Genomic DNA, 68,331 nt, shown 5'->3' with positions numbered 1-68,331 from the left:
TTACAGAAATAAAAAATGATGGATGCCTACTAAATACCAGATATATAGATAAAATTCAGCCTTTCTCTGTATCTGTCTTTCATGATTTTGTTGCAGTGTTTTGCAATAGGCCTCTTAACAATGCTTTTTTTCTTTTCTTTCTTTTTTTTGGGGGTATGGGGGATCGAACTTGGGACCTTGCGCTTGCCAGGCAGGCAGTGGAGCCACTGAGCTAAATCCTCAGCCTTTAACAAGGCCTTTTAAAACCTTTGAAAAAGCCCTGTATAAATGCAAAAGTTCCCAGAGGTTCTAGGACACTAATACCATGCAAATTTGTGAGCCCAATGGAAAGATAACTCTATGAGCAAACAAGCTTTTATTTTTGTTCTGTTCTTTACATTTGGCAAATACATCTCATACAGATCAAATTTCTACATTTCTGCATCTTGTGTGCCTTAAAGCATATCCTGAAATTTCAAAAGAAGAATATATGTATATATATTCTGTGCATTTATATATATATATATAAATGCACAGAATCACATAATGATAGAGTTTAAAGACCACTGTGTTCAGCTCAGTCATTTTACAGTGAGGAGATATCTAAAAGTCAGACATCTATTGAGGTTGCACCCCAAAACAAGGTGACATTTCTGTCATCATTTTCCTTCCAAAATATTTCGATGTCTTCCATATTGTTGACATTTCCTTGGGAAAAATAACAATTTTTGTTTGCTTGGATTGAACCCAGGGCCTTTGCAGTGAACTACAACCCCAGCCCTCTTTTGTGTTTTTTATTTTGAGACAGAGTCTTGCTACTTTGCTAAATTGCCTGGGTTGGGCTTCACGTTGCAATCCTCCTGCCTCAGCCTCCTGGAGTGCTGGGATTATGCCATCCCAGCCTGGCGGGAAAAGAACAGTTTTTTAAAATAAAATCTTTTCTTCTAGGGGCCTGAGGCTCAGGGATGGGATTGTGGAGATGAGCCAGTGGAGGGGACCAGAAAAGCCTGTACCCTTGAGAGTGTTTGTTGGCTGACTGCAAATGCCCCTCTCTGAATAGCAGAGCTGCGGCTCATTGGGTGAATGTCTTCAAATGAAGTATCAACTTGTTTTATTCAGCGAAATATTTCTTTTATTTTTTCCTCTGCACTACTGCAGGTAGAGCGCAGACCTCCACACTCAACTACTCCCTAGCCCTTTTTGTTTTTAGATTTTGGGACAGGGTCTCCCTAGGTGGCCCAGACTGGGCTCCCATTTGCAGTCCTCCTGCCTCAGCCTCTCCAAGTGCTGAAACGAAGTGTTCAGTTCCACACCCGGCATCTCCTTGTGGCAGGGCTGGCACGGGGCGGCTGCCGGAGTGCTCTGCAGATGGGTGCGCTGGGAGCTCCGACTGGGCCAGACTGGGTCTTGGCGCCCCCAGTCCCAGTTCCACTCCCACCGCTTAGAACTCCTAGCAGCGAGTCAGCCCGTTCTCCCTGCTGCCCACACACCAGCCGGAATGACCATCCAAGGACGGATGGGACCGTTTCCTCGGGAAGCCCTTCCAGCATGATGGGGGGATTCCTTTCCCGGCACGTGACTGCGAAGAGATGGGTCCTGAAAGGAGACTTTGGCAGGGAGGGGTGAGCCTGCGTGGAGAGAAAGCAGGGCTGGAGCCAGCAGACCGGGAGCCCCAACTTGGCCCTGCCCTCCTCTCCCCTCCGGCCTCAGGTCTTCTCCTGCCAAAGGAGGACCTCAGCCCCCTGTGCTGCTGCGCTAGGTTACCCAGGGTGGGCAGAGTCTCAGGAAGGCCTTTCTGGCTCCCAGTTCCCAGGGCCGGGAAGGCCGAGGCCCAGCCCGAGGTTCAGCGTCTGGCGAGAGCTGCTCTGCTCTGACGTCACGTCCTCTAGAGCGGGCCCCGTGTCACCTGGCAGAAGGGACGGGAGGTGAGGCCCCAGCCCACCCTGCCAGGCCCCTCAGGAGGGTGCCCAGCTACCTGCATGCAATGGCGGAGCCCTCCTGACCCCCCCTCCGGGGGAGGGAAGGGTGCCCCTCGAAGCTGCCAAAGGGGACGGGGAGAACAGGACCAGGCCTCACAGGAAGGGCGCTGCCATCTGGATCCAGGCAACTATGAGAGGCCCTGTCTCAAAGAGCAAAGTAAACAGGGGTGGGGACATAGCTGGGTGTGAAGATCCCGGGTTCAATCTCCACTAACCCTGCCCCCAAATAGAAAAAAACGGCTGCGGGTTCCATGGCCAGACCGCAGTGGGGTGGGGTGTGTGGAGTGTGTGCGTGTGTCCCCAGCTCTGTGGGACCACAGAACAGGTGCAGAAGAGAAGACAGAAAAGGAACCCGTGACGCTCCCCATGTCACCCTGCTCCGTCTCTTCTGCCAGGGGCGGGACCCACAGAGGGTCACACACTGTTCGTATCTTCAGCAACTACCACGCTCTGCAGCCACGCCTACCTGGTAACGGCTCCGAGGTGCTCTGCACACAGTCGTGATGCCCGAGCTGCACGATCCACTCACGCTGGAATGGGGTCAGGCGTCATGAGCTTTTAAAACTCCCAGATGTCTACCTGGCAGCTTGGGTGTAAGGTTACTCCGATTTCTAGGGACATGTCCCTACCTGCTGGGATCCAGTCTTTGTGCTGCGCCAACTGCTTTGTAGGCATTTAGGGATAAATCCACTGAAAATATGGCCTGTATCGCATCCATTCCATGGAAGAGAGAGCTGTTCCCCCCTTTTCTTAGTGTGTTTGCGATACCCTCAAATGGGGATTGGTCCATGTACACATCACATCTCCATCCAGTTGAGTATTTTCTGGCACAAGGCTGGATGGACTGAGGTGGATGCAGAGCTAATGGAAATGCCCACCGCCCTTAGGGTAAAATAAAGGGCAGCTGCTTTCTCCAGGAAGATTCTAAATGCCTCATGGAATTGAACCTTGAAGACTCTGTAACACATGGGAACTTTTTTCATCCTTTAAAGGAGAAGATTCCTTTGTAATGAGCAACCCACTTAATTGCCAAGTGGCTTTGCTAAGTCTGCCGAGTATATAAAGGAGCCTGGGGCTGGCGTCTGGGCAGCAGTTCAGAGCTGAAGGCCATGCTACAGAGGGACGAGGTCCCGAGAACACTGAGCTACTTTCCGACCACAAACACAGGCTCATTTGGTCAGCGTGAACTTTTTAAAAACGCCAAATGTTAGGTATTAGGGAATGTAAATCCCATTGTCTGCATTTATTAAGAAATCTGTAAAATACATATGGCTTATTAGTGGTTTGGTGCAGTGGATTTACTATGAAAATGCAAAGAAGAGGTGAATCCCGAATTGGGATGGGAAGAATAGACCCAGAGGTTGCTTGTGGGTCATCTACCTCACAGGCAGGGCCACCAGAGGCTGGAATTACACCTGGAGGGCACTCTGTGGAATTTGAATCTAAAGAAACACAAATAAGTTTTTTTAAAAACTGTAAATATGTTCTGTCTTAGTCAGTTTTTCATGACTCTAACAAAATACCTGGCAGAGGCTAACTTTATAGCATAAAGAGGTTTGTTTAGCACAGGTGTGGAGACTGAAAGGCCAAACAGTACATCAAGGCTCTGGCGCAGGTCCTGTGGCAGCTGGCAAAGCGTGGTAGGAGGAAGCCTCACAGCTTGAACCAGGAAGGAGAAAGAAAGAGGTCAGGGAAGGCCAGGCTCAGGTAGTTAGAGAGTCCTCTGTGGAGAATGAACCAGGACCCCTGGAGCAACCTTCAGGCATTTCCGAACACATTGTCAAGTGCCTTAATGACCCCCGTCTCTGGAGAATTCCCTGGCCTCCCCACCCCATACCCCCACCTGGGGACAAGGCCTCCTAACATGTGACCTCTGGAGGGGACCCCCACCTCCATCCAAATCATCACATGCTCCATGCGCTAGTCATACAGTCATACTACACGGATGTACTGAGATTAAACAGCCCTCATCATTTATCTGGAATTCTGATTTTAGTTATTTTATCTGGCAACACTCCTAAGGGCTACAGGTAAGTAGGGCTTTTATTATCAGGGAAGGAGACAGGACATGAACAGAGCCACATGGTGGGAGAGGTAATGTATATTCAGGGAATAGCGAGAAGTGAGGTAGGAATGCTGTGTGAGATGTTTTGGAAGTTGTCTGAGTACTAAAGTGGGAATTATCTAAAGCTACTTCCTAGAAGGCCTTGAATGCCAGTCTGACTGATGTGTGCTCTGCTGGCAATGAGGAGCAAAGAGCCCTTCCACGTGTTAAGGAGAGGGAAATCATATGATACTCCCATCTACCAGCCACTCCGTCCTTCAACCATCCACCTGTCCATGGTTATGGATCTGAGTCAACATGGCACAATGGGAAGCACATGTTCTCCGGATTTCTATTCTGGCTCTGCTAGTGCTCACTGAATGACCTCCTACAACACACCGTCTCTCTTTCTTCGTTCACTGAGAAGTGGGCATAATTAGAGATGCAGCCTACACTGCTTACTGACACACGATCCCCAGGACAAAAGGCCGCCTTGAATGCTCTTAGGGCCACTCATTAGAAGCATCCAGAACCACATGCACCAACTTCTGCCCTTGTTGCCCCAAGACCATCTTCTCAGTCTGCTGCATCCATCGCAAAAGCACCGGCCTCTGTCCCTGGGCTGCACCAGGGAGGAAGACTTGCATCCCTGTCTCTGTTGCCACGTCAGAGTAACTGTGTACCCGTGTGACGTGGTACACAGGGCTGCACTCCGGCCACTTGCACCGGGTCCTCAGAGAGCTTGCTCAGCTCTCATGGCAGGCTGGGCTGGAGGAGACTGAGAGCAGCAGAGGCTCGATGAGCCCCTGGAGGGGGTTGGAGGGCGCTGTGATGCTCCAAGTCAGACGCCCGGGCTGGGGTAGTGCAGAGGTGAGCTGAACATGGGAGGTAAAGATGAAAAGGGACAACACAGAAACAAAACAAAGGAACCTCTCACACCTGCCTGTCAGTCTCCTTGGCATTGCTTCCCTCTCCCCGGGGGCCTGTCCTGGATAAGGGTGAAACAGAATGCTCCCTGGGGTCAGGTGACACCGCCCCTGAATTTCCATTGGTTCAGGGAGGCCCCAAAATAGCCTCAGTTCCACTGGCCAGCGGTTAGGGAACTCAGATTCCTGTTTGGAAAATGTGGGGACGAAGCCAGGCCTTCCCCCTTGCCCTTGTACCAGCTGACCTGGCCATTAGCACCGAGCCTGCTGATGCAGAGCAGCTGCCAAGCTGGATTAGCCCGGCCTGGCCACACCAGGCAGGTCCTGCACGGCTGGGACGGGGACAGCTTTTTCCTACTAAGTGTCAATCACTACCGAGCACCGGGCAGTTAGAGATTGGGGTGGGGAAAGAGACAAATACTATGAGGAGCAGGAGGTGGACCAAATATTTAACCGTTACTTCTGAAAACAGAAAATGCTCCAAACAACATCAATTTTTCTTTTCTTTATTTGAATTTTTTGAAGTCCTTTGGAGTGCCGCAGAATAAAGCCACATAGCGGTGAACCACTGCGAGGTACAGGGCGCTGGCTCAGGCCAGCTGTTTGGAGGTGGGATGTGGGTGACCAGCAGGGAGAAGCCCATGGGGCTCTGTCCCCCTCCCTGGCCAGCTGGCCATCCGTGGACTGAGCCCTCCTGTCGCCATGAGTGCTGCTCTTGCTTCTGCCAGAACTTGAAGATTCTCGTGGTCAGTGTTCCGCTTATCTTTCTGGTGGCCTAGTCTGACTCTGAGTATTGATTTTGGTATCCAAATTTTTTTTTATTTTTATTATTATTTTTTTTTAGTACTGGGGGATGGAACTTGGGACCTTGTGCTTGTGAGGCAGGTGGCGGAACCACTGAGCTAAATCCCCGGCCCCAAATATTTTTTTAAAGTTTCTACAGCTGTGCTCCTATATTAATTCCCTATAGGACGAGGACCTTGTCTCATTAGAAGCTTGTGCCCAAGTCCCGGACACCCTGCCTACTGTGGCTGACTTTCCTGACATGGGACTCTGGTATTCCGCAGAAAGAAGGGCGAAGTTCCGCCCTGGCTGATCAGCAGAACTGGGGAAGATCTCTCGGTATCCAGATGACCGGGTTCCATTCCGAGAGATTTCAATTTCATCCCTCTGGCAGGGGCCTGGGCATAGGTATTTTCGAGTGTTCTATGTGATGCAGTGCACAGGTCAGAACTGAGAGTACTCGTTCACCTCAGCCGGTTAAGACCAGGGCTTCGGATTACAGAGATGTGGCTTCTGATCCGACTGCATCGTTCACGAACCGTGCGACCTTAGGCAAGTTATTTGGGCTCCTGTGTTGTCAGCTGCCTTGTCTCTAAGGGGACACTTGTCTCACGGCTGATGCGTGCTCGACATGACATGGAAAGCATTCAGCAGGACGTCTGGTACGAATGAGGGGTGCAGCTTTGGTGCTGGCCACCACACCCTTGTCCCGGTGCACAATGCTTCCTAGGGTGCTCACCCTTTGCTGGGCTTCTTGCAATCAACAGGCAGTGATTTCCTGGGCGTGAGCACAAGGCGGACTGCAGGCTGAAGCTCAGCTCACCCAGGACTTATTGGTGGCGTCTACACCGGAGGAGTGGAAATGAGACCCGGCACTGATGTCCAAGGCCTCAGCAGACCCTCGTGGCCTAGGGCCTGCTCATGTTCCCTGTTCTTGTCCACCAGTCCCAAACACAAAATAACCTTGTCCAGTACTCACCTGGAGGGGATCGGGCCTTGCTGAGTTTGGTGAGTGGCCAAGAACGCCCTTCCTCTCTCCCAGCCCCAGCACCTCACAGGAAGCCTGTTAGATCACCAGTGAGGTTGAGGAAACAACAGCTGCCCCGACTCCAGGTGCTGGAAGCGGATGAGACCCTGACCCCCGAGCAGCACCGTGTCCCCTCCACAGGGCCACAGGGCATGCAGTGCAGCCGGGCATGCAGGGCACCCAGGTTTTTCTTGTGTTGGGAGGGAGCCCAGCTCCGCTTTGACAGCAGCTAGCTCTTCCGTTCTTTCTCCTTCTGTGTCTTCCTAGTGCCCCACACCTTTCGGGTCTGTGGTGGCTGGGAGAGCATGGATCCCTTTCCACAGGGTGAGTTCATCATCCCAGCCTGGCCTTAGTCTGTGTCACCGGGCCAGGATGGACACTCAGGGAAAATGGACCTTGATTTATTCTGCTGCCCACAAAAGCGCCTTGCATCGTGATGCGGCACGTTCCTGCATTTGCCTACAAGTATGCTCGATGGCCCTGCAGGACTGCTCATGGGGGAACAGAAGCTGCCTCTCGGAGGCTTCCAGAAAAGACCACTTGGCCTTGGGTGCTGGTGGACGTGACAGGACCCCTCCTTGGCTCAGGGACTACCTGAGAAGAGGGCCTGAAGTCTGCAAGGTCATCCACCGGTGGGCAGCGTGATGCTAAGTCTGGAAACACTCTCTGAGGTTTTCCACACGCTCATCCCTTCTTTAAATGTTCTGCTTGCTTACCTCATTCGATGTTCACAAAATCCCGAGGTCCTCCTCTTACCTGGTCTTTATAAGTGAGTAAACTGAGTCACGGAGAAGGAAAGTGACATTCCCACAGCTGCACAGGCAGGGCTGGGCCAGTCCCAGGGTCAGGCTCCCAAATCCATAACCTTAAGTGAGGCCCTGCACATCCTCCAGGGGGAAGAAGTTGGATCCCCGAGGAAGCAGAGCCCAGGACGAGGATGACCTGGGGAGGCGAGGGCTCAAACTGTGCAGTCGTGGGGACACGGACTCCTCTGATTCCAGCCCAGGGGACGTCGCGTCCTCGTGGCCGCCCTCCCCAAAGCGGCCCTAATCAGAGTGACTGGTGGGGCAGGGCAGCGAGCTGGGGCCTGGACGTCCTTGGCAAAAGCCCGGAGGCCCCAGGAACGAAGCTGCAGCCTGCTTGTTTCAGAGATGCCATAAACGGTGACTGCACGGGTGCGAACCCAGCGGCAGGTCAGTCCAGGGTTTCCGGTCTCCAGTCTCTCTTTTCGGGGCCCCACACACTACAGCGTGCCCGAGAGGAATGGAACACAGGTAAGTAGCACTGCGCGGCCTGGAGAGCAAGTTTAGAACCAGGCAGGAAATGTTCACACCTTGAAGGACCGTTGGGCGCCTTCCCCACCCACTTCCGGCCAGACTGTCACAGGGCTGATAACATTTTAGAATTGCACATGAAATGCAGATCTCCTTGGGCCGGCCCTAACCCTCACCCAAGGGGCCCCTGGCTTCTATCTCAGGCCAAGGGCCGAGTAAGAAGGGAAGGCAGGAGATGGACAGGGAGGGACCCCAGAATGCTCCCTAGCCTTGGAGTGCCTCCGAAATCTCCTTCCTGTCTCTCGCCCACTGACGGAGGTAAGGAGAATGTCTGCTGTGTCTTCGAGTTCCGATTTACCTCCGAAACAACCCGGCTCTCCTTCCTGGGATAGGTAAGAGTGGAGGCTCAGAGACCTGGAATGGACTGGCCGGCTTCTACACCGCCTAAGGTTGGGGAATGAGCGAGGACACCTGGCCTCCATCCCATGAGCAGAAAATCTCCAAGCGCGGCTGCAGTGTGAGACGCGCAGGGCAGCACACAGGCAGAAACAGGGATGCCCAGAGATGGGGGCGCTGCAGACAGAGGCTGATCCCTACCATCAGGAAGGGGCTGCTCTCTGCATTTACAGTCTGGTCCCTTGGGGGTAGCAGGACGGGGTGCTCAGCTGGGTGTTGGCCGCCAGTCAGTTCAGGCTGCGACCAGACTGACATCGGGTGTGGCCTCTTCTGCAGGGCCAGGCCGTGTCAGCGTGTGCAGAGCCCAGCTCCCAGACAGGAACCTCTTCTTATTCACTGCCCCAGGCTTCGTCTTGTTTCTCCCAGTCGTTCCAAACGTGTTACAAATAACTACCTTCTCAGGGCCCCGAAGCCACTACTGCTGTTGCTTTGAAAGGAACGGGAAAGTGTTGAATACCAACTGCATGGAGCAATTCGACATCATTATGGGGAAAAACCATTTGATTAGGCCTAGTTCTCCTGCCTACAGGCCAGCCATGGGATTTCGAGACAAAACTCCATTTTGGCCTCTGGTCACAACTGAGACCTGAATGGTCCGGTGATGCTGTGACGCTCCAGGACCAGATTACACCCACTGGAGACAACCCGGGAGGAACCAAATCTTCATCTACTGGGTTCCTCATTGTTCTTGGATATCTGCCGCCCCCAGTCTTTGTTACGCTGTTTCTCCTGATGGACTGAATAAAGTTGTGGCAAGCTCCCAGGCTGTCTTCTTTGCAGCCCAGAGCAGCGCTGATCAGGCCCAAAGCTCAGCTTCTCTGAGTCCCATTTTTCTACCTTTCCTGTATAATAAGTGAATTCACCTTGTGCTGCTGTGGCTCACAGGATACTAGGACTCACTGGAGAGGTCCTAGTAACGTCCCCTTCCCTGTTCCCTACACCCCACGCCCATGCTGGCTTTGCAGTGCTCAGAGCACTGTCCTGATGTTAAGGGAACTGGTGTTTCAGGAAATGGAAATCGAGACTGTGTTTTCAGGGCCGTGGGAAACCAGAGGCAGAGCTGGGGTCAGACCTTGCTGTTCCCAGTTCTTGGGCCATGCCACCCTTCATTATCCAGAAGAGCAATGCATGGCCGACCTCTTGGTGGTCTCCTTGTCTAGGGATTCTCAGGTGTGCATGGGCCCAGGTTCCTGGAGGCGTGTGGGGAAGGCTGCCGGGGTGCCAGCAGCAGGGCTGGACTCCGTGAGTCCAGTGGGGCCTGGGAACATGCATCCCGACAGGCTCCCAGGGTGAGCACACCCGGCGGGCTCCCAAGAGGAATGCGGGTGCTGCTGGCTCCAGCCCCAGCCTGCTTAGTGTCTTAGTGGCAGGTCTCTGCTGAGTCAGGGTTTCTGATTTACCACCTTTTCCTCTTTTCCAAATCCCAGTTTAGAAACAATTTATTCTTAATATGGGGGCTCAATGGAGGATGGAGGTTAACTAAATTTGAATGTGTACTGCAGTACTGGATATGGATTTCTCCAGAATGTGAGCATTTAAGCTACACAAAATATTTCACCTGGGATCAGCTATTGTACGTGGGCCAGTTCCTGGCTTCCAAGGAACCATGTGAAAGAGTCCAGCACCAAAGTGCTCTGCTGCCGAAGCTTCTTATGTCATCTCTAAATGTAGAATGTACACCTCAGACTCAGGATTTCAACCAACACTTTTGGGTCATTTATATGCTTAAGATATGTAAGATTCTTCAGGAGGCAGGGCTCATTTTCCCAAAGGAAAGTACTTTGAGTTTTTTTAAGTTAAAGAAAAGCAGCCTACACTTAACCATATAATGAGCACAAAGGTCTTAAGTAGTATGTGCAGGGTGGGCTTAATTAATTGGAGGATTGGCTTTTAGAATTCCACACTTTCAGGATTGCTGTGATTCAGCAAAGCCAGTGTTAGCATGGGGTGCTCCTGACAGGGTAGCTGTGCCCACCAAATGAGAACGGGGGTCCAGGTGCATGCCAAAGGGAATGGCTCTTTGTGTTAACGAAGCATATGATGTGCAAAAGACCACGCTATTTTTCCATTAATGTGTAAACGTGTTCTTCAGGCAACTGGCTGCCTCTAATCACATACCAAAAAGTGAGGCAGTTGCATTTTTTTCTAGAGAGTGACCAGAATCAAGAGTAGAGAGAAGTGCTGCAGAGACTGGAGCCAAGGGCTGGGCAGGTGTCTCCTGCCTGGACTGTCCACTTGTGTGGGCTGGTTGAGTGGTGACACCCACTCAGGTTCCCAGACCCAGCCTGGCAAGGAGTTCACCAGCCGTCAGTTTCCGGCCCGTCCCCCAGCCAAGGAGCCAGCCTTCAACACAAGTTAACCCATGGCTAAAAGAATGGCCCCAGTTCCAACAAACCCTAATCTTGCTAGTTAATCCTCTGAGGTTGGATCAAACTCATGGATGGTGCCTTCTAAGCTGATGACTGTCTACCTACATCTATGTATGCATATTGTTTCTCATCTTAACATCCCTGACTTACCAGTGGGTTACCAAACTGGCAGCCACTCCGCATTAATGGACATATGGAAGGGATCTGAGAGACAGATGTCTTTCCTATTAGGGTTAAACTCCAGTGCTACCGACAGAAATGGAGCTAAGGCAAGGTTGAAAGTCCTGCTCAGGTCAAAAGGCATTGGACATTTCATCTAGAGTCTATTCAGCATTTAAATGAGAGAGGGATAATTTAAGTGATTCATTCTAAGATTTAGTTCAAATTCTCATTCAGAATTGTGATATTTTTCACAGAATTAGCATCACCAGTAAGGAGATTGTATACGTACAACCAATGACCATAAAAGCTAATATGGTGAAAAACAATAGATCAAAGCAGTGATCTGAATTATTTTCAAGCTACTGAATCATTAAACAGGGTTGACTGCTTCACCATTGATGATGGTGCACCTTGGCTACTCACGTGAACCCCAAGCTGGTTGATTTAGGCCACCTTTTTCCTGCTGTTGTTTCTCTGATCTCATCTTCTAATGAAGACTTGGTCACATTGACCAAACTCCTTTAACTTCAAGTAACTTGGATAGCACCTTTAGTCCTCATCTCTTACTGCTCAACCATTGCAAATGATTTTAGTTTTCACGGACTATGACAACTGGTTGAGCATGAAGTCACTCAAGTTCTAATTCCATGCCTGGACTCACATGCCAGGCAGCCCAGGGCTTCTCCTGGAGTTCAGAGTCCTCAGGAGATTCACTGGACAGACTGGAGTGAAGGAATTCATGTCATTCAATCTGTTCTCCCATTCATACGACACAAGTCAGTGTTTGTTATGACTTTCCTGATCCTTATTTATAAGACAATATGAGAGGAAACAGTGTGTGTGTGTGTGTGTGTGTGTGTGTGAAATAGAAATTATACACTGCACAGATATAGTTCATCACATTCTAGGATGGGTTGTCAGTGCTCAAATGGGGACCCTGATGAGTAGGAACAGATGCTTTTTCTCCTTAATGGCCTTTTCCCTCATTTAAAATCCACCCATTTATTTCCCTGTGATTTAGCGATAACTTTAAACACTTTAACTAAATTACCCAGCAGCTTGGCAGCCGGGTACTGTGATATAAAATCTGCATGCTCCACATGCAAAAATCCAATCAGTGCAATGGATACAAACACATACCCCAAATGGCATCATTTCCAAACTGAAGGTCCATAACCTGTCTCCAAATATTGAATTTCTATGGTTTTTTTCAGGTGTTGGCTTTCTAAATTTGGACCAATTTATTCTCATTATCCCTAAGTAAACCTACTTGGATTATTTTTACGTTATTTTATATCAAATAGGACCAGCCAGGCCTGATTCATGGAGCCTGATGTTGCTAGGACATGTGGGTTTGTATTCGATGAAAGTACAACACTTCAAAAGGGAAAACTTTCAAGCATCCTAGAAAAAGACACTTGTCTTCTAGTGCAGAAGACAGACTCAATCCTTGAGCTTTCTCAGAGCTCAGACTGTAGGATTGGCCTCCCCGGGCTTTGAAGTAAGCAGCTTTGCTGGGGGGCTGTCCAACTGCTACTGATAATCAGGTTGGTCTTAAAGCAAGGAACACACGTATTTACAATAAAACACGTTTTCATGTTTGTTTTACAGTGAAGAGAAAAAAACCCAGAACCCCCAGATTTTATGTACTTTGAAAATATATTTAAAAACATTAAAAATTCTATATTTAAAACATATATTATATGTTGATTGGTACACTTAAATAGAACTTGTATTTACAATAGGCTTCTGATGCGGTTAAGTTTTAATGCCAATTTTTGCAATAACATAATTATATAAATATACTAAAATACAATAAATATTTTTTTCTTGTTTTACATGGTGAATAATAGCTTTACCATAGAGAGAACAAGGCCACAGACATTTACTTACATTTTCAATGGGAATCACCATAAAAAAGCAACAGGCCTATCGCCATGCATAAAAACACTTCTGCCACAAAGAGACCACAGCAAAAAACAGAACAGAACAAGAACGAACAGCAACAGAGAGAGATTTTAACAAAATAAACTGTAGGTCAACATAAATCACCGAGCATGGGACTGTGATGTGTCTTGTTAGTAAGAGAGCCACGGACGTCATTGTCATCTACCACAAAACCGTGTCACAGATCTGGTCCTTATAATACTTTTAAGACTGCAATGGTGACTTTGTTTGGTTTGTAAATGCTGTTCCTCCAAAGGAAGCTGTGAAAAGTGAACAGACAGCAGATATTCCAAGCATTCCTACAGGATAAAAACAATTACCAATATTGTCAAACAGCACAAAACAAACCTATACTACAGAAAGGCTTCCTAAGACAGGTATTCAGGTGGAACCATAAAGGAGAGGCTAGTTCTACACGAAGGTCTGAACAGAAACTGTCTGCTGATGGTATCTTACCCCTGGGTCCCATCGGAACACCCTTTCTCTTAGCCCTCACCATGCCAAGATGCAGCAATTGCTTGAAGCTTGGTCTGGGCCTCCAGGACACTGATGCAGGTGGTCACCCTAACATTTGTAGGTGTGGAAGTGGGGTGAATGGGTAGATGGGCCGAGCGCTAGTTTTAACTGGGTCCCTTCCTCCCAGGAGCACTATCTAGCCTCCCAAACTGACCTCTCCAAACCCAAAGGGCAGAGGGGAAGCAGGGGCCATGAACAGATGGAATGGGAGGGGGCGCTGTGGCCCTCAGTGGGAGCAAGGTGTCATCAGCCGTCCTGGCCTCTTCCACGGGGCAAGGCATCTCCCCAACTCTTTGTCTCTGGACAAGATTCCTGTCCTTTCAGGCCTTGATCTTTTGAAAGCCTGAGATCTTTTCCTGTTCTCTTTCCTTTCACCACAAAGTTCTCAAAGGGAAAAACCCTGGTTTCCTCAAAGTCTAGTTGCAAAGCATGGAAGGGTTCTTGCAGTAAATAGCTTTGATCTCAGTGGACCGATCTCCTGATTACAAAACGCCACCTTGGCTCCGAACCTGCTCCAGGCGAATCCTCCACCTTCAGGCACAACGATCTGGGATGGGGTGGAGAACAGAAGTCAGCTTGGGCATGGTCCTCCGTGGAGAACCCTTGAGCACAGTTAGATAATGTAGGCACTTAAAGCACGAGTCCAAGCAACTTGACACGGGTCACTGCAGGGCCACCTCTGGCAGTGATGCTTTGGGAATGTGGCGAGTGCCCTTCCCACCTCTGCCTGGACCTGGGGGTGGCCGTGCAGGCATTCCTCCTGCACTGCCAGGAACCAGCCTGTCAGCCCCGCTGGCCTCTGCAGGGCTGTTCCATCTTGGGTCACGAGCTACGCAGGGTCCTGCCGTGACCGAGGCATCCCTGGTTCATACGGAGCTCGCCTCTCCCTGGCAGGACACTGCTAAGCCCAACCGTGATTATAAAGCATCACCATGATTAACCCAAATGACCCTTGGTAAAAAAATACTTCTTTGGGGGTTATTTCTTAGGGTTATTTTTCTCTTCTAAAAAAAATAATAAATCACCGTTTTCCACGCGTGCCGAGATGGGACACAACTTGTTCACAAAAGTGGTAGAAGACTTCAAAGCGTGCAACTGAACTTTCTTCCTTAAGTTAAAGTGGAACAGAGAGGGGCCGAAGAGGGAGGAAGGGAGAGAGGGGCCTGAGCAAAGAGCCAGGTCTTTGGGTCGAGAAGCTTTCTGGATCCAAGCAGGGGCCCAGGAGGTAATTCGGGAAGGGCAGTGCGGGCGTTGACTCGACTCGGTTGCCTTCATTTATATTTGCTTTCCAGCCATCTGATGCAAACATCTTCACGACATACAAAGTTCTCTGTTATCGACCAGAATGGGCAAGAGAACTCTTTTCCCATCCCTACTCCCTGTGGGATCTCAAAAAAATAAAGTAATAAAACAAAATAAAATAACAAACAAACAAACAAAAAAACCACAAAACAAACAAAAAGGTTCCCCTCCCGCCCCGTCCCCTAGGCCAGTAAAGCAAGGACAACAGCACCTTCACACTGTTTTAATTCCAATGCTATCAGAAGTTAAAAGCAGTAAAACAGACAAGAGTACTAACAGAACGAGGATACTGGCTGTCTAAAATGTAAACGGAATGTTTCGTTCAAATTTTTGTTTTTGTCTTTTTTTTTTGTCTGTTTTCTGAAAGAGGACAGTTTATTATCAATTCACAATTAAAGCAGCATGCAATTTATTAGCATTTTTTAAAACTTTTTATGTTTTCAATTCTTGGCAACGGCAACAAACCACAACATTATCGAGGAATGTAATGCAGACTTTTGTTTAAAGTTGTGCGCAAATGACTGTTTCCCTTCTGGTCATGGATTGTCCAATAAATAGATTGTAGAACCACTGTACTGTATAAACTTCATTTATACATGCAGTTCATAAAGTTATTTTTTCTTAACTGAATAATTTACCCTGTTATGTATATATACAAATAGATAATTTTTGTCTCAATATAATCTATGCAACATAGAGCCACTATCTTCCTCTCTTAATGGTCAGTGTACATACACAGGAAGTGTCTATCCTTATGAACCGCCAGCCAATTCTCTTTTTGCTATCCATGGTGAGGGCCCGCACGTAGGACTGGGTAGTTCGGCACTGCGAGTTCCAGTGCCTCTTGTCTATGCCTCTGCAGCCCTCCTTGGTGTAGCCCATGGGGTTGCACTTGGTCTCGTAGAAGTACTGCTTCAGTTGGCCTTTGGACACGGGGACCTTCTCCAGGACGGTGACCGTCCCGCCAGACATGTCCACTGCAGTCTTTTTATCCGCGGCGGTGACCCACTCACTGATGCTGTCGCACACGCTCAGCTCCCCACGGCGGGCCGGGTCGGAGTGGCGCCGGACCCGCATGGACATGTTGGCAGCGTCCAGGTAATTTTTGTATTCCTCGAGCAGAAAGAGGAGGGGCGGCTCCAAAGGCACCTGGCTGCTCAGCATCACCCGGGACGTGTACAAGTCCGCGTCCTTCGCATTCTCTTCATGGGGCCTGACTTTCTGGTCCTCCTCCAGCAGCTCCTCGATCACGTGCTCAAAAGTGTCAGCCAGCGACGAAGACGATGAAGACGCCGCCAGGCCCCGCGCGCCCACCTTGGGCCCGGTCACGCTGTCCAGGGCCCCGTGGGTCCGCACTCCGGGGTAGGCCAAGCTGCCTGGGCCTCGGACACTGGCTTCTTTCATGGGGGCGGCCTTCATGCAACCGAAGTACGAAATAACCATAGTAAGGAAAAGGATGGTCATCCCTCTTCTCACCTGGTGGAACTGTGAGGACAACAGAGAGAGACAGAGCACGGTCAGGGCTTCATTTGCAACTCCAGACCCACGGGGTGGAGGGTTTTACACCTCCCGATCAGCTCCGCCTGGGCCGCCCACAGACCAGCATGGGATGCATTCAGGCTGGGGTAATATCAGCCTGGCCATGTGGTGTTCCCCACGATTTTGCGTATACACTTGAGATTATGGCTTCTCGGCAAGTGAAAAAACCGTGGCTTCCTTTCGCCTCTTACCCCCACTTCAGCAGCTCTGTAAGCTTAATTTTTAATGATCTCTGCTCCAGCTGTCCCAAGAAACACAACATCAGAAATGTTACTAAGCAACAATTCCAAGTGTAATAGTAATTTCTTTTCCTAATTAGCAATGTGGCCCTTTGCAGAAATGTGTCACTGAGACAGGAGAGGCGGGGGGCAGGGTCTGTCTCACTGGCGGTGTGCAGGAACCGACAGCACAGTCGAAAGCAGCCAGAGAGCAGCCAGGGGCCTTGGCACTGGCTTTCTCCCGCAGTGATAATCTGCTGTAGCAGAGAAGGGAGAGCATTTCATTAGGCCATCGCGCTGTACAGACAGGGACACCAAAGGCCCGGTGTGAAGAGAATTTAGATATCAAAACCTCAGGCTCCCAACTCCGCTGTTCTCTCTACTGCACCTGGGTGGTCAGAAGTCAAAACGTTTGCTTATTTCCAAACAGAAATCATTTTCAATATGTTCATTTTAATGATGTGTCTATGCCTGGGGCTGATGTCGTGAAAGCAATGTGCTTTGGAGAACTGGAAAAGTCGGTGCTGAAAAGGGCACTTGAGGCAATTTCAAAGGCTGCCACCAACTCTCCGAGGCCCTCCTCGGCTCTTCAGGCCAATAGTCCGATCTGGTAAGGAAGCCTCACTTCCCTTTTCATTGGAAATGCAGTTGTGTGTGCGTGCGTGTGTGTGAACTCTGAGTTCACCATACCTTTGAAAGGCTGAGTGGCATTTTACACTTTGGAGCAGGCAGTAAATGGTTCTTTCTGTGCTTTTGAAGTTTCCTGGGAAGCCCCTCAAAAGCACACCACAAAATTAATCTCTTCCTGTTTGCCAGAGGGTGGCTCTGTGCTACCTTGGCCCCATGTCTGTAAGCACGCTCCGAGAGCCAATTAGCATGGATGAACAGGCAAGATAAAAACATACCTATGGGCCAACGCAAGGTGACCGCCGGGTGGTCAAGGACTGAGAAGCACTTACCTGCGTGACGCCTGTGTCCCTCGAGTACAGTGCCATCCCCACCCCAACACTACGTTCATTCCTACTTCTCAACTCTGGAGCGTGGACTTAGAAACACAACGCACACGCACACACACACGGAATGGGCAATACGCTGTACCAACCCACAAGAAAAGGGACTGTTTGGGTCCACGACCTGTCTCTAACCACCAAGGGCACCTTCCTCCAGTCTATGGGTCACAGTGCCGAAATGGTTGAAAACTTGGTATTGCGAAGCCAAAGTTTCTGTTTTAGACTTTTGAAAGAGGTTACGTTTTCCACCACCAAGAGACTTTATATCGTTGCTAAACACAACACATTTCCTTCTGAACTCACTCTCACTGTGCGTGGCTGGCAGGCACTCTCAGAACTCCTTGGACTGTGTGGCAATCTGAGAGTAGGAAGGGCAAACTGGTTGGAATAAAACGCGAGCATTCATTCTGCTAATACCTAGAGTCTTGTGAAGGTTTGGAATTCTGTATCATCACAGAAATGGATCCTCCAAGGAGGCCTCTATTCTGGGCAGGCGGTACTCAGGCCACTGAATGAAGAGCTTTCTCCTAACATTCCCAGTCCAAATTAAAACAGCCCAAGGGGCGACTGAAATTGAGGTCGAGGGAAGAACGCAGAATCGGACTGCTTTACTCGGCCGTCTAGGTCCCACGGGTGGAGTGCAGACTTGCTGCCATCAGCTACCTTTTAATACCACATTGTATCAAATCGAAGATGCCGTCATGAAAATCACAGCATTTTATGAACTCCCAGGGAAGAGGAAATGCAGCCTGGCTCCTGCTCTGTCACCATCTCCCCGATCCCGCCGCCTCCGCCCTGCTGCAGCACCCTCAGCTCACGCTGTGACTCTACTGTCCCCGTGTTACAATGGGCACCATTTGTCTTCCATTCAACCCGATAACCACTTCTGACAGATCACTCTCGTTTTTTTCTCCTACACTCAACCCCGGCCATGGCTCTCTTATTCCAGTGGATCAACTCTAGCCTCCTCTATGTGCTGTTCAAAACCCTCCAAAATCTGCCTCACCCTGCTCAGCTGATTTTCTTGTACATTCAATGCTTTGCCACTTTTGCTCCTATTAGGCCAGAGTCCTGAGCTACGGCCCAGGAGTGACTTGTTCTGCTCTGTGGGTAAACTGGAACCTCAACCTCTCTTCCTACCTTACCTCTACCTCAAAATCTTGCTTATTCTTCACGGCCCCATTTGAGTCAAATACCAATTGCCACCCTCACCACTTACTCCAACACATTCTGCCTCTGGGTCCTCTAAATTCTCCCATTATCATTTTATTTAGTGCTCCCCACCGACTCACAGGTCAATGGTGTTTGTTTATTGGAAGGTGAGCTCTCTGAGGGAATGGATCACATCTGATCTCCCGTAATGCGAATCCTGGGAGAATTAAAAATTAATAGCAGTACCCTGTATCAGCTCACCAACAGGCACGTCTTAGTCACTTCCTCATCACCGGGACATAGGACCTGACACACAGCTTTCAGGAGGAGATGCTTATTTGGGCTTTTAGAGGTCCATGACTGACTGGCTCCAAGGGAGGAAGAACATGGTGGAAGAGCCTGCTGTGGTGCACCGTTCATTCACATCATGGTGGCCAGGAAGCAGAGAGAGAGGAGAAGGGTGGAACCAGGGAGGGAGATGCCCCTGAAGTTCACACCTCGGTGGTCCCCTCTTCCAGCCTAGCCAGACCCAGTGCCTAGGAGACAGCCAGCTCTGCCTATGGCCATCATGACTCAGTATGTCCAAAAGCCCTGCCTGTGAGTACACAAGGCCTCTGGAGGACACCCTTGATAGAAACCATAACTAAGGGAAAAGACAGGTCTCACACAGTTTCCTGAAAAGCCGCTTCATTTGGAAGGCATCAGAGAATACACTGAAATTCTGAGCCAAATTATAGGCCATGCTAACCTCAAATTATAAGTGCCGAGGAATTTGACAGATGGCAAACAATTTCTTGAGTTCTTCTAATGGGGTACAACTTTCCTTGAGTGATTAAAACACAGCCAACTCTACAACATAATAACTGCTTGGCTACTGCCATGTAGTTCAGTTCCTAATGGGTCAATGGGAGACAAGAAAGTAGGATTGGTAATGATAATAATAAAGCAAAATTTTGTATTTTTGGTCCTTTAATTCCCCTTTTTCTTATTCTTCCAGCTCTTTAATGAGTAGTTTTATACAGTGTACTAGAAAAGCACAAAAGAGCAAGAGCTTCCATGATAATGCTCACATTTCTCTCCTTCAGCTGCCTCTTTATCACATAAAAGGTAAAGAGGCAGAATGACGCTGCTCTGTAGCATCTTAGTCTGCTTGCCTAGTTCTACCGAGTACATTGTACATTGTACCAAGTACACTGTACAGTACCTGTGCTGTCTAGTTTGGTTCCAATGCTTACAACAACCCTTTCAACCACATCTGTAAAATGCCAGGAGGATTTCCTTAGCCCCTTTCTCAGGAAATACAGCATACTTCATAGGAATACCAAGAAAATAAGCAAGGTAGAAAAGAAGTTTGGTTTGAACCATGACTCAAAGTCTCAACGGTTCCCTCAGAAGAATGTGCAAGACAGCCTGGCTCCTCTGCAGCCCAGCAGTGACTCCCAGCCCTGTGCACTGGGCTCATTGGTCCCAGGGCTGTGGGGTGCCAGGCATCAGGATGGTCTGTGGTCTCCAGCAGGTGAGAGGTGCGCATGGCCCAGGCCTCCTCTGCGTTCACAGCCTCTCCCATTGCTCACATCACTGCCCAAGGTCCACCTCCTTCCAGATCTCAGCACAGGATTCTCTAGGAGTCTACCCTACTGGGAACTGTGCGTGTGAGGGGTGTGGGGTGCACCCTCCTGATAAGAATCCAACCCTGAAACCTTCCACAGACACCACCCCCGGCGGGGGGAAATTTTCCACAAAACCAGTCCTGGCGCCAAAAAGGTTGCAGACCAGTGGTCTGGAAGACTATGGAAAATCCAGAAACGCCATCTGATTTGATTGTTACAGGAAGACAGGAAAGGTATGCTCTTCCCACAACACAGATGAGGCGATCACAATTCAGAAAGGTGAGGTGATCTGTCCAACGTCACAAAGTGAAAGTCGCCCATCTCCTGAGCCGAGCTCTTACACCAGGACATGCTGCTGGTTTTAGAGTATTAATAAGGCTGCACTGCTTTGTAGGGCTGGATGAATCATGATCTCTGAGACCCTGCAGGTTTTAAAGCCTTGATCACTCCAATGGGCAGAATTTTAGACAATGTCCTCTTCTAAGGGAAAGCTTTGCAGAAATTTAGGCATGTTAGAACCAAGTTTCCATGGCTGAAGCTAGGAAGGGAACCAGACATTACAGATAATGCAGGTGTAGATGAAAGACAAAAGCCACAGCCTTTTTGTTCCCAGTCTGTAAGCACACATCAAAGAAAACAGCCTATTGGTATGGTGGCTCCTTTGTGACAGTCCTATAAACAACAAGATCATGTTGAAGAAATGAACAATGAATACTTAATCCCTAACATATGTGACACCAACCTATCAAGACACTGCCTCAATGATAACTTGCAAATCAATATTTAAAATATTTCATTTACACCCAGTTTCACTGCATTGATGCACCAGTCTTTCTTTCGTTTGCTCAGTATCAGGCCTGGCGTCAACTTTCCGTTCTTATAGTCTAGGAGAGACGTCAGAGAGGTGATGTCCCGGGGATGGCATGGATACAATTCTAGAAAGACAAAGAAGCTGCTTCCAGTGAAGGGGTGAAGAAGAGCTTCGTGAGGAAGATGCAGGTGATCTGGTGCACGCGGTGGGTGGATGGTGGCCTGCTTGAAGGCTCGGAGGTGGGAAGCATGGAGGAAGCACCTGCAGAGAGCTGGGCTAGGAATGGCAGAATTAGATGGAGAGTCCTTGAAAAACTAAAAACAGGGCCGGGCATTTAGCTCAGTGGTTTTGCCGCTTGCTGCACAAGCACAAGGACCCAAGTTTGACCCCTGGTACCAAAAAAACAAAACAAACAAACAAAAACTAAAAACAGAAATTCCATTTGACCCAGCCATTTCGTTTCTGGGTATCTTCCCAAAAGAATCAGCGACATATTACAATCATGTTTATTGCACCACAAATCATAACTGCTAAATCTTGGAAGTGGCCTACATGCCCATCAACAATGAATGGATAAAGACAATGGAGGACTACTCTGCCATAAAGAAAGGTGAGCTTGAATCATTTGAAGGAAGATGGATGCGCCTTGAGACCATAAATTTTAAGTGAAATGAATCAGACACACAGGTTCAAATACTGCATGGTTTCTCTTATACGGGAGACCTAAAGGATGAGTAAAGAACAAAATCACGGATAACAGAAAACAGAGAGAGAGAGAGAGAGCTCTTTTCAAAGGGGCAGAGGACCAAGAGATGGGTGGGGGGAGCAGAAAGGGGATAAAAAATAATTAAGATGGGTTTTGTGCATGGACCAACCTCCCACGGGAAATGTAACCACTATGTGCTGCAAACGTGCTCATAAAAATAAAACACCTTTAAAAAGAGAACAACCCCAGGTTGCTCCGCCCGAAGTAACAAGAGTTTCTCAGTGAGGTGATGCTTCTGGAGGATCAGCTCCCACCCCAGGCGGGACACCTGGAGGGAAGAGCCCGAAGAAACCCACGAAAGCCAAGCTTCAGAAGCAAACTCCAAGCTGGTGCTGCAGTGTGGGCTGAGGAGAGAAAGGGTCAGCGTCCAGCGGGGGCTGGGACGGGAGTGGACGGGTCAGGGGCTGGCGGGGGTGAAGGTGAGAGACAAACTTTCCTTCCAATTATAATGGTGCTGGACTTGGGCTCCACAGCTCAGCACTTTTAATTCAAAGATCTCCAAACACTTCTCAAATATTAAGTAATTAAGACTCACAGGACCCTAGGGGTGCAGGTAACTATAATTATCCCCATTTCGTAAGGGAGAAAAGAGAAGCAGAGTTTAATCAACTCATCCACTCGCTGTGGTTCCCCTGACAGAGCAAGGTCAGAACCCAGATTCCAGAGGAAACGAGTCCATTTCTGTTCCTGCTCTCTTGTTCCAACGTTGGTGTTTCACTGTATATGCACTGCTTGGGCTAAACAAACACCACAGCAGTAAAAGCTCCCACACATCCCTCTAAGAAATCATCAAAAATTGAAATCCATAAATAAAAGGGAGGGATCCAGCGATCCTTAGATACCTCATTACTGCAATGGCTCATTCATTTCAAACTAATAAATGTTTCAGAGCTGGCGTTACATAACGAGGAGGTTCTAACGCTGAGACAGAAGCATCTCTAAAAATGGGACCCTTAACGGCGATGTCGCTCACATCCAAACACACTCCGGTGATGGTTAACATCAGGTCCTGGCGGGCTCAATCACTATTTTGGGGTGCGTGTGGGAAGAGGACAGTGCTGTGTGACACGAGAGTTGAGTGGGGAGATCCACCCTGGGTGTGGGCAGCACCATCAATGGGCTGGGGGCCCAAGAGAGCAACTCTGTGGAGTGGTGGGTCAGGGCCCCTCTGAGAGCGGGGCACTGATCTCCGCTCTTGGCCACCAGAACTCGGGGCCTCCTGGACTCGTAACAGCGTCCTCACTTCTCCGGCCTTCAGAATTGGACCAGCAGCTCCAGCTGGCAGATATCCTGTCATGGAATACCTCTCCCTCCACAATTCTGCGAGCCCCCTTTCCTAACAAATCCCCTCTTGCATATCCATAGCTATATGCGTTATGACCAAAGCCATGGGAAATGCATAAATTCACAACAGTTTACTTCAGCGAAAGACATACTGCCATTAACCCTGCTCAGAATACGTCCCACGATGCAAACCCACTGACCCATCTCTCTAGCCACTTTGGAAAGCAGTTCTGGAGTTCTCTTCATGAGTATCTTTAGTTCTGCCGTCATGGCTGCTGTACTGTCCCAAATCAATTCAAGAAGGCCTCCCTTGCATGGTCATCTTCACTTTGAGGAAGAACAGGAAGATGCACAGTGCCAGCCCAGAGAATAAGGAGGATGAGGACACACCGTCATGGTTTTACAAGCCTACCTCTCCATCCGATGGCAGGCAGCAGGAACAGTCACCGTGGTTTTTATCACACCTTGTAAACGACACACAAAAGAGAACTCCAGAGCTGCTTCAGAAAGTGGCAAGTGTGCTCAAAGTGAGGAGGAGTACTGTGAGGGGGATTAAAGGCAATGTTTTTCATGTAATGGGTTTTTAAAAATTTAAACAATGACCTAACCATTGGATCATTCCTCTGACCTATGTCTCCTATTGGCTCTGCTTCTCGGGAAAACCTGACTAGTGCAACTCTTACAAAACACTGTCTTTCTATCACAGACCGTCTGAGCCCGATGCTTTGCTCATGTCAATGAGTGGCTAACACTGCCTGGCCCTGCCAGGAATGCCAGGGGAAGATGTCGATGCCGCACCCATCCCTGCGCCATAAGTGAATGGAATGACCACGAGAAAAACAATGCAAATGTCCGTGAGTCGTTACCTTGATGGACACTTGTGCATGTATCTTTGATGGAAAGGTCCACTGCTACCTCCCTCCGCTCCTCTTCACAAACGAGCGAGCCTGGACCACATGGTCCCTAAGTTGGAGAGCGGTGCTCCCCTGAAGGGCACCATGGCCATTCAGACACACAGCCCAAGCCAGGTCCCCTGCATGGGAGGCCTCAGCCCTCTTCATGCCAGTCTTATCTGATAGCATTTAGGGGGTGCAGATAAATAACAGCAGTGAGTTTCCATGTGAGCTGCAATGAAGTCCTGAACTTTGGAACAAGAAATGAACCCATGGCACAAGGACCGCAGGTGGCCAAGGGTTCCTGCCTGGCACTGACTGCCACTGCACAAAAGCCCTAAGTGCTTCTGCCATTCTACCCAGGAAACCCAGTGTGCCACTGGGAACCAGAAAGGCACCCAGAAGGCTGGAGCCACCAGAGCTGGCAGCGCCCCTGTGCCCTTCACCCTCACTCAAAGATGTGACAGCATCCCCTTCAGGCGGGCCACCTGCACACCCAGCGAGCGGCTGTCAGAAAACGCTTCTTCAAGCACGCTTCAGGACTACTTACTGCGTTTTCATTCAGGGGACCCAGACGGCAGTTGACACTCCACTAAAAGTGTACCGCCTTTAATTAGAATTCTGCTTCCTTTAGGATTCCAGGTGGGATCTGGCCCAATTCACAGGAGCAAAGTTAGATTTAACAGTGTATTATTTACCCCATTGCCATATATGGGAGACACCGACATTAATTAAAAGGATTGTTCCAGCTAGTTTCCCAAGAAGTTTTAGTGGCTCACTGTGTAATGAACAACCTAGAAAATTATCAAGCGAACGTCAGGTTTAGCGACAGAGTCTTTAACTACTATGAAATCACAGTGGGGAATTTTCTGTAAACAGACAATGGCTTTGGACTTAGTGAACAGGAAGATAAAAATGTCACTGTCACACAGACATGTATGACATGTGTAAGTACTTCTGAATTTATAGACGTATTTCAAGTATGGAGTTACTTTTCTGCAGCTTAAGGTCTCAAACTTCTGATAATTTTTGAGGGCCACATTCACAAATTTAGTATATTAATGCAATATAAACGTGTTACTAAAATGCTCCAACAACTTGAGGTTTATAGGGCATGAAATTAGTTTTAAAAAATGGGTGTGGGATAAAAGTCCCTGGCACCTCAGCTACTCTCCCCACCCCTCCATCCCATTTACTCGCTTAGAACCTGCATTTCAAGCAGATGCATATACTGCAAGGTGATTCATACACTCATTATGTGGACGAAATAATCCAGAGAAGGAAGCCACTTAAGATAAGGACACGAAGGGGCTGCAGTCAACAGAAAAGCATGACGGTCCTTTAATTCCTCCTTGCTTCAACTTGTTTTATTGGGACACTCACTAGGTGGGAAATTATCTTTGCTTTTGCAATGGGATTAGGCAAAATCTGATTTCTCCGGATGGCAACTGGCTTTTCCACTGTGTCTAAGCCGTAAAGTGCGGAGACCGGTAAAGGTGACCGGCCCATGAGCCCGTGGGGAGCACTACTGATGGAAATTAATTTCACCCCGGTGCTGCGAGGCGAGAGCAAGCCAATGTGGCTTCCCCGGCCACAGGATGCAGCTGACGCCCTGCACCCCTCACAGCCACCCTGGAAATGACAGGGCAGCTACGGCAGGTGGTGGGGCTTCAGTGCATTCACCTCAGCCAGATGTCCCCGTCCTCTGAGTTCTCTCTGCTCTGAAACAGTGAGACAGAGACAGAGGCAGGGAGACTCGCTCACTAATAGCACATTTCTTCTTTCTGAACTCATCCTGAAACCAACAGACCCAGCTCACTCCTACCAACACCATGAAATCCAAAAACAAAACACTTAATAAAACAGCACCAATAGCAAAACCCTAAATAGAGCTGTGTGTGTATCAACATCAAAGCCCCCTCCCACTCAGGTCTGTCCAGCAGGCCACCCAATTTCTCGGCTGCTGTCTGATATTTGTGGTCATACGCCCCAATGAGAGAAAGCTAGAAAACTCACAGAAAGGTCTAAGAGATTGGGAATGGACACAGATCTACGGGAGCTGATGGGACAGTTTTGTGAACAGAGCTGGAGTCTGGCCCATTGTGCATCTTTTCACAAAATCCTGCAAGCACTGTTAGATTGGAACACTGAGGGGTCACAGCCCACAGGGAGTGGCGCACCTGGGAAGCCTGACAGTGGCGAATCATTCGCATAGGGGCAGGGCTGAGCTGACACAAAGCTTCCCCTTCACGGGTGGTATCTCAAGTCTTGTCAGCTGCACCTTCAGGCCCACTCTGAACAGCATGGATGTCAACAGGCCGAAGGGACGGGCTGCCGCCTCACGCTGCGGGCACACCTGCTAACAACCAGGGGTGTGGCGACAGCAAAGCCTGCTGTCTTCCTGCCTCCAATAAGAAGCAGGCTGTGCACCGGAAAATGAATGTGCTCTCTGTCCCCGGCAGGGGGACATCTGGTAAGCCTCAGGCCTGAGGGTAAAGGCAATCCTGAGGGGACCTCTGCCATCATGCACTGACCGGAAACTCGTGAGGGTGGTCACAATTTAGGACAGGGAGACAAAGAAAGCTCAGGCCCGCCTGCCTTCTGTGCGCCTCCTCCTTCAGCGGGGTGGACTGTAATCAGCACGCTGAGCTCCTGCCCCACAACTGTGGCAACTGTGACAACCGAGCACCAGCACCCACAAGTCACCAATGCCCACAACCACGCTCCCGGGGCACCAGGAGCTGGGGGCAAAGCCAAGCCCTCTTCAGTTCTCCACAACGGTGCTTCCAGTGGACCTTCCCAAAGCTGTGTGTCCCTGCCGTTAGTTATCCAAACAAGTGCCATTAGAGAAAGAGGATGTGCGATAATCAGACCCATCTCTGGACCAGTGAAGCAGCCTCAGGAAGGCTAAAAAGGAGACCAGGTGGAGCGGGTCAGCCTGGGAAGGGACCGCAAGTCAGACCTGACCTTCTTTAGGACACAAACAAGAGAGGGAGAAACAGGTAGAGGAAGAAACTGGAAAGCTGAGTTGTCTCTGCAGACAGAATACCATTCCTCCCAAGGTGCTATCAAAATCTCAGGGGGAAGATAAAAAGTAGCAAGAAGCCTCTCAACTCCTGGCTCACCTTTATGAGACCATTGTCAGGAGCGAGTCTGTTCCTGTCCACATCCACCGGAGTGCAGAGGCACACACACCACTGCCCGCCCCCCGGGGTGCAGTCATGCCCTGCAGGAGCTGTGGGCAGGCCCGGGACGTGTGTGGACATGCAACTCTTCTGTGGCAAGCGACGTGCTGAGCCTTAGCACAGGTTAGCCTGCACACTCGGAGAAAACTGGGGGCTCCACGCATCCAGTGGGCCTTCAGCTTATTTCTGCATCCAACTCTGTAATTTCTTTTAACGACTTCCTTCAGAGGCAGGGGAAAGTGCCCCTTACTGGTAGCTTAATGTAGAAGGAAGAACAAGTGAATATGTCTCCCGTCCACGGCCCTAGCCCAGCGCCCGCTGTCTAAGCCCTGTGCAAAAGGAGTCGCATGGCCCCAGCCACGAAGCTGGCTGTGCTCCCTGCTCCTCTGAAACACAAGGGGAAGATGAGCATCTAGATGGTGGAGGCTGCTCAGAAAATACCCACATCTCTTAAACCACCGCACACACCTAGAGGGAGACATTCTTCACTGTAGTTCTAAGAATATCGGGATGGCAAGAACTCTGTCTCACCGCTTCTCACTGATCAGATGCGCTGCAAACTCAACTGCCGATGTATCTGATCTAAGCCATGGGATGGGGCCTGCACTTCTGTTTAGTGTCTATAAATGAAAACAGTATTGTTGGTAGAGTGGTGTGCTGGGAGGAGATGTTTGGAAGGTACACTGGACAGATGCATAAATGGAAGCAATTTCAAGCTTCTCTTCATGTTAGAAATGACCCCCAAATCGCTAACATTCATCAACTGTAAAGCAGACAGTCAGGTTGCCCACCACTTACAGCTAAGGAAACGGAGGCTCAGAGAGGTTTGGCAAATTTCCTGAGAGGACCCAGCCCATGCAGTGGAGATGGGATTTGAACCCGGGCTGCACGTCCATACAGGGTCAGATGCAGACATGGTGTCTTCTACTTTGAGAGAGGTTTACAGAGCCAAAATATCCTGCAGTCCCTATGTACCAGTTCATTTATTTAAGTAAAGCCCCCTATGATAATATGTGATGAGCACTTTTTTACCAACTAATTCCATGGAGCTTGGATATATCCCTGATGTTTCTTTCTTATTACCCTCTTTCCAACATGGAATTATTCCCTCAAGGTATGGGCCACGCATGCACACTTAATAGGGCCAAGGAATGTCAAACCAGTGCATGAAGGCAATTTGTTAGAGATGTCAGAACATTTCCCCCGAGAGAACCACATGCTTTTTACACCAGCAACCACAGCTACTAAACATCAAGCGTCGACTCCACTTGAATAAGAATGATTTCAATCAAGACCCAGATGCCCAGTGCCTTTCAACGACATGACTAGGGCATAAAATCTTTTTTCTGAACACTGAACTTATCCTCACCTCCATGTCTAGAGGTCTGGCACGCTATGTCTCCCTCCTTGAGACCTCTGTCACATTCTTTGAGAATGAGCTAATGGGCTGAGACGGGTACAGACCAAAGACAGCAGAAGAAATGGTGTGGCAGGGAGAGGGCAGCAGAGCCTCAGGCCAAGACAGCAAGAGTCCAAGGAGCCAGGGTTCCGGCCGGCACTGCCTCCCGCTGACTGGTGCCTGGCGCACTTGGCGCAAGTGAGAAAAGCAGGAGAGCCCACAGCCCGGCCGGGTGGACGCCACACACACGTTCCTGGCACCGGGAATGCACACGGCGATGAGCTTGGGACCCTGACCAGGACACTCTGCTCCCAGCCACCAGCACCCTCACAGGAGAGCAGACTGCAGAGAAGCAGCTGGCAGAGTCTGAGAACAAAACTGGAAATGCCTGCTGGGAGGGAGGGCCCCTCCAGGTGTCATTCAAAGGGGCCTGTCAGTGCTGTGCCAGGGGCTGGACAGGCCGCCTCTGCCCAGGCACGATGTGGGATGGAACAAGACAGTGGCCACTTTGACTGCCCAAGCACTCTCTGCAGAGCGGAAGGAAAGGGCCCCATCAAACTTCCGTTTTTCAAAGCCCATTTGGGTGAAGAGCTGCTACGCCAGGCTCCATCTGCTGTGCTTTTCTACGCAATGGAACTGAACGGAGGATTCCCCTCAACAGAGCACTCTGTCCTCAAGGAAAAACAAACCTTCGAGAACCAATCTTTCCAGTGAGAATGGTGAAGAGTGCAGTGATGATGACCCAGAACACGTGTTTTTCACAACGTGGAGATGTTCTAGGTCCTAAATCACGGTGTTTCCATGTTTCTGTGACTGGGTGCTGCAGAAAGCTGCCTGGCAGCTTTAAGGAAGAAGTCTAGCAATTTGGGCATCACAGCTGAATGCTTATGTTGCACCCGGGCCATTTTCATTCATCTTATAGAGTACTACCTATTTAATTACAAATCTTGGAAGAAATGCAGTATGGTTTCTCCAAAGAGCATCCCTCGGTGGGGGGGGGGGGTATGAAAGTCCTGTGCTTAGCAAGACTTTCTCTGTGAGTGCAGATTCAGATCTCGAACTCAGTCCCTGGAGGAAAGAGCATCGCCAGCCGGGTACACCGTGCATGCATGGTGGTGGAACAACTTTGTCTTCTGTTCCAGTAAATGCCACTGTGCTGTTCAGGGCCAGCCTTGCCATGCAGGTGGACAATGACCACCTGCTCAGCTTTCTGTTACGGGAGAGTCTGCATGGGCAGCGGGGACCTGAGTCCCAGGCGCTGTGAGGGCCTTGTGAGCCCACTGGAGCAGAAGCTAGGGACAACACCCAGCTCCTCGGCAGCACAGTCGGGGGCACCAGTCTAGATGCCGGTGACTCTCCGCTGATCCAGCAGCTCCACATGAGAGAAGAAGCCCACAGATCTAGATGCACATGCGCAGGACCACATGTATGTGCACGAGATGATTCACTACAAGAAGGCAGATACTAGGAAGAACACTGGACAGAGCCCAGTTTCAGGCTACAGGAAGGAAAGCCAGAGCAATACTGAGCATAGAATTCATGCAACTGTAAAGGAGAAGGTGGTTCTCGTATACTAGAATGGAAAACTCTGGAATACATCAGGACACGATAAAAACAAAGTGTCAAACAGTGTGTATGGAGTTTACTACCCTTTGTTTAAAAAGTGGAGGAAAATAATATTTATACTTAACTTGTGTTTCTGTTAAATATAGACTAAAAATTTCACAAGAAACGAGTATTACCCTAATCCCAATTATAGATAGTGTGCACTGTGTAGGGCAAGCAGAGTCAGTAAGGCCCAAGTGAAACAAGCCTTCCCAAGGTGAACTGTGTAGCCCCATTTTTTAAGTCATGTAAATAAATCACTACTGAAAAATATCAAGTAGCCAATTTCTAAAACATGCAAACGCAGTGGCTTCATTGTGGACAGCCATTTCCCGCACTGCTAAGATGCAGCAACGACCTCAGTTTTTGGAGCATTTCCATGGGAGGATCCAGGACAATGGGACAATCGTATGGTGGTGCCGTCCCAAAGCTGGGCCAGGAGCTGCAGACCCGAGTTCTGGGCCGCCTCTCCATCGTGGAGAAGGCTGGCCCTGTGGAGTGGCCACAGGACCATTTCCACCAGCAAACTGGGCAGAGGCGTGAACGAACAAATGGAAGGATGCTGCCTGCCTCACGGCATCACCTGAACTGCTTGAACCCACACAAGACAGGGTAGGGTGTCCCACAGGGGAAAGGGACCCATCGTCAACAGTGCTGGACACGCACACTTCCAAAAGACTGGGATCCAAGCACTCACCGGAAGCAAGAACCAGCTGGAAAAGGAAGATGCACGTGCTCACGGGTGATGTGCTTGGTGCAGAACCTGTAGGGCCTAATGGGGGCTCGAGGGACCCAGGGAGCTGGCTGCACCACCCCACCCGTGAGATTGCTGGTGAGTGAGCGTCTGGCCCTGTTCTAGGGCGGAGTGCGGTCGCTGGAGAACTATGCCTGTCACACACAGGCAGGCCTCCAACCCACCTCTAAAAGAGATGAAAACTTCAAAGGTCTCTGGAAATGTTCCCTACAGGACCCTTCTCCCCAATTTAGAGGCTGAATGAAAAAGCACTCTTTGAAAAGGCAGTCACCCATCCCCCTCAAAAAGCAGCAGAAAGCCCTTCCGTGCTCAGAGTGCTCTCATCTGGAAAGCAGACCTTGGGCTGCACAGCTGGTCGGAGCCGCCCCACAGCGCTCAGCAGTGCTAAACTAATCACAGGCAGCCCAGGGGGCTTTCCTCACCTCCCTGAAGCGAAACACCGGACAGGCTGGAAATAAGCACACAGAGAAGTGCATGGGGGGGAGGAGTGCAGCCCAGACCAGGGAACAGTGCTTGGAACCCAGAGGCAGCAAGTGCTGCGCCCCTTCTATTCCCAACCAAGACGCTGGAGCTGCTGACGGACCTCATGTCCATGCAGTGAGGCTCCTGGTGGGGCAGCTCTGCCCGCGGCCACGCTGGGCCACTCTGTGCTCTGTGCTCACCTTTCCTGCAGACCACGCTTCCTCACAGGACTTCCTGGAGGAGGCTCAGGGCCCTCACCTGTCGGGGCCTCCTTTTGCACAAGAGGCCGCACTGCTTCCAGTAGAGAACTAAACATGTGTCCCAGCAGTGATGCATGGATTCATTCAGCGAAGGTTGCCAGGAACTTAATGAACTTGCACTGCTTCTCTGAAGGGTTGTTACGGCTTATACCAGATGCCCCCGGGAGCTTCCTGTGCATGTGGATGGGGCTTGTGGAAGGTGACTAGGGATCACAGGGTTCACAACTGACTTGCTCTTTGCAGGGGGGTCTGGCCAGAAGAGGCGGATGGCCTGGAAGGGTGCATCTCCCTCCCACCTCCTCCCTTCTCTCTGTACTTCCTGTCCACCATGCGGAGAGCAGTCTCCTCCCCGAGGCCCCTCTGTCATGCCGCCCTGCCTCAGAGCCAGCCAGCTATGGACTGGAACCTCTACAAACTGGGAGCCGAAGGCAACTCTCCTCCTTGAAGTGGCGAGGGTCCAGTATTTTGTCCTAGCCACAAGAAAGTAACAAAGACAACAGTGACCATCTTTAAGGTTGCTTCAAATACGAAGGGAATGATTGACTTCATTACTCTTAATGGATTTATTAAGCGATCACCTTGAGTTTAAATTGTCCTTGATTTTTAAGTAAAACACGAGGACCAGAGGTCCAGGAAACTGAGCACATTCCTACTCATCAACAGCTTTGGAAAGAAGTTTTCAGCATTACCCCAAAAGATCAGCTTTACACAGTCCATCATTTACTTAGGGCTTCCCAAGACCAAACCTGGTTCTTTACAAAATGACTGAGGACACAGGCAGAGGGCAAATGTCCATCCGAGGGGACGTCTGGGATAGAGACACCCCCTCCCGTTTCGGCTGCAGCGCACAGGTCATTCAGCGGAGTGAAGGTCGTGGGCAGCTGTGTGCCTGTCCCTCTCTCCTGTGTGCAAGTCAGCTTCCTGCACTATTACAAACACCAGGGACAATTCACTTAGCAAGAGAACAGCAGGTGGCATTAGAAGTTCTGTCCACAGTTGAGTGGACGTGGCGTTTGTGGGCGTGGGGTGGGACAATGTGTGGCAGATAAAACCTAACTGCTCACACCCCAAGGGCAGGCAGTAAGAGAAAGAACAGCCTGGGGTGCCCCAGTCCCCTTGCAGGGCACAGCCCCAAGGCCTTCAGCTCTCCCCCTAGGCCCCGCTCCTAAAAGGTCTCCCACCTCCCAACAGGCTCAGGGACGGTGCCTTCAGCGTCCAAACGCCAGCTCTTCTGAACCCAGCTACGGATCATGTGTATTTAAACAGAGAAACCCAGCAGGAGCTCCTCTAGGGGCAATAAAGGCCACCCCAAGTTGTACACCTCGGTGATCTGTGATTGCCTTTCTCTTCAATGTCAACTTGCAGACTGGTGGCTTGGGGTGACTGTCCTTCAGCCTTCCGAATTTTACTTCGGAGCCACTTACTCATTTAGCAGACATTCTCTAAGCCCAGGCACCTGGGACATGGAGGGAAATAGACACAATCGCTGTCTCTGAGGACCTCCCTGTCAAAGGGGGGACGTTGGCAGGGTGGAGACCTTCGCTGAGAATACAGTTCCATGCCCCACACATGGTAACTGACAGTCGTAGAAAAGAAGTTCCCCAAAGAGGAAATGCAGTGGAGAAAGTGGCAACAGAAGGCTTCAGGGCCCCGTGTGTGCAGAACAGATCCTGTCCATCTCACGTGCACGGCAGAACCCATGAAGAGCGCTCTGCTGGTGAGCTGTGGGCTGCACTAAGAGCGGGAGACCGAACACTGGCTTGGGCATTCTCTGCTCGCACCCATTTCCCATCCAGACCGCTTTCTGTGCTGATCCTGCGAACGCGGAAATCTTCTTTTCCATGAAGGAAATACGAATCATTCAGCTCAGACTCCCTTCGGGGCCACCTATGATGAGGGAAGTGATATGCTCTGGGGACTTAGATGATGTAGAAGAATATTTTTGCTTCCAAGGATTCTCAAACCAATTGTAGTATCAACATTAAAATGCACAGGAGGAAAAGAAGTACAAACAGAAATTGCATTTGACCCGGCGACACCTCTTCTGAGTATGTTCCCGAAAGTTAAGTCATCATTACAGTGATCCACGCACACCCATGTCTATAACATCACAGCTCACCACAGCTCAATTAGGAAATGGCCTGTATGTCCATCCGCAGATAAGTGGATAGAGAACATGTATTTGCACACCGTGGAGTCTGTGCAGCCATAAAGAAGGGTAAACATGAGTCATCTGTAAGAAAATGGGTGGATCCTGAGACCATGATGTTAAACTAAATAAATGAAGACACAGAGGGTTAAATATCACATGGTTTCCCTTAATGAGAAATCCAAGTATAAATAATTTGAAGAGCAAAATAAAAGAGAGATGGTAGGCACAAGGAAGGTACACATTTGGGATATCGGGAGGGGGCCTGGGGAACAATGAAGGGAGAGTGGGTAGGTGGGAAGAAAAAATGTCCAAGATCCCACACAAATGGTAGCCATTCCCCAGATCAGTGTAATTATGATGCATCATAAACATGTGCTAATAATGTACAGAAGGGAACAAAGCGAAGTTGTAAGACAGCTTCCCCGGGAAAAGGGCTGCATCTTATGCAACTTCAAGAAGTTTCCCGTGTCCTACTGTGCCGCCTAAGGAGTAACCACCCCTCCTCCTGGGGTTCTGAGTTGGGAACAGGACAGCACCGAGCTGTCAAGCAGCAATCAAATCCCAGGGGCAACCCTGCTAGCAAAGATGTATCAGAAAACACGGAGGGGCCCTTCCCTGGGCCTCAGTCGCGACCCCGGCCCAGAGGAGAAAGCAGAACCATGGGAACTGAGAAGGCAGAGGGCCCAGGGTCCCCCAGGAAGCCAGCGCTGCACCTCCTTCCACCGCAGAGCGGCCAGGCTGCTGAGGCCCACAGCCCAGGTCACAGTGACAACACAGAGCGGAAGAGAAGGGAGCTGGGTTCGGAAGGGTGCCCGCTGCCCGCCCAGGCCGCCCTGCTCAGAAGATGACGATGACGGCCTGGGCGGGGTCACCCCTCAAAGCGTCACCCCTTTTCTGACAGAGAGGAGCAAGTATGGGGACGAGAAAGGGTTGGACAGTCCTCCGCAAGTGAGACTCAGGGGCCCTCGTGGAAGCGCAGGGTGGGGAGAAGATCTCCTCCACACCTGCAGAAGCGCAGAGAATTGGAGAACTTGCTCAAGGGTCACAGGTCCAGCAAGCGGCGCCATCAAATTTCATCCTCAGGCCCAGGTGTAGGGAGCCAGGCCTGGACTACCCCGTCACGTCTCTGCTCAGGAAACGTTTCCTGGAAGGCAAACCATCCCAGGGAAGATGTTCTAGAACATTCCTCTAGACAAGGACCTGGCAGCCAATGCTCTTAGCGCAGAAACTGACTGAGATAAGCAACAATGACTTCATGACCAGACAGCTGCCTACTAGATTTACCAGTGTGTTGTGGGGCACAGAAACCACTGCACATGCAGCAGGTTCACCATGGGAGGGATCTTCCTAGAGGAAGAGGAATCCCAGCTGGATCTTAAAGCACGGGTAGGATTAAGACAGTTGAGAGGAAGGGAAAGTCATCAATAAATAAACTAGGCTTTGAGAAATATAGCAAAAGAGAGCTGTGGGCTTTGCTATACCATGAAGCAAATTGAGTCACAGAGCATACTGTCAAAGCTCTTCACTGTCTTGATCGTAAGTCATAACATAAGTGTTCTTTGGGGGCTGGTGCGATTAATAAAGAGCGGCTGTGCCAGGACTGTTCTAGATCCTTTCCAAACTAACACAGGGATCCCTACCCTACCCGGCTAGGAGGCGAGGCTCAGGGTGTCAGAGTCACTGCCAGAGGTCACAGGCCCGGAGACGGTGGGCCCAGAATCACCTCACTGCGGGTGCAGGCAGCTCAGCCCTGGGCTTTGCTCCCCGTGCAAGTTTCCAAGCAGGAAATCTCTTTCCAGTTGGAAGAATCTTCCACAGGCTTCCCATCTCAACACCCCTGAATGACTATTTACAAGGCCACAAATCCCACGTAACCATGCTCTAACCCACGTATTCGGACAATGAAGTACATGATAGGATTCTCTAAGTCACATGATACTCAGTTTATTTGACTTCTCCTTCAGCAGTTCTCAAACCTTCCCATACATCTGATGCACCTGTGGAGGAACCGAAACCTTCATATTCCTGCACCTCCACCCAAAACCAAAATCTCAGGGACCAGGACTTCGTATCCTTGTACATTTTTTTTTTTTAATTTTCAAAGAAATTCTGATGACCAACAGGTTTGGGAACCAGGCCTCTGTATGTTCTATTTTACTAGCCCCTCCCTTGCCAAGACCCTCCGCCTTCAGGAGAATCATAAACACAACAAATTCCCCTTTTCAAGAGTTAATAAAAAAGGAACTAAGCTGTATTTGAAAATTCTTCAGCATAAACATCTCTTCTTTCCGCACTGCCCTTCTCTTCAATGGCCCCCAAGGGTCCACTTCTGCTGCCCAAGTGACACCAGCCCGGGTGACCCTTCCAGCTGGTGCCTGCCGCACACTCACATGAACACATCCAGGAAGATACGGCGACTCACATGAGTGCCACAGGGCCTGGCATAGACAGCCAGTGGTGTGGGCTTAGGAGAAGTCACCAGACTACAATCCTTGCTGCTTCTAGTTGTGCATTATGGATCATTGTTTAGCCCTTTCCGAACGAACTTAAGTTCCTTTCTCTGTTATAAATCCTGTCTGCCCAATGTTTTTCATAGGGTTTATAAGATCAAAAGGAATGAGATCAGCGAATGCATTTCTTTTAGGGTAGGGAATAGTACCCATTTGGACAAGATTAGCACCAAAGTTACCCTTGTCTACACATGACTTCAACATTAAAGTCGTGTAAGAATCTCAGTACAACAAATGAACTCTACCAGTCCCACTGTGGCAACTCTTCACGACCCATCCCGGGCTTGGAGACGTGGCCAGTGGTTTCTCCTGTCTCATACGACAGACTAACTCTGGAGGACCATCAGATTCTAAACTGTACATGCTACTCCTTTTCTTGAAATAATAAAACATAATCTGCTGTTCTAGCAATAGCATTTCTAAAATAAATGTTATTGATAATACAGTTCAGTGACTACTCAAATGTTTCTGATAAGGCCATCATCCACCATATGTGATTATTTCTAAAAATTACAGGTGGAAAAAAATTTTATGTATTTTCAAAGACATGTCTGCCTTATCAGGTTAGTGTCCTGCATAATCTGTAAACACAATCCTCAGGGCAAGAAAATGTTCACGGGAGCGGGGAAGACGAGAGACTTCGGGCTTCTACTTGTTGACTCCTGATCTAAGATATAAATTTTCTAACAGGGTTTTACAGAGCAGAGGGTCGAGGGATCTCGTCAGGGCCAAACTTGAGGTTCAGGAACAAAGTTGTGGTGTTCTCACTGGAGCTCAACCACCCCAGCACTGCATACTTTTGTTTTACGTTCTGGCACTGCATACAAGACGTCGCTGAGGGACAAAACTGCCCCGGGTGCTTATTTATCTTTTTATACGTGTAACACTAATTCGGAGATTAGCTGACATGTGCCTGTCTCTCTGATTTCGTCTTGAAGAGCAGAGAAAAGGTGGCTTCTGTCCCGATTTACTGCTTCTCCTGAGTGCCGCGCCCAGGACGGGGGAGAGTGGGGGACGGGGCTACAGGTTTGGTATCAGAAGGAAGTGGGGCCCATTACACTTCCGTTCTGGGTTCTGTTGAGATGCACATTTGTGTAGTTTGCTTCCTCGCACACAGAGAGGTTAAATATTTCTGTTGCCAAACCGTGGTGCAGTTATCCTGCCCTAATTACCGAATACACAAACACTATTCTTATACCGTGTACTCCAGCAAAATCACCTCCTGGCTTCACGGTGCAGCGGAGGAAAATCGCCAGCTTTGCTATCAGCCCAAATCTCAGCAGCTGTGTCGGGGCCCTCCCACACCACCAGCTCACTGGGGACCTGCAGTCATCCAAGACCCCCAGGTTTTCTTTCTACAGTCTACTGATACATCACCTCCCAAATCATGCCAATTCCTATCCTCCCCTGTATTTTCCCCTTGACTTTAAACACTTCATCGCAGTATTTTAGATTTAAGGAAACGCAAGCGATCCAGCGTCTACCACCTCAGAATGTGGGTACGTCCCGGTGGCTGGGTACTTCCCGAGGCCATGAGAAGCAGCGTTTCGGAGACAGAACCTGGAAGTCCTGTCTGGGAGCGGCCAGGACCCCCGAAGCCCAAGTATCTCTCACGAGCAGCCTGACTGCAAAGGTCTTGACCTTGAGGTCTACATCATGTAAAAGAAACTCATCTGTTTGAAAACACATTCAGGAAAGAAGGGAATGTCTGCAAGGATAGGGAAGCGTGTTTCCAGTCGGGCACAGTTTCAGTTTGCAAAGGAGAAGAAAGCAAGAGAAATACAATTGCTGGTGGTGGCCCAAACTTGACTGAACGAGCACCCGCCTTACGCACGCACGCACATGCGCACGCACGCACGCCCCTCCTTCTGCACAAGAAAGTCCTGGGCCTGACATCAAGCACAAAGGTAAACGTCTTCCTTTGATTATCAAGCGATGCTTCTCTGCTTGCCAGAAACTGGCACAAACTCCAGATCTACTATATTTCAGTACCTGAAACAGCGGAACTGCCATCTCCACTGGCATCCAAAAACCTGAAGACAGTTAAAAGAAAATCCACCAGTAAATGTGTCTAAATCAACTGCAACTTTCACATGTTCCAAACAGGATTTCTAGGGGAATCAAATTATGCAAGAGAAATTTCAGAACAAAATTTCTAACTAAATAACTTTTACAGTGGATATGAGGGTGGGGATTAAACCTATTTCCTTCAGTTTCTGCCTCCCACCAGCAAAACAAATAAATATGTTTCTATACGGCTTCCTCATTGCCTACATTGCTAGTCGGAATCTCACTGGGCAGTGTTTCCCAATGTATGTGTGTTATTGCCTGCATCCTCTCGATGCCACTGCAGGAACATGCCAAAACAAACTACACATTTTACCATCTGAGAACTTGAAGCCGATTTGTAATTGTTGGTCCCTGGTTCCACCACTGTTTTCTTGCTGCTAGCTCCAGTGTATGTTTTCATCTATCCCAACCCTTCGGATTTCCTTCCCCCTCACCAAATTTTACTTTTCTTACATTTGGGGAGGTGTGTAAAATCTTGCTCCGCAGTTGACCCTTCATTTCATTCTTATTCTTCTCAAATCATTAAAGTTAAAAGAAGAGCAAAGATCAAAGGCATTCTTGGAGGTCCTTCTACTCGATTTATTTGGTGTTATTGTGTCTGAGAAGGTGCAATGAATCGCCCATGGCAAACGAATCAAATCAGAGCCTTTGTACTCCAGGCTGGAGTTCGTACCCTTGAAAATAATGAATGTTGAGAAGGAGGCCAAGCCCTCAGCTCCTGGCAGCTTTCCCCATTTGGCTACTACATTAAGATCCTGAAAGTGCTCAGTGTGGATGCTGAGTTGTGGATCTCCTTGTTTTAAAGTTTCATCCACAATCCCCAATGTTCCCTTCCCCATCCCCACCCCACTCGATGCCCACCAAATCTGCACAAGGTGGCCTGAAATCCAGTAGCCCTAACCCTGCAAAATGGCAAATGAGGAAATAGCCATCAGGCTGGGCAGGCAGGTGGGTTGTCCCCTAGGAGGCGCTGTGACTCAATTTCTGATGAGTTGCCTGACAACTGAAAACTATCTTTTTCTTCACATTTCTATCATATAAATCTCCCCCCAGCCTTACTGGGGATCGAACTCAGGACCCTGAACTTTTGTGGAATGCGCAGGCACCACTGAGTACATCTTTGGCCTTCTATTATAAAAATCTTAATTTCATACATTACCCATGGTGATTAGGTAGCAGGTTGTCTCCTAGCTTTCATTTTAATAAGCCAGAGTGAAATTCGGAGACTTTTTTATCATGCAAGTTTACATCTCCTCACTGCATTGTCTTAGAAGGAAGAAATCCTCTTGCTCTTCTGCCCCAGCAACGCAGAGGCAGGTCAAAAACACCGGGAGGGCGGCATAAAGCGGCAGTGAGGCCAAAGCAAACAAGATGAAAGCCCGTTTAAGAGCTACTAGGTTCTGGAAGTTTTCAAAACCTAGACATTACCATCATCACAACAGCGAAAAGTTCTGTCAAGTGAACCTCTGGGGAAACCACTTAACATTCATCACCCCCCGGGCTCTCTGGGATAAATTTTCACTCTACGATGGCTGTCACTGAGGCTGGTAAATTTATGCTGCTTTCTCCCAATCCTCCTGCCACCCTAGTGCTGCAATCCATCCTCAAAGTCCAGGCGAGAACTGGGGATGAGGCGCCACCTCTTACCATTCAGAACACTCAGCCAGCTCAGTCTGAGCAGGAGCTCCGGGTCCCAGTGCTGCACTTGAACTGAGCCTTCACCTGGCAGTGAAAGTGCCCACACTTCCCACGGAAGCCAACACTCCGGTCTGTCCACTGCATCCTTCCCCACGTTCTCCTCCCCAGCAGGTTAATACACGATGCCAGTGTATTGGTGAGCTTTCTTCTTTTGCAGTTGTCATCAATCACGGATTCAATAACTGGGTCCATGACTTTTCTACGTCTTGAGTCTAAGTATCATGGCAATCCAAGGATGCATTCCGTCTACCATGGTTTAGGATTAAGTAATTCTAAGTAGCAGTTTAAAAGAGGACTTTCGGGACGCACATGCCTAAGCTTAAAACTACCAAATCCCTCCTAATGTTTCCTAGGGTTAAATCCCACATGCAAATGACACACGGATCTCATTTGCCAACATCGCTTACTGCTTCCAGTCACTTCCTCCCAAGCCGAGCAAATGGAGGCAGGGAGTAACTGGTAAGCTTGCTCACTGGCTCTGGAAGCTCATCTGTGCATTTTATCTATCTGAATCAAGGTAATTTATCACAGCTTAACTTCACGTGAGCCTTCTCCAAATGACTTCTTCCTCCACTGAACATCAGCCAGGGTTTTAAACCTAGAATTCTGCAGAGTTCTCTCCTCAGTCCTCTTTAGCATGCAGTTCACAGCCTGAGAGAACAGAGCCTGCCAGGCCCTGACCAGCTGCACCCCAGGGCTGACAGTACTTCAATTAGGGAGCAGTTTTGCAATCAGTGGAAACGGAGTGCTTCACAGCAATTGCCTGCAAACAAGTTGAGACAAGTGAACAATTACCCTATTAAAGACAGAGTCACTTGCACTGGGCTAGCCAAGCCCCTCACACAACCCAAAACCCTCCACAGGAGAAGAGGCAGGCAGAAAATGGGGTTTTAGCCATTAAAATAAAATCAGCATTATGGTACATCTGACGTGGGAGTGTCTTCCTGAAAAATACTCTAGGTTAAGCTATAAGCCTCTCTCTCTCCAGCCTCTTTCTGTTTTCATTCAGGAAGTCTGAAATTGTTCTCTCTACTCTGAGTCTAACTTCCTAACTCTTAAAATGTTAATAGCTCCTTGTATATGAAATTTCCATCATGTACATTTTCAATTTTCTGGATACTTAGTTGAAAATGTAGTCTATAGGGAGACTCAAATCTGTGTTTCATTTCCTTAGTTCACTATCTAGATAGAGATGAGAGAGAGACAGAGAGAGAGAGAGAGAGAGAGAGAGAGAGGCGGCTGGTTTATAGAAGGCTTTAAAAGATGAATGTAAAAAATGTAAACAAGCTCTCCGATATACTATCAGGTGGGCGTGCTCTGTGCGCTGAGCTACAAGCCAGAGCTATTTATATTTGAAAGAAATGAGATTACCAGTCACCTGCATTTTGACTATTAAAAAGCTAGGACTCTAAAAGATTCCAGGAAGAAGGGAATAGCTTACATTCTAACGGTGCCCCTTTTAAACAGGAAACCCAGGACTTAGAGCCAAGTTTTAGAAATCTCCATTTATGTTTTCATGGTTTCCCCTCCTGGTGAGTCAGTGGGACCAGCCATGGCCCATCACCTTCCTGTCCCCTGGGTCCACTAGGAGATTTAAACAATTCAGTCACCTTGCTGAGCCGGTCATCGAGTTCTAAGCAATCATTGTCTCTCCATTCCTTTTCTTTTCAAGTAAGTTATAAGAAGGGACATCCTAAAGCAGAGTTTCTAAAAGGTTTCCTTTCTGGATGTACAAATGTTGATGTACTGCCCTCTTAAATGCCCTTAAATATCACCTTAAAATAAACACAATTTCCAGTTAACTCACTCAGCTGTGAATGGGCTATGAAACGCTCCAAAGGTATGTGAAAAATTAATTCTGTTGTTTTGCTTTTAAAAAATGTGATGTCGAAGTGTGTCTGCAATGTTCTAAGGCTTCAAAACATGTGCCTAAGCCTTGTTTATCTGGAAACCATTGCTCTCTGCTTATATCATTTATAAATAGAAGACGTTCTGTAATAACTTAAAATAGTTCTATATACATAATGCTTTTCATGTCCTAACACTTACTACTGGTCTATATTTACCAACTTTTATCACGTTTTACAAAACAAGGTAGAAAAAAAAAAAAAAGAAGAAGAAAAAGACAAGGACTTTATGGTCCTGAGCTTCCAGTAATGGTGACCAACATGTTTCAAATTCCAGTAAAGGTTATGGTTACATTTCAACAAGTACCTCCTTCCTTTCTCTTACCTCTGAGGCTAGTTCAAGGCAAACTTAAAGAAGAAAAATGAAAAAGTCTAAGCAAAGAGCGTCTGCGACGTCAGCGAGCAGGAGCTAGTGGGTAAGATTTCAAGGTGGTCTATTATTCGGCAGGGCGGAGCGTCCCTGTCACGGCCTGAGCAGCCTGCACCCGAAAAATGACAATGCCGCACAGGTAAGCGCTGGAGGCCAGACTCATCTGACTTGAACCTGTAATTATACCTCAATGAAATAAAATGTGAAAACAACCCGCTTACCAAGTTGTCAGGCCAGCATGGCTTCTGACCATATTCAAGCTAGCACATAAAAATCGATTTTGCATAAAAATAAACGGAAGTGGAATATTTTCCAAGAAACTGAGCCAGTGGGGGGGGCAGGTCTCATTTAATAGCATAGCACTTTTAATATGCAGTTAAGAAAACAACATTCCCAATTATGCAGGCTTTGCTTGAACAGATAGCCGTACTAAAAAGATTCATAAACACTCAGAAATATGCTTCTCTGTGCTTCTGGCCAAGAACATTCTTGCATTCTTGTCAGAAAATGTTCACTGCTTGCAGTCGACCTTGAGGCGTGGGTTCCGCGAGATAAGCAAAGGTCCCCAAAATAGGCTCGGGAGCCCCAGCCGAGCTAAGCGCCCGAACTCGGGGGAAACTTTACGTCGGAGCCGGAGCGGCGCGAGCGGTCGGGGTCCACGGCGACGAGCCCACGCACCACGCACCGCGTGGTCCCGCGGCCCCGCCCCCGGCGCCCGCGGCCCCGCCCCCAGCTCCCGCGGCTCCGGGCCGGGCCGGCAGAGGGCGCCCGGTCCCTTCCCAGCGCGCCGCTCCCGGCTCTCCCGCCGCAGGTCGCAGCCCCGCGCCACCCAGCGCGGCCTCCCGGTCTCCCGCCGCCGTGCCCCCGTGCCCCGGGCCTGCAGCTCCCCTCTCTCGGCCCCGGGCTGGTTCCTTCCAGACGCAGCTTCACGCCCCCTCCCTCCCTTCCCGGCTCTGTACCCCAGAACCCAATCCCACTCGGGGCACCCCATCCACTCCCCAAAACTTTTCCTCTCCGGAGAGAGAGGCGCGGAGCTGGGGGCGCCTGCCCTGGGATTCGCGAGCCTGTCGGGCGGGGCAGCAGGGCTGCACCCCAAGTTCCCCAGGCCGGCTCTGACCCGAGTCCGCTTCGGGCCCCACTCCTGGGGACACAGGTGAGAGGGGCCTGGCCTGACCGGAGAGGGGAGGCGGGCAGAGGCGCGGACCCCACTCCGCAGCCCGCTCGGCACCCGCGACTGGGCGCACAGGTCGGGGCCCCCTGGTCAGGCGGCAGCCGGAGTCCCGAGTCCCCCCAAGAGCCCTCCCGGACACGCGGGAGCGTTTCGGGATCCCCAAAGCAACTCGGGGCGTCCAGCCTCTGCCCGCTCCGGAGACTCGGGGACCCTCCCGGGCGGGGTGCGCTGAGAAAGCTGGGGCGACTCCGAGCCCCGTCCCCGCGCCGGCGGCAGGCAGAGTTCTGCCCCCGCAACCCCGCGCTCCCCAGCCCGGGCCCTACCTCGGGGTCCACGCCGCGCTCTCGGGTCCCCGGCCGCGGGCTCGCATCGTCGTCCTGCTCCCGGCCCCGAGGCGCGCGACCTCCCTGCCGGCCCCGCAGCCCTCCGCGCCCCCGAAACCCGTGCGGGGCGCCGCGCTTTTCCTCGCCGGGCTCAGCCGGGGTCCCCGGGGAGCCCTGCGAGCGCACGAGCCGCCCGTCCCCCTCTCTCCCGAGCTCGCCCTCGATCCCCGGGCGGGACGTGCTCGGCTGGGGCTGGGGGAGCGACCGTGCGCCCATCCCGGGGACCCGCGCCCCCCCGGCCCCCACCCAGCAAGGCGCAGGAAGCGAGTGCGAATCCGCGCTCCCGCCTCGCGCCCCGCAACTCCGCGTCCCCACCCAGCGCCCAAGTTCCGGGAGGGCGCGATCGCGGGCGCCCACGGGGTCACGGGGAGCGCCGGCCGCCTGGCCCGCGTCCTCCCGGCCGAGCCCGAGCCCGAGCCCGAGCCCGAGCCCCAGCGCGCGGCAGCCGGGAGCCTACCTTCCAGGCTCGAGCGTCAGAGTAAACATCCAGGCAGCCGCGAGGACTGCGCCCCGAACTCCCAGCCCCGCGAGTGTTCTCACCTCCCCTTCAGCTCAGAAGAAAAGCGGGGCAGGGGCTCCGGAGCCGCCCGGCGCTCCCCGGCTGCTGCGCGGCGAAGTTAAATTACTGACGCTGGAAATCGCATGGCGGAGGCGACGCCCGCACCCCTCCGGCGCGGAGCTCCCTCTGAGCCAGCGCGGCCGAGGCAGGGAGGTCTCAGGCAACCCGCGGGGGGCGGGCGCGCGCTGGCGGCGGAGAATGGGAAGTGGGTGGGAGTCCGCGAGAGGGCCCGCGGTGCCCTGACGCGCGCTGTCATATGATACCTCCGCCGGCTGCCTCGAAATAGACACCCCGTGCACGAATTACCAGAATCAGAATCCAGCGCATCGAACAGATCCAGCTTTTATTAGAAGAGTTCCTTCCAAGGCAGAGCATGCTTCGGGGGATGTTTTTATTCCCAGCCGTCGCAAACGTACACAGAGGAGCCGACCCTTTCGATACGAGCCGGGGCAAAAGTAAAGTTTTAAAATAAGCTTTAAGAAGAACCGGGTCGCTGTCCCCACCCCGGCGGCGGCAGGGGCTCTTTCGCCTCGGACCCACGCAGGGAGCTCACGGGCGGGGCCAAAGGGCTTCCGCTGGCTCCCGGGTGTAGGCTCCAAGGCCCAAGGTTCTCAGTTGGTTTGAGCAGTTTGTAAGTTCCTGGGCCGACCTTGGATCTAACCATAGAGAAGGGGAAGATGCCTCTTAACACGGGTCCCAGGATCTCCTCAGCGTGAAATCGCGGGGTGATTGTCACTATGAGGCTCCCTCCTGGGGACCTGTGCTGCAGGCGGACTGGGGCGGGGCGGGGCCGGCAACGAGCGTGTTAATAAGCTCCCCTCCCGGCGTTCAGATGCAGACAGCTGAGGTCAGCTTTGTGAAGCGGCTCTCAGGGGACACAAGGGGCGACAGGAACCCGCCCCCAAGTGCTGTAAGCTGTACTATGCATATGTACTGATGGTAAGACTCCTCACTGCCCTAAGAATTTCGCCAAACACTCCTACATTGATTTTGCTAAAGATTATAAGCAGTTTGCTTTCCTGGACCTTCCTGAGGTTACCAGGAATGTGCTGTTGAACACTATGTATAACGTTACTACATACTGGGTTCAACTTACCTAAAGGTGGACAGCAAAATGAGTTCGCTAACGTGAGCTGTGCTGAAGCGTCTACAGACTAGTGACAGCAAGTTCTATAAATGCAGAACCCGAGACTCATTCTCGTCCTTGAGGTAACTTACCCACACTCACACAGCGAAGTACCAGTGACAAGACTTCGGAAAGTGCAGGAGTCCGCCGGCCAGAGATGACCTGCCTCCCTCTCTCCCTGGCATACGCAGAGCTGTGTATTGTGTGGCAGTGCTAACAGGATGTGTGATGGTTCGGAGCCTTTGCAAATTGCTGGGCTAAACAGTCAAGTTATTCAAATATGTGCATATTCTTAGAGTGTCACACAGTTAGCTTTGCACCTCTGTCAGCTTGACTGGACACACGATCCATACAAACTACTGCCACACACACAGACAGCAGAGCTGGCCAGGCAATGTCTGGGGTGTGTGAAGCAAGCAGAGAGCGGCACAGGGCAACCCACTGGACGCTGGGCTTGGCCATCTTGAGACCCTCTGTGTTGTTTCCCAGGGTGCAGGCTGAACACATCCACAGTGTCTCTCAATATTGTACTTCCACTTAAGAGGCAAGTACCATAAATTCTAAAAATAGGTGAATTGCTTTATAAAGGACTAGAGGAATCCTACCTCAAACTTTCAGCAAAACAAGTTAACTGCAGCGTACTCTCTAGCTTTCAAGCGCAGTTGCAATTCACTGCTCTTCTGAGAAAATCCCAGGCACGTGAATGTGCAGGATCTTTGCTAGCTCTCTCAGTGTGGCTTAGCTCTGAAGTTACTGTTAGTCTTTTACCTGGTAAATTCGCAGGGCCAGGTCAGCATTTCTGCGGAAGGAAGAAGCATTCTCATTTTCAGACTCTGATTGGGCCGGTCTGTGGCCAATCTGATTCCTGCTCTCCCTCAACGTTATATAAACAAATGTTTGTATCTTCACTTTCCAGTAAGTGGTGCAGTTTTACTGAGGAAAAGACAGGAAAGGCAGGAATATTAACAAACAAGATCAAGATGTGGAAACATCAGACGAACGTGATGATCAGGCCTCTTACAATTTCTGGGCATTCCCCAACTTTCTGGTTTGTAATTGTTACTGAAGCAAGAGGAGATAAGACTTAAAACCCTTACCTCCTTGCCTTGAAAATACACCTTACATTCAAACACCAGGAAGCCAGGGGGAACTAAATGCAGCTCCCTGCACGGTATTCTGAGTTTTTCATTTGTTTAATTCAGGTAATATTGAGTGTTTCAGCAGTCTAAAATCAAACTTTTTATAAAATTATTTTCTTGTGATCAAAGATGATGTGGAGAACATTCAGCATTCATTTCTGATTCATCTTAAAGATTGATCTCTGACATGTTAGGGGCAAAGATTCCAAATTTAGGCTACAAACATTTTTCTGTCCTTAAAAGGAGGAAAAGCTCCATCGCTTGAAAAGAAAATGCTATTTATTTCACTTTGTGGGATTTAAAATCAATTTTGGACTAGTCCAAGTCTCTCTTTTTAGTTTTTACTTATCTTAACCTGATAGTCCAGGAGGATAACACTGGGGAGAAATGTGAATTGCCATCTATTCTTGTCAGGAAATATAAACCAATTCTCATTACCCAAGTGGGAAGAGAGGCAGTAGGCTCAGATTTAACATTGACATCTTTTTTCTATTAATAATTTTAATTGGCTGAGGTCAGTTCTCCTCTCAGTATAAGCATTTTATGTTTAATTATGTTTACTTAAGTTTCCTAGTTACTCCTGCCTTCACTCTTCCTTTCAAAAAAAAGCTTATCTAGTATCAAATGAATTGACCTGAAACACTGTGGAAAATTGGAGGAAGTAATTAACCTAGGAAAATAACAAGTAAACAGAAAACTCCCTTGCTGAGTAGTGACAAGCATGTTTTCAGATTATGCTGGATGACTTTGAAGGCCCAATGGGGGCTTGCACTGTACCATTCAGAACCCTTGAAATGATGGAGCAAGGCCTGCCTGAGAGAGACTGAGGGAGAGACATTTTCCCTGCTCATTAGGCAGCAGGTCCCTGCAAGCTTCTCATGAACTGCTCTGTGCCACGCTCAGATGTGACCAGCTTGGTCAGCACTTGTTCCAGGAATCAGGAACTGGGCAGGGCAGCCGGCCATGGACAAAGCAAGTAACCAACAGAAGAAAGGTTTAGGAGGGCCCAGATTTGGAGTATAGAACAAGAGGTGGAAAAACAGATTGCTTCTGGGAATAATGGGAATAATGTTTGGCTCCATCCAGAAAAACAGCACAGAATGCTGTGAAAGTTTCCAAACAGGAGAACGGCCAACGTGGTTGCACTGAGTTACCAGACTTTCCCTGGGAACACTTAAACATTAACAGCGAGGACTCAGTCACCACTCCCTGTGACATGTCTATAAACGTGGGCAAGAGGGCTGTGGGGTTGTGGAGTGTGGGGTGCGTGAGCCCTGGCCGTGGGCCACTGCTCGGCTGTGCCTTGGGAAGAGCCATGAAGAACTGCCAACTTATTCAGAGGTTTCAGGGTCTTGTTTTTTGGTACCGGAGATCGAACTTGGGTCCTTGCACTTGCGAGGCAGGCACAGGAACCACTGAGCTAAATCCCAGGCCCTCAGGGTCTTATTTTTGAGACCCAACTATTTTAGATGATGTGACATACTGGAGGAGATTGTCTATTGCTAAATTTTACATTCTTCATGAAAAAAGAGATCGTTTTAGAAAATAATAATGATGGCACTTCCTACAGTCATATTAGCAACCTACTCCAGGAGAGTGGGCTGTTTTGGGCGGTTCCGAGACTCGAGTCTTCACAGGGCCACTCCTGATCCCTTCTGACCAAGGACCTGGGAAAATGTGCGGGTGGCCCTTCGGACGCAGGTACAGTGGCTGAGCACGATCCACGGCACACACGGCAGCAGGGCTTGGGCTGTCACTGGGTCTGGCACGTCGGATCATTTGGAAGCGTGTGAAGGTCTTGCCTGGATCCTCCTCAGCTTCCCTTCTCTTTCCCTTCGTTTTATAATTACGCTCATTATAATTACGATTGCTGAGAATTTCTGAGCACCTGTTACATACCTGGCCCTATCCTGTGGGCTGTGATACAGGCAGGTAAATAAGAGACAGTTTGGCCCCATAGGAGTTCACGTGCTAGGCCACAAGTTGAGTTCTCGTGAAATAGTCAAGGCCAAGAAATGTTTATGTTTTGCTTCGCAGTCTGTTTGGTGTCCTGTGTCAAGGATGGCCATAAGCATGGGCAGGTGTCAGGGGACAGTAGGGCAGAGAGGGTGCAACATGGCTAACCAGTGCCCCGGTTGTTCCTGCGAAGCAGTGTTTTCAGAAGAGACGCCAAGGGTAAGGGGTAGAGGATGTGGTAAAGAGAAAATGAAGCAAGTATTTCTTGTTTGAGGCAAATGATTTCTCTATAGTTAGGTAGACTTTCAAAAAGATAGGTCCGGAGGGGTCTAAGATGGGATCTCACCTGCCTCCCTACCAGTGGGCCTATCACGGCAGAGCAGGAATAGAGACACCTCCTCTTCCAGGAGTGTTCTAGGATCCAGCAATGCTAGTTCTTAGAAGTTCTTGCTTGTCACACATTCTTGTGCTTGTTGCAGTTTGTGTCTTATTCCATCTAACCTTCCCAAAGATGCCGAGCAGCTGCTTCCTAACCTCCTTGTGTTAGTAAGTCACCACTCAGGCTTTTCTCAGAGCGAGAAATCAGATCTACAACTTCTTCATGAACTCCCACTCCCAGCGTATTAATCATCCCCCCCACCCTTGGTCTGCCCTGGATCTCCTCCAAGGCTTCCATATTCTTCTGAAAACGTGAAGCCCAAAGCAAACATGTGTGTGAAATGACCCAGGGCCCAGGAAACACGGGAGCCATGAATTATCTGAACACAGCTGTCAGGAAAAACGAAAGGGAAGATTAATCAGATTGACAAATCCGCCCTTGCACACTGGAGACAGACGTGGTTGTTGAATAAAAAGACAAATCTTCATATCAAAGCTCTGTCTTCTTAGTTTATATCTTTTATCCTTAGCCTTTTCCCCCTAAAGATACAGATCTTGAGCAGGATATTTAGTTTTCTTTTTTCCCTCCCTCCAGAAAATTGCTTCAGAACATGTGCTCTCTGTGAACTCCGCTCAGTATGCCGAGTTGTGGATGTGTCACTAGAGGAGTGTCTGCACGCTCTTAGGAGCTCTGGTACAATTCTCAGAAGGTCGCGTCTGAAACTCGGCACTACTCCTGAAGCCTTCTTCACTTCCCCCTCAACTGAACCAGTTTTGCATTTTGTCTGCAAACAAAACTCCATGGGAATCAAGTGAATAAAACTAAGTTGAATCCCACAAAGAAGAACAGTGCTGATCCTACATGATGCCCAGAATCAAGTTTTACCGAGTATTTCACTCACTGGGTTTTTCTCCAGTAGGATTGCTTTGGACCATCTACCTCTCTACAGCCCCACCTCAGAGCATGAGACCTGCAGAAATTCTATGCCCACTACTCCTGGTTGTCTCTTCGGGCACATTCAGTGGAAACTATAAAATCAATCTGATTGACCCAAGGAGAGACAAGGCCTGAGGTGGAATGAAGTCAGCGTTCTAACAGGAACTGGGTAGGAGAGGGCACCTATTTCCTGTTCATAATGTCACTGAGATATTGCGGGACACTGTGATCAAAGTGGATTACTAAGAGGGTTTGCCACAAGTTGGCAACCTTAGTTGGCCAGTGAAGGATGCCAAGAAGTGGTAAGTCTTGTTCCATTCCGTCTAAGGAAGTAATACAAGATAAATGCATAAGGCAAATAAATGTTTCCTTAAAGTTGAGGACCAAGGGAAAGGAGAATGGATGGGGGCAACGGAACCCTACATTTAAGTTCCAAGACCCTAACTGATTTCTTTGTAATTATTTCGAGAATTCTTTTCTGCCACATGGACAGTAGTCATGACCCGAAAGAGGAGGCAGTGTGTGTGTGTGTGTGTGTCCAAGGAGGGGGCTTGTGTCTGACTACTCAGTTTGGGAAGTCAGATGTTGATGTCATGATACAAATTAAATACATTTCCAGGACACAAACTCATGCTGTAGTCATCTTTTCCAAAGACAGACTCCAGGCTGAATAGGACAATGAAGGCCCAACACTTCTTTATCCCTGAATTTTGTATCTCTCCCCAGTGCAGGAAAATGCTTGGCACTGAGGGTCCTGTCTGTTTTCTGAAAGCTTCCAAAAAACGAATGACATGCAGAGACCTTTTAATAAGAAGTTCCAAGTATAAATAACTGAGGCTCGCTTTGCTTTGCTTGTTCCCTTACATCACACTGAATCCTGCCTTAAATTGCCGTTCTCACATGATAAACATATTCTTATAGCCTTACAACCAGATTGCGGATGTAGATCATGTTAGAACCACTTTGCAAGCCAAATTTCCATTGCCTTCTATTTTGTCTGCACACAAAAACTAATTAGAGTAAAGCGAGTAAAAATAAGTTGAGTTGCATGAAAGACAATCATGTTAACCTTCTGCATGCAGATTTATCTAAAAAATATGTAAAGGGCCGGGGATTTAGCTCAGTGGTTCCGGTGCCTGCCTTGCAAATGCAAGATCCCAAGTTCGATCCCTGATACCAAAATAAATAAATAAATAAATAAATAAAAAATATGTAAAGTTTAACATACTTGATTATTGCTAGACTAATTTTTTTCTAATATTATTTTTTATTATTATGCTTTCGGAAATTCATAGTTATTTATATGATTTTGATCTCCATTCCTAGGAAGGAGTTATAAAATATCTAATTTACCTTTCAGTTCATTGATGTTTATAAGAGCACAATTCAAGGACATCATTTAACAATAAAAGTTAATCACAGAAACAGAATTCTAGCCAAGTGCCATGATGCACTCCTACTTATCATCCCAGCTACTCAGGAGGCTAAGGCAGGAGGGCGCAAAGTTCAAGGCTAGCTGGGGAAATTAGTGAGACCCTGTCTATCTCAAAACAAAGATTAAAAGGCTGGGAGTGTAGCACAGTGGTAGGGTGCCCCTGGGTTGGTTCCCAGTACTGGGGGGGGGGCAAAATTAAAGAGCAAACAATAGCCCTAAGGGTCATTTTTGGAGGGAAGGATATAGATTCAAATTTTAAAGGGGAAAATGACTGCTAGCCTTTTAAAGACTGGGGATCTCAGTGTAATTAGTTGTAGAGTTATCCTCTTATTTCTTGATCAATTGAGGAGAAAGAAATCCAATTTTGCTGATGTTTTCTCGGGTGGGAAAGGGAGCTAAAAGGATTTAGTCACTGAAAATGACAGAGAGCGGCTGTTAAATCTCAGATGAGAGATGCAAACGAAAGGCTCTGAAAGGAAAGTTAACAGGAAAGGAAACAGCGGTACCAGGCTTCATTTGTCCCCTCTAAGCCAGTGTGGTGCTAATCACAAGGCGCAGGGCTGCTTAAGAAATTTAAAGTCTAATTAGTTTTGTCCCGTCACTGTGAAATTAATCTTGTTGACATACTACTACTCTGTTGCCAATTATGTGGACATTTTAGTACTTCAGAACTAAATACTATATCGAAAATACTTTATTTTGAAAATCAAGATAATTAAACTCTTTCCTGGGCAACTGTCCCTTGTTTCCTTTTGTTTTAATTATTGGGAAACCAGGAAAAGGTCATTGTTATGCCGTACATTTTAGGGCCTAGAGTGTCCTTCCTAGGACCTGGGTCCTTGCCTAAGTCGCTTTCTAGCCCTGTGGCCTGGGAAAGCTGCAGCTGCCCAGAACAGTTCACACACATACTGTAAGAGCCACAGGACCGATCATGGCAGGTTTTACCATGAAGCACCTCAGTGGCCAGTCAGTAAACCGAGGTCAGTGGGCCACCAGTGCTGCAGCCGCCATGCTGTTGACACTTAGACCGTGGCTCAGACAGACCAGGCGATTTCGTACAGCAGCGGAACCAGGAGCCAGGCACTTGAAAGACCTTTCTCCACGTGCATTTGGGCTTTTGCTCAGGAATTGATATCACTGGGTAAACCAAACTAGAGCTCATGTAATTATTGCCCCATAGAGCTCTGAGCCTCGGTAAGCGTTTGTCCTGTTTATTACTTGACTCGGTTATCCTGGCCAGGCTTTAGGTGGAGTTCTTTAAACATCCACATGTCCTTTGAGTGCCTCCCTTTCTGTTGGGCTGGGCTCTGAGCGCTGGGCTGTGCCAGACACACTGAGTTCTTGGTGCTCGTGGTGTTCTTCCCTGAACGAGTCGGGGCATAGGATGAGGTCTTTCCATCGACTTCTGCACCTTGGATTCCTTAGTGACTTTGGCACTTCGGAAAAGACCACCAGCTTGCGATAACAAAATTTTACCAGTTTGCGTCCAGTCCTTCATTTGAGCTGCGTCTTTCTAGTGGTTGGTTTTTAGGAAGAGGATGGATGAAATTTACCAGGAAGATCCCCAGGTGGACATGTGACTCCTTTAGCTAGACCACCTCCAAGCTGTGCTTCTACAGTGGGATTCTGAGTTGTGGGTTGATCCAGGGCCATGCAGGATGGATGTACCAATTCCTGACATCCTCCCAGGGGTATGTGTTTCCTGAGGAGCTCCAGGTCTGAAGTGGGGACTTGGAGGGAGAACACTGAATTGCACAAGGAAAGCCAATAAACATTTGGGTCCCCAGCAGGGACTGTAAGCCTTGCAATTGCATTTAGGACTGTGCTCGCCCCTCCTGCTCTTCTCTGTCTGTAAACAACGCGTTAGCTTTGGGGGTGCGTCGTCCACTGCGAGCTTGGGAGGGCGTTTCTCATCGCAGCATCTGCAGCGCCGCCTCCCGCAGAAGTTAGAAAAGGCAAACTTATGAAATGACTTGTAAACACACCAAGTCCTAATCTAAACAATTTATAAGGCTTCTTACTCAATAACTCTCAGAAGTCAACTAACTTGAAACCGCCCTAAATAAATTAAGAAAGGGGTCGGACATCATCCATTGATCCATTGAGCAATAAGCTAACGTGAGTGGAGGGGAGGGTGTACAGGTGAGGGACTCCAGAGCGGGAACCTTTCTCTTCAGTGAGCAGATGCTCATTTCCAGACAATTCTCTGTCTTGCCAGACTGTGGGCAGGAGAGCAATGGTAACAACCACGAAGATCAGCCTAAGAATTAAAAGAGCTCTAAATCAGCAAGGCCAGTAAGTGGATTTAGAATAGTTAACTCCCTAACTGAAGCCGCACTCTCCTTACCTTTAAATTAAGAAGAATGAGAATCTTCACCTAGAAAGATTGTCACAAGGACTCTATAAACCAGGGAAGGGCAAAATGCTCACCATAGTGAGCTCACTGAAGTTAAATTTTATTGTTCTTTTATTTGACCCTAACAAACTAAGTACCACTCTCCAATTTTATGACTGTGAAAAGTAAGCTTCAGAAGAGATAGCTAACCATTAGCCATTTGAAAGTATTTTATCAGCAAAAATTCAAGATGATTCTACAGTAACATTTTGCGGTTGCTGACATGGAGACTCTCCACCATCTCAAAGGGTGTGGTGAAGATCTCTTAAGAAAACGTGGCTGGAGGGAGTGGCGCTCACCTGTGATCCCAGCACTCAGGAGGCAGAAGCAGGAGGATCACTGAATTTTAGGCCAGCCTGGGCTACCTAGTGAGTTCCAGGCCAGCTGGGACTACACAGCAAGACCCTGTCTCAAAAAAACAGAAAAACAAAAGAAAATATATGTGCAAACCATCTGAAAATGGGTGATCCAAATCAAACCTGGGCAGCAGCTACTGAATATGGAGGCTGGATTTTATAATGGACTTGAAAACTTTAGGTTTGAAGTTCAGTTTCTCCAAGACTTACTGTGTTTGGCTAAGTTACTTACACTCCCTGAGCATGAGCTTCCTTGTTTACACAATTAGAATAGACTCTACCTCCAAGAGTTAATAAAGCAGATAACTTGACCCTGCATAAACCAGGATAGATGTTATCTCTCCTCATCATAATTTACAGGTAGGCTCCTGTAGGCAAGAATGAGGACACTGGAGAGTTACCCAGCAGAAGTTGCATACTTTCTTACCAGTAGAAGCCAGACACCTTCATAGAACATGCTGGTTGTTATGGGTATTTCAAAACATCAGTGCATAGGCTGGGTGTGGTGGCACAGACCTCTGATCCCAGCACTCAGGAGGCTGAGGCAGGAGGATCACTGTGAGTTTCAAGACCAGCCTGGGCTACATAGTGAGCCCAAGGCCAGCCTGAACTAGGAAGTGAGACCTTGTCTCAAAAAACAAAAACAAAAACAAAAAAAATCAGTGCTTATCATTGCTTCAAAATTATAGTATTTATTTTGCTGCTAGATCTTATTTTATGCATAAAAATACATATACAAGTATATTGTGCAATATACTATTTTTAAAAGATTTCATAACTGTATACCAATGTACCTAACTTCCTGTGTAATCTTACACAGTACTTTTTATTTTATTCATTAAGAAATAGTCTAGCACCTGCCTCATAAGCACAAGGACCTGACTTCGATCCCGGGTACCAAAAAAAAGAAAGAAATATTCTAAAGCCAGGTGCAGTGTGGTGCATGCCTGTAATCCCGGCTTCTTGGGAGGCTGAAGCAGGAGGAATACAAGTGTAAGGCCAGCCTTGGCACATCAGTGAGGCTCTGTCTCAAAACAGAATTTTTTTAAAGGGCTGAAGATGTGGTTCAGATGGCCCTGGATTCACTTCCTTGGGGGGAGAGAGAAGGAAGGAAGGAAATTATTCTGAGAAGAGCCTACAAGGGTTTTCTAGACTGCTCAAGGAATCTTTGACACAAAGTGGCTCCAAACTGTTAGTCTGACCTGTGTTAAAGGACAGTAACAAGGGCATAGTTCTGCAACACTGATGATGCAGGTTGTCTGGAAGAAAGAAGCTCAGAAGGGAGCCCAGAGGCAAAAGCTGAGGAACTCACTGCTTCCAGCTAAGGAACAGGAAGGTGATGAGGTTGGGAGGGACAGTTCAGGCTCCAGGGACTGCCGGTCTAGGGGTACGGAGAGGGTGCCCTGGTGTGACCCCAGTGCAGAGTCCCTTTTCACTCTCTGTTCAGTGTTCTGTGTGCTGTCCATCTTCTTCGTCTTCTCCGTTCCCTCGCCCTGGTGTCTGACCCCGCAGGCGTAGGTGTTCGAGGGACCTTGTACAGTCACCTGATTGGACAGATCCTCCCATAGCGCCTTCACACTTGGGGACAGTAGGCCCTGCTTGAAACTGCCTGAGATAAACCAGTCCACTCCCCCTGGTCCTGGTGAACATGGGGCTGACACGCTCAAGAACTCCTCGGTGACAGTTCTGCTGTTAAGAGTGGCTATTGGATCTCCCTCTCCAGTGTATGAAGGTTTGGAAGTGCACTTAACATTCACTCAGGGATTAAAACTCTGCCAGAGTACTTTCTCCTTCCTGTAGTGGTCTAGAAAATGCCCCTACCTGGTTAAAATGTCTCATATGAGCTACAGGTTTCTACTAGCTTCTACCAGTTAAATTCAGAGGTCACACGTGGCTAAAGTGCTGATTTTTTAGAAACTAGACTTTAAAGGGCTTTTTTATTTTTAAATTAATACACTAGAATAGATTTTGCCATTTGTCTAAAATAGAAATCAAGAATGATGTCTTTCATCCTCAGTGCCTCAGAAGTTATTTTGAATATGGCATCCTTATAAAAGTCAATAGCTGTCTCATCAAAGGGCAATCATGTCCAGCGTGGGTGGCTGCACCAATTGTTTCTGAACTACTGCAGCTATCCAGCCAATCCCAAGGAATGGCGTGCCTTCTTCTACACCCACATTTTTTCTTAATTATCTCCACCAGGCTGAGTGAGCTAAGGACAAATCTATAGCATCTCTTGGATATCAAAATACCCACATGCCTTCTGTAGTCCTTGGGGTACCTGCTCCCACTCCTGTCTGTACTGTTTGGTCCATCGAACGACCTATTATTGTGTGTACAGAACGCATTATTCATGAGACCCACACAATTTCAGCATGAAATATCGAATTTTAAAAAGAAATTCGAATGTTTGCCTATCCCGGGAAGGTAGCATGGAATTTGACAGTAAGTCTTCCACCACACCACTCCCTTTTAAAGCAAGTCTGTAGAAGTATGAGGTTGTTGTTCCCATTAAAACTTTCATAGTCAGCATTCTGGAGAGAGTAGTAGATTCAAGCTGGGTGTGGTGATGCACACCTGTAATCCAAGCTACTTGGGAGGCTGAGACAGGAGGATGGCAAGTTTGAGGCCAGTGTAGGCAAATTTACTTGGAGATGAGGGTCTCAAAATAAAAAATAAGAAAAGCTGGGGATGTAACTCATGGTACAGAACTTGTTTACCCTGCAGGAGGCCCGAAATTCAATCCCCAGTTCCACAAAACCAACCAACCAATCATACAAATACACAATAAGAATTGAAAGACCGGAGAGCTTCAACACCTAGATTTCTTCTATCAGGGTTCAAATCCATGTTTTATCAAGTTAAAAATCAGTAGTGTCTAAAATTGTAAATAATTGAAGATTAGAGTAATCTAGGCTCTACTTCCCACCAAGAAACAACTATAGACTACATCTTTCATGTTACGCACACCCAAGCAGAGCTGGCGGCTTTGGTAGCTCATCTCTGTGGACACCCTCCTGGTTTTAGGAGGAAATCGATGAGGTGCTGATGGACTTTTCCAGCTGTGGGCTAGCTGGGAACAAAGCCGAGTCCAGGCTTTTAATTTAGTTTGCTGTGTGTGTTCTCTGGAAAAGGGAAGAGTCTAGAAGACCCTGTCTTTCTAGGGATGCGAGCACATCAAGGCAGGGGCCTTTCACCTCCTTCAGCAGCTGCTCCACGACAGGCACCGCTGGGCTGCTCTCGGTTGGATGTCCAGGCTCCGGTGCAGTCCTTTGCACACAACAGGCCATCAGTTCCCACTTACAGGACCTAACTCTGGATGTTACAGAGCCCCAGAGAAGGTACACTTGGGGCAAAGTGAGCAAAGCACAGTCAAGCGCATAAGCCACGTGAGCCATCAATGGAATATCTCCCAAGGTAAAGGAGCACACAGGCAGGCATCCACGCCGATGGGGATGAAATTCCAGAGGATTGAAAGAAACGAGCCAGCACACATTCATGCATCAGATCCGGCCCAGTGACCTCTGGGAACCTATCCAGCCTGGCCCTCTGGTTCTGTGCCTCAAGAGTAAAAGCAATGCACTTCTTGGCTGTGGCTTGTTTCCCATGATTGTTTTGGGGGAACGAGTGACTGACTTGACTCCATCAGCTGCAGAAGATCTGGCTTCTTGAGGCTCCCACTCTGGGAGAGGAGAGGAAAGGCTTAGAGAGGGCTCATCCCAGGCTGGCCAGCCAAAGCACTGTGGAAATTCTTGTAGACAACATTCTTGTTTTCATGACTAAGTGGAAAGAGGAAGAGACCACACCTGCAACTCCCTCAGATGCCTGCATTGGTCTGGGGAAAGGTAGCCTAGAGAGCAACAGTCACAGGCCTGGAAATGAGGACAGCCAGACTCCAAGGCAAGGTGCTCTGCCTCTGCCTGGCCGGTCCCGGGGCCTTGGGCAGCTCTGAGCTGCGGTTTCAGCTGTCACAGGTGACTGAGGGTCCCTGCCCGACAGGCCGAAGGGGCTCAGGTGAGGGGAGCTGGGGGAGCCTTCAGAGCACCCTGAGTAGGAGGTACAGTCACTAGGGAAGACCCCACACAGTGGGCACTAGGCAGGAAGACGCCCTCGGGGGATGCTTCAAGGAGTTGAGCATGCAAGAGAGGGGAAAGTCTATGTAAATCTTTACAAACAGAATGGAAACCCCTAAAATCACCAAATGGGAGTGGAGGCAGGGATAAAGAATTCAATATTTTATTTTCTGCACCATGGCATTTTTGGGGTACTGACCTTTATGGAACATGCATCCTTTCTCTGTAAACCAACAGGTCTACACTCCAAAGTAAAAGGTGAAGATTTCATATTTTTGAAGTTATGGTCACTCTGAAGCCAAAAGAGGGACAGATCTTTCTACTTAATAAAAATTTAATTTCCTCTCCTTAATATTTCCCCCCACTTCCAAGGCACTCAGTAATGGTAAGAGCTCATTAAATGCTAATGTTTATGTTTATTATTATATACTACATATTGCTCTTTACATGGGCTATGCGTGTAAACTAAGGGAGTCACTGCCTGATATATTCCCACCAGAAAGCTCACACGCACGCACGCACGCACGCAAGCATGCGCACACACCGTAGAAGCATATCTGCTGAGAAAGACACCAGCAAAAGAAAGATAATTTGAGATACTTCTGAGGTAGCAGTTGTAAAATTAAAATAGGCAACTCATTAAATTATCCAGAGAGTGAAAAGAAAGCTACAAAAATAGATATTTTTCTGGCAAGTCAATGCTGTTCGAGAACAAATTTAGCTTTAAGCAGAGTTTTAACATCAGATGATACCAGTTCATATTCATCAGAATCACTTACATGGCTTAGACTAGCTTATCCTAATTGATAGATCATCTTTGCTGGCCTTTGGTGGAAACATAGTTATTTAAAGTTGTATGCAGACATCACTTTAGCTGGCAGGTTGTAAGCAATATGATCAAGTGAATGTTACCTGAGTAAACTGGAGCCTGGCCTCAGGGTCACAGGATTAAAAAATAAAAGCCCTCTACGTGTCATGCTTTAACACCGATTTTCCCTTGTATTTGTTGTTTTTTGTGACTGATTCTCTGTTTTGTGGTCATCCAGTCTCTCTCTGTCTCTCTATCTCTCTTACTCTCTCTTCTTCTCTCTCTGCTTGATGTTGCCATGTTGTTTCTCACTAAACCTTCCTCTAGAGGACAGGACAGGAAAAGGAAAGAATCTTAATTCAACATCCTCTTTCCTTATTAAGAATTTAGATGAGAGATTTGATAGGAAAAGAGCCTGGCAGATAAATGAAAGGGGAAGCTTATGTCTGTTGATTTGAGAGCTTTTCAAAGCCTCCTTTCTCATTTATACCAAGAGACAACTGACAAATAATATCCTGTAAGCCAGAGAACCGCTTGCTTTTGAAAATCCCCATGCAGTGTCCTGACCATGCGAATTAGAGGGTGTTTCCAATTAACCAGAACGACAAGGCCTTGAGCAAAGAGGGTGTCACCAAGCTGCCTCCCTCCCACGTGGAGTGTGGGCTTCCCATGGCCTCGCAGTCCTCCAAAGCCCCTGTATTGTGGGTCCTGCCATCACCACACTGGAAAAGCCACAGGAGGGGTGCACACATTTGGATCTGAATCGACCCTGGTCTGCCCCACTGGGGGAGCTACACCAAGCTGAGATCTCACCTAGAGAAACATGAATATGCAAGGCCAGGCACCTAAGTAGGCTGCTCACTGCTACAGTTTTTCATATTCATATCCTCTCTCTCTCTCTCTCCCACCCCCATCACGTTCTGATTCCAAGACGACTGAAATTTCCTGCCTTCCTGCTGAACAGCTCAGTGTAAATACAGATAAACAGTGGCTGCCAGGTGCTGTTCTTAAAGTGACATTCAGTTCCACCACACTCCAGGAGAAACCATTGCAGCTTCTGCGCCGAGGAGGGAGGGAGGGAGGGAGGGAGTGTGTGCGTGTGTGTAAGAGAGCATGACGTGACACTTTTGAGGTTTATTTCAGTTGTTAAAGATCCCGAGGTTACGAGAATTAGACTGCGAAGCATTTTCCTCCTCGCCTCCCACAGACACGGAATCTACAATTTTCTCAGTCCCACTGTCAGATAAATTGGCAAGCTGACTAAAAGGATAATACTCCCTTAGCGATGCACTCACTGGAAGCCCTAGCAACTGTATCAGCTGCAGCCTTCCTAGCAGGCGCGGCGCGGGAGAGGCAACCGCGATTTAGGGTGACAGATGATTTCCCCCATCCGTCAAGCCGCCTCAAAATGTCACAATATTTACACCTCTTGCTGGGTGAATTAGAATCCAGAGAGCAGCAGACAGAAAGAAAGACAAATCCGGACCGGTGGCGTCTTGGCTGGGGAAAAGCGGGCCTTGTACCTTTAAATTCTTCCCCTCCGCCCCCCCCCCCCTTCCCGAGATTTTGCAATAAATCTCCCAGTTCTGCGTTCAGCCCTGCAGATCCGTATTTAAAACAGCACCATCTGGGAAGGTGGGTGGCGGCGGTGATGCGGGCGCCTTGGAGTTCCTTTGCAGCACGCTCGGAATTGCATCAGACTCATCAGAAATCCCCCCGCCCGGCGCCGCGCCCCGCCCCGCCCCACCGCGCAGCGCCGCGCTCGCGCGTGGATCCCACCGAGGCCGGGCCAGGCAGGGCCGTCTGCGCCCCAGCGCCGCGGGCTGCTCCGTCAAGGCCCTGCGCGCTCTTTGTGTTCCAAGCAAGCAGCCTATCCCAGCCCACCCGTCCCGGGGCCTGGGCCTTTATTATTATTGTTGCTGTTGTTTTCCCTTTCTACATTTCCAGGCTCCTGGCCTTCCCTGTGCATCCATCATTTCCACCTGCGCGCGCTGGGGATCTTTCTCTCCCTGCGCTCGCGCCCTCCCTCCAGTCTGGAGTTTCGGAAATGGGTTTTCCCTTCTTCGCTCCCCTCTTCCCACCCCACCCGAACCCCGGTCTTTCCCCGGAGCAGGGCAGAGCGGACCGAGTCCAGATCCACCCCTCCCCGGGGCTCTGCAGCCGGAACAAAGGGCCCCGGCTGGGTGGGGTGAGCCTGTAGGAGCGCGGGTGGCCCCCGCCTAGGGGCGCGGGAGGCTGAGGCAGGAGGACGCGCCGCCGCGCTCTTCAGCCGCTCGGGGTCCCAGCCGCGCCCCGCGTCTGCACCGTGGCCCCTGCGCCGGAGCCCTGCGCGTCCGCCCACCCGCCCGCGCCCGCGCCTGGCTCTCGGTCTGGAAAGGACCTTCCGCTCCGAGCCGAGCGGGGCCCCCTTTCCCTGGTTACCCCGACCGGCTGGGACCTGGGCTCAGGGCGGTCTCCGCGGCTCCCCTGTCCCTGGAGAAGCCGGAGCCCTCAGGGCCAGCGCCCGAGAGAGAGCGCGAGGAGGGAGCGCGGCGAGCAAGAAATGAAAAGAAGGACGAGCACCCAGAAAGAGACACGGGGGGGGGGGGTGCGGACGGCGGGGGAGGTGGCAGGAGGAGGGGCGGGGTGCGAGGGGCGGGAGCCGAGGACGGGTCCGGCTTGCCAGAGGAGCCCGGATCACCTGGACGCGCTTCTGGCCGGAGATGTGGCTTCGCCTCCGTCCCTCTCCCCTCCCCGCCGCGCGCCGCCTCCACCGCCCGACCCCAGGGCACCAAGGCAGCTGTCAGGGACTCGAGCGTGGTGCACAAGCTTCACAGTTAGCCGTGGATCGACTGTCCGCCCCCCGCCCCCCGCCCCCGCAGAAAGCACAGGAAGGGGCAGGGGAAGAGGGAGGGGAATCTTCCGTCCGAACCAGACCTCCGCAGGTCCAAGTTCTCTCAGCTCGTGACCCCGCAGGGGCGTGAGGGTCCCCTCGCCCTGCCCGGGCTCTCTCCTCCTGGGGCCCCGGAAACTGGGCAGGCACCCGAGACACCCCCGGCTTCCACCCCTCCATCTCGCGTCTCTGCCCGAAACCCGAGAACCGACCGAGCTAGCCCAGGCCCTGGGGTGCGGGGGTCCCTGCCCCGCGCTTACCTTCCTTGCGGCTCACACCACCCGGCGGTCAGATCCCGGAGAGGAACGCCTGCATTTCCCAAAGTTAACCCAGTGCACCAGCCGGCGCTAGCCAAGTCTGCTCCAGCCTGCACCGCTCGGAAGCCAACTTCAGCGGGCTCGGCGAGGGGCGCCGGACTGGGGCTCGCTTTCCAAACGCTCGGCTCCGAAACCTGTCTCCCTCCAGCCCCGCGCGCCGTGTGAGCCAGACCTCGGAAAAGACGCTTTTTAAGGGCGACACCGGGTTGGCCTGACAGGCGGGAGAAGGCTAGCCGGAGGTGTCCACCACCTCGGACAAATCCTTCGGCGCTGTCCAAGGTGCTGAACGGACCCAGCCGGTCCGGATCACCCGGCGCTGCGGGAGGAAAAGGCTAAAAATCTCTAAGTAAGGGATACCCGATATTGCTCTCCACGGCTCCTTCCACTTCCTTACGCTTTGTCACGTGCGGTGGCTTCGCCAAAGCCACCCTCTTCACAGTTGATCACATGTCGACGAGACCCTTTCCCAGGATTACCCGTATCATCTCGGAGGCGCCTTCGGGTCGCCCCCCCGCACCCCCAGGCCACCCCTCAGCCAGACCTCGCAGGGCATTACGGTTTCCAGATGGAAATCAACCCCTCCCGGATGTCGGCGACGAGACCACGCACACATCACGGAATCAATCACACACCACACGCGCACAGGCGCCGGATGAACCCTGAGAGCGGCCTCGGCCTCCCGCAGCGCCTCCAGCAGATCCACACCCCCCCCCTCCGGTCCCAAGTTTGCTCCACGCAGCTCCACACCTCCGTGTGAAGGCTCAGAGGGTGCCGGTGAAAGTTGCACCGTGTCCAGCCCGGCCTCCGGCCTGGGAGGCTGCTGCTCCCGGCGCCCGCCCGAGAGCCAGGCTGAGCCGCGGTCGCCCGTTGTTAAGCAACCTGTCAAAGATTTCTCAGTTAGATTGCAGGGTTTCCTGCTGCTCACCATGGTGTCCGCGCTGTCCTGGAGACTCGAGTGTCTTAAAATCGCGTCTCCCCGACAGAGGCTGGAAGGTAATGTGTCTTGCTTGAAGTCATCATGTGAGAACTTCGGCTGCGCTCAGTGGATCGCCCACCACTTGGTGACTTATGAATCTAATCACCTTCGCAATATCCGCAAGCTCCGCTCCCAGCCACCTTGGCGACCGCAGGACACGCGGTGGCAGGCGTCAAAGTGGGGACCGCGGTCCCTGCGAGCCCTGGGGACCCCGCGGAGCGAGTCGGGCCGGGCGCCTGTCCGGGCGCTGCGCTCCCGCCCAGAAAGTTCCCGGGAGGCCCTGGGCCCGGAGCGGCCGCCGCGGGCCTGAGCGCACAGCCGCCTGGCGCAGGGGCTCTGCCGCGGTCCGCCAGGTGACAGCCGGCCGGGTGGAGGCCACGGGGACTTGTTGCTCGCCAGCGCCCGCCGGCTGCGGCTTTAAGAAGAGTTCCAGAGAAGCGCCGCGGGGAGGGGCGCCGGGGGTGGCCAGGCGCCGGCCGTGCGCCTGTGCGTGAGCGGCGCGGGGCTCGGGCGGCGAGGAGGGGACTTCCCGGAAAGTTCGCGCCCCGCCCTGCCCGCGGTGACGAAGGGCTCGGCCGCCAGCCCGCGACGCGGGGCCAGCGGAGGCCGGTGCTGTCCCGCGGCCCGGCTGACGGCGCGGCCCGGCTGGGGACCCCGCAGTGGCCCGCGGAGCCGACCTGCGCCAAGTTACGCCTGCGTGGCCTCGGGGGCCAAGGCTCCTCCGGGGGGAGGCGCGCGTCCTCGGGGGCCGCTCTGCACTGCCGTGGGAAGCGGGGCGCGCGTCCTCTGGCGCCCGCAGGCCGAGGCAGGAGGGCCTCGCCGCCCGCGCTTCCCTGGGGCGGCCGCGCAGGCTGGGAGTGGAGAGGGAGGTCACGTGTTGGTGGAAGTAAGTTGGAAGGGAAAGGATGAACTTCAGAAGAAGTTTGGAACAAAGCACAATGAGCCCCCACCGCCCATCCCGGGTGCGCCAAACCCGCAGAGGCCGGCGGGGGAGGGGCGCGCCCTGCGGGGGGGCCTGGCTGGAGAGGCGACACCGCCCAGCGTGGGAGGCGCCAGCCCAGGTAGCTTCCCGGGCCGCGGGCGGAGCAGAGGCCGCCCAGGTGGGCGTGAGCCACTTGCCCGGGCTGGCCCGGCCAGAGCGCGGGCCCGGAGTCCCCGGCGCTGGCTCTTCAGGTTTCGCCGCGTGGGCGCCCACGCCGCGATCATCTCCCAGCCTCGAGTTCACCACGCGAGCGAGGCCCCCAGGCGCCGCGGGCCCTGGCCGGGGGCGCTGTTGACTGCCTGCCTGCCTGCCGAGGCCCAGGGCCGCTAAGGGACCGGGAGCTCTGAGTTTGGTCCCCACGAGGCCTCCCAGCTTCCAGCCTCTTTATTCCTGTCCCAGGTGCACAGGTGCCGGGTGTGATTGTCCTTCGTGCTTCCTGATGTTCCGGGGCCGGAAGTGAAAAATAAGATGGCTTAGAAGCCACGCATGTTAGCATTCAGTGGCCGCTTCAAGGTGCTGCTCCCCTCCCCCACTCGCCGTACATAGGGGCTCTTTGGCGAGGGTCAGCTTCACATCCTGGTCCTGCACAGGAGCTTTGTTCCATGGGGTCTCCATTGGTAGGGGATTTTTACTATTGGCCGGAAGTCCAAGGTGGAGTTTCTGCATACCTCTGTAGCTATGCCTGCAAAGCCCATCTGGCCTACCCTTGCCTCCAGCCCAGGCACACAGACACACATGCCTCCTGGACCTCACTAGGGACAGTTCCAGGCTTGCGGGCTCCTGGAGATCTGGGGGTCCTCATAAAAGAACGATGCGCAGAGTCACCAAGGCAACAGTTTCCTCCGATGAAAAGGACTGCTCATATTGTCCACGAACAGTCGCTTTTGTCCATCCATGAGTTAGCCAGCAGATGCTGCCCTAAGACTGGGACTGCTGGCATCAGCCATCCTCAGAGGTCTTGGGGTACAGGCTCTGTGGGGAAAACTGATTTCCTGAGAATGGAATGCATAACGCTGTTAGTGAGTTCACTTACCTAGTGACGAATCCGGTGAGTCTAGGGCAGAGTGAAGTCTTGAATGGATGTGCGGAGATGATCAGTATATGAGCAAACTCATTCCGTATCATCACCCATGTGATGTGTTTATCTGACTTGGTCAGCAGTTTGTGGTCTGTATGGGGGCAATCAGCTGCTCTCAGATCTTTGTTCTGGAACTAGTCCCGTGTATTTTAGGGGGATACCCTGATGGATGGCTCAGATGCCTGAGGATTCAGAACACTAAATGGCCTATTAGGTTGGTGTTACTTAAATAGCACCTGACTGTGCTGGAAATATTCCCCTAGGAACATTTTTGGAATCGTGGAGATATTTCCTCTTTAAGAAACCTCTGTTTCTTAGGGGCATTCTTCAGACTTACAACTCACAGTCCGAGAAGAGGGATGAGAGTTGTTCATAATGAGATTTGCAACAGCGAGTTGAGAAGAGGGAGAGATGATGCCTGATGTGCATGTATATGCCTCCTCCTCCTCTTGAATTCTCAGTGATCAGAAGGGGATGTCTCTTCTCATAATAGATTATCAGCTTTTATCTCCATCCACTCACTTAATATATTTCCTTTCTTTTCTGTCCACAAAAATCCAGTCCTAAAATAAGCAAAGGCTGCAGTCCTCTCATTTGTTAGAAGAGGTCCCACGCAGCATACCTGCTACAGTTTCAGTCTTGAGGACACTTAATCTTGAGGTCATGCCATTTCTTCCTGCACAGTTCTCTTCAACTGTGATAGGAATATCACACTTCTCTAGGTTCATCTGACCCTGTTCATTTTTAGCAATACCAAGAACATTTCAAATTGGATGGTAAACAAATCTTGTGCCTTATAGATCACTGCCTGTCGATGTAGCCAAACTTAAGGCAAAATGTATTAATACAACCTAGAAACAAGAATTTTTGCTTTGTGTGACATTCACATGTCACATATTTGGCTTTTCACCAAAGCCACAGTCATAAAGCTTATCCTTTGCCTCTACCCTTATGAACATGGGCACCAAAACTTAGGGAAAAGGACTCATCAAGAATAGGAGACACAAGAACACAGAGGTGCGGAGCCTCTCAGAATTAGTGGGAGAGGGGTAATCGAGTCTGGAAACTCAGAAACCAAAGAGAAGTCCTTTTCTTAGAGGATTAAGAAGTGCTTGGCATTTCTCTTAAAGCAAAGCCTGCTCTCCTGGTTTCTGATGAGGAATTTCACACATCATGTTTTGAAGGATGGTTTGGGAGATCCCTCCACCATATCAAGGCAGACACGGATGAGTTCATACACTTGTCCACCCTCCACCCGTTCTCACTTGGTTGCAGCTCATTGCCAGTGTCTCCATCCCACCTTGTGTTTGATCAGCTTTCTCTCTACTCTCCTCCTACTTCCTCTTCTTCCTCTTGGGTGCTTATTGTGTGGCAGGCACTTAGATGAGGGCTAGTGACCCGGACATCAATGACTCCTTAAAGCATACCAGAATCTCAGAGACAATTATTGCCAAGAATTAATGGTGCCCTGTCCCTCCCTCAGCCTTCCCCTACCCCTGGTCATTACTTCAGGATTGCTTGTTACAATCAGCACAAACAAGGCATGAGCAGGGGAGCTAAATTGCTGTTTCGGAGCCTAAGAAGCAGGCAAAAGAAAGTTTTTGTCTGTAGTACAAGAAGCGATTCTGACCAGGTAGGAAGAAAGATGGGCTGTCTTAGTCACTTCCTGATCTCTGATCGCTCTCCGCAGGCAATGAGAGGAGAGGCAAAGAATCACGATGCACAATTTGGAAAGCTTTCTGAAAATAAGAATAGGCAATGATTGCCAAGAACCTGGTGTTGAGCTCATATTTAAAAAGAACTCAAGGAATCTTCCATCCGCCAAACCTAGCTTAGTTAAAAAGGAAACAATCCCAGGCTCACAAGGAAGCAAGTGTGAGAAAGCCTTGGGAAACACACGGTTTAGTCTGCAAGGCGCTCTGGGCCTCCCTGAGCTTGGCACCCAGGCATGAGCCAGAGGATCTGGACGTGGCTTAGGTCAGTTTCAGAAAAGCAGACAGCCCCACCACAAGGCCGAGGGGACCACGTGGGAGACCCCAAGGACTCTTTCTGAACCCTCTTTCAGACAAGGTGGATGAGAGGAAGTGGGAGTGGCGAGAAAGGAGAAGTGAGGGTGTTAATGGGGAAGGCAGGTAGCAGACTGAGACAGGCAAGGGTTGGTCAGGCATGGCTTGCCCATGGTGCTTCACAGATGATCGCGCCAGGGATTGGAGAAAATGGGAGAGCAGATCGTCAAGGAGTCTGCAACTCCAGAGTCACAGAAAGGCGGGTGAGAGCTGGCGAGGCCCAGGACACCCTCCGCTGTGGGGGTCGGCAGGGCGTGTGGGGATCCGACCTGCCTGGAACACCGGGTGGGGACCTCAGGGCTGCGGACCTGCTCTGGTAACTCTGTGCGCAGGAGTCTCTAGGTTGCTTGTTAATTGGAACCGAGGGTTGGTATTTTCAACAAATTCCCAGGTGAAGGGGCTGCCAGCACCCCGGGCTATGCCTTCATCTGCTCCAAGCTTCTATGGACAACCCACTAATCTCCTTGGTAACTGAAGTGAATACTATGTGACAAAAAAATTCAAGGGGAAAACGTGTTCTTTTAATCCAAATGTTACACAAACTAAATGCTCTGGCCTGGTCCTGAACCTCTGAATTCTAGAGCACAGTGAACATCAACCTCTTATTGTCAGTAACTCGGTCATAGTTTGAATCTTTGTCCCTTCGGATGTATTGGAATAAGAGAAAAGAGAGTCAGCTTGCGATATACTGAGCACATTGCAGAAAGCAATGAGAAGTCAGAGGAAATTATTCCAGTCATGTAAGGAGGATTGGTTAGGTCATATTATGAGTCCTGAGCTCATTCCGGGTTTCTTGCTATAAATAGGATATTTTGGAACTAGAGAAGGCATAGCAGAAGGCAACTACAATGACAGAGGGATTTGGGGAATTTGCTTCTGCTGAAAGGTTAAAGAAACTAGGTCTG

At 50.0% G+C, this 68,331-nt stretch overlaps 1 protein-coding gene across 4 annotated transcripts; it reads right to left on the bottom strand.

The window, feature by feature from the left end:
- Positions 1 to 10,612: 10,612 nt before the first annotated feature.
- Bdnf (brain derived neurotrophic factor) lies at positions 10,613 to 63,361 on the bottom strand. Of its 4 annotated transcripts, none has more exons than XM_004851581.4 (2): positions 63,250 to 63,361; positions 10,613 to 16,249 (listed from the first exon to the last, which is right to left on the bottom strand). In XM_004851581.4, the coding sequence occupies exons 1-2, from the start codon at positions 63,250 to 63,252 to the stop codon at positions 15,467 to 15,469; spliced, it is 786 nt and encodes a 261-aa protein (XP_004851638.1). In that variant the 5' UTR covers positions 63,253 to 63,361; the 3' UTR covers positions 10,613 to 15,466. The 4 variants fall into 4 exon arrangements, with proteins under 4 accessions (XP_004851638.1, XP_087067637.1, XP_087067636.1 ...); XM_087211511.1 differs by lacking the exon at positions 63,250 to 63,361 and adding an exon at positions 62,682 to 62,856; XM_087211510.1 differs by lacking the exon at positions 63,250 to 63,361 and adding an exon at positions 44,431 to 45,636.
- Positions 63,362 to 68,331: the final 4,970 nt, after the last annotated feature.

Source organism: Heterocephalus glaber, unplaced genomic scaffold (genome assembly GCF_053883595.1).
Source record: "Heterocephalus glaber isolate CG9 unplaced genomic scaffold, H.glaber_assembly_v1.0 deba00001428, whole genome shotgun sequence".
NCBI classification, from domain to species: domain Eukaryota; kingdom Metazoa; phylum Chordata; class Mammalia; order Rodentia; family Bathyergidae; genus Heterocephalus; species Heterocephalus glaber.
The sequence above is the reverse complement of the archived record's forward strand: the minus strand, read 5'-3'. Positions and strand labels throughout refer to the sequence as shown.

Excerpts from the sequence above, each read along its gene's own strand:
- Bdnf (XM_087211509.1), bottom strand. The coding sequence starts at position 44,189 with ATGGGCGCACGGTCGCTCCCCCAGCCCCAGCCGAGCACGTCCCGCCCG. Across the intron at positions 16,250-43,913 it reads AGCGCGGCGTGGACCCCGAG|TTCCACCAGGTGAGAAGAGG; the intron begins GTAGGGCCCGGG and ends TTGTCCTCACAG.